Raw genomic sequence first — 71,371 nt, 5'->3', positions numbered from 1 at the left:
CACAGCCAGCAGGGCAGGGGTGCAGCTGACATCAGTGACCAACGCCAGGAGACTTTCTCGCTGCCCTTCTGCCCTGCTTTCCTCTGCAGGGCAGCGTCATTCTCTCCGACAGGTTTTGCGCCAACCGCAGAAATGAGGCCCTGGCAGCTGCTGTGACTCACCTCGCTCTACACCAATATAGAAGGACGGGACTTATATTCTCTAATCCTAAAATTGTTCAATGACAAAGAAAGGCTCCGAATGGCTTGGCCTGCCTGAGGATCAAGCTTGATTTTGGATCCTGTGTTTATAAGAAGGAGAAGGTGCGCTTCCCAGAAGAGTCTTTTCTAGGTAGACAGAACAATAGGCGTGCTCTGCCCAGAAAATCAAACACATATGAATTGAAATGACATTAAATACCACTGGAATGAAATGAAATGAAATGAAGATACCCAATGCAGTTTTCTATTGCTGGGGTAACAAATTACTACAAATTTAGTGGCTTGGAATCACCTAATGTATTCTCTTATATTTCTGCAGTCAGAAGTCCCACACATCTTGCTGGCTAAGATCACCTTATTGGCAGGGCCGTGTTCCTTCTGGAGGCTCTAGGGGAGAATCCATTTCCTTGCCTTTTCCAGCTTCCAGACCTCTCCCACATTCCTTGGCTGGTGGCCCCTTCCTTCTTCAAATAGCAACATGGGACTGAGTCATTCTCACACAGCCATCTTTCTGGTTCCCTTCTGCCTCCTTCCTTCACTTCTAAGGACACTTGTGATTACATTGCACCCATCTAGATAATCCAGGATAATTGCCCCATCTCAAAATCAGCTGATTAGCAACCTTAATGCCCCTTATATGGACCATATAAGATAACTTCATCAGGCCCCAGGGATTAGAGGGGGACATCTTGGCACAAGGGTTGGGAGACAGTATTTTTCTGCCTGCCACAGCTGGTAAGAGTAGATCCCCTCCAATTCTTCTGGTAAAGGTGTACATTTGCATAAAACTTCTGGAAAGTAAGTTGGTGGTTTCATAAAATAGGCCTTAACATGTTCATATTGGGGGCACCTGGGTGGCTCAGTCAGCTGAGCGACTGACTCTTGGTTTCAGTTCAGGTCATGATCCCGGGATTGTGGGATCTCCACAGAGTGTGGAACCGGCTTGGGATTCTTTCTCTCTCTTCCTCTGTCCCCCTCCCCTGCTCTCTCTCTCTCTCTCTCTCTCTCTCCCAAAAAGAGGTCCTATTGGTTCATTCAATGATTCTAATAATCTGTCCCAAAGAAATAATGCTAAATATGTGTGGGGGTGGAATTTATACACGAAAATGTTCATTGTCACTTATACCACCAAAAAATTGGAAACAACCCTAATGTCCAGTGGTGGTAAGGCTAAGTAAACCATATTATATCCATATAAGGAAACATTTTGTTGACAGTAAAAAGTTTGTTTCTGAGAAGCTTTGAATGAAATGAAAATATTTGTATGCCCTGATGTTAAGTCAAAAGAGGAGGATGTCTGTACTCTGCTCAGTTTTGCTGTAAACCTAAAACTGCCCTAAAAAAAAATAAAGTGGGGCGCCTGGCTGGTTCAGTCGGTGGAGTGTGCGACTCTTGATCTCAGGGTTGTGGGTTCAAGCTTCATGTTGGGTGCAGAGATTACTTAAAAATAAAATCATTAAAAATAAATAAATAAAATAGGCTCCTTAAAAAAAATGTCTAGAGGGGCGTCTTGGGTGGCTCAGTCGGTTAAGCGTCCGACTTCAGCTCAGGTCATGATCTCACAGTCCGTGAGTTCGAGCCCCGCATCGGGCTCTGTGCTGACAGCTCAGAGCCTGGAGCCTGCTTTGGATTCTGTGTCTCCCTCTCTCTCTGCCCCTCCCCTGCTCATGCTCTCTCTCTGTCTCAAAAATAAATAAAACATTAAAAAAAAAAAACCGTCTAGGGGTACCTGGGTGGCTCAGTCGGTTAAGCGACCGACTCTTGATTTCAGCTCAGGTTATGACTTCATGTTTCATGGGTTTCAGCCCCAACACAGGCTCTGTGGTGACAGCATAGAGCCTGCTTGGGATTCTCTCTCTCTCCCTCTCTCTCTGCCCCTCTCCCATTATCACCGGTGCATGCACTCACACTCTCTCTCTCTCTCAAAATAAATAAATAAACTTAAAAAAAAATAATAATAATAATATATTTTGAATATGCATTAAGCTTATATGTTATAAAGCTTCTTGGAATTCTTTAAGCTTAATCTTAAGTATATCAGTCTTTAAAATTCAGAAACCTCGTAGGGGCACCTGGGTGGCTCAGTTGGTTAAGCGTCAGACTTGGGCTCAGGTCATGATCTTGCAGTTCGTGGGTTTGAGCCCTGCATTGGGCTCTGTGCTGACAGCTCGGAGCCTGGAGCCTGCTTCAGACTCTGTCTCTGTCTCTCTCTGCCTCTTCCCCACTCGTGCTCTGTCACTCTCTCAAATATAAATAAAAAAAAATTTAAAAAAAAGAGTCAGACTCTTGATTTCAGTTCCAGTCATGATGTCACGGTTCATGGGTTCAAGCCTCGCGTCATGCTCTGTGCTGACAGTGCAGAGCCTGCTTGGGATTCTCTCTCTCTCTCTCTCTCTCTCTCTGTGCCCTTGCTCTGCTCATGTTCTTTCTCTCTCTAAAAAAAATAAACTTAAAAAGAATAAAGTCTATTAATTTAAAAAAAGGAGTCAGGTCCTGACCTCAAAGTTTGTGGGTTTGAGCCCCACATCCGGCTCTGTGCTGACAGCTCAGAGCCTGGAGACTGCTTCGGATTCTGTGTCTCCCTCTCTCTCTCTCTGCCCCTCCCCTGCTCATGTTCTATCTCTCCCTGCCTCTCTCGAAAACAAATAAACATTAAAAAAATAAAATAAAATAAAATAAAATAAAATAAATAAATAAAAAACCGAGATGTACAAAAAGGCCTGGGAAAGAAAGAGTTAACGGTGGTTGTTACCCTATGGATAGTGGGATTATCTGCAGATGAGTTTTCCCTGTATATCTAGCTTTTTGTTTCTTTTAAAATTGCCCCTTAAGTGCACACAGTGTGGTTGGTCATAATCCCACAGACATGGCCACTTCTTTTTTTAATTTTTTTTTTAACGTTTTATTTATTTTTGAGACAGGGAGAGACAGAGCATGAACAGGGGAGGATCAGAGAGAGGGAGACACAGAATCTGAAACAGGCTCCAGGCTCTGAGCTGTCAGCACAGAGCCCGACGCGAGGCTCGAACTCACAGACCGAGAGATCATGACCTGAGCTGAAGTCAGCCGTTTAACCGACTGAGCCACCCAGGCGCCCCAGACATGGCCACTTCTATGTATTCATTTATTTGGTCTGTTTGCTGGTTATTTTAATAATGGAATAAGTGCCCCCAAACCTAATGCTCAAAACAAAAGCAACCCTAAGCATACCCACCCCTTCAACACACCCTCTCTGCAACTCTCCTTATTCAAGATAACTATGAAATCAAATCCCATATTTCCCTTTGCTGCCCTTTTTATTTTTTTTTTATTTAAAAAAAAATTTTTTTTTCAACGTTTATTTACTTTTGGGACAGAGAGAGACAGAGCATGAATGGGGGAGGGACAGAGAGAGAGGGAGACGCAGAATCGGAAACAGGCAGGCTCCAGGCTCTGAGCCATCAGCCCAGAGCCCGACGCGGGGCTTGAACTCACGGACCGCGAGATCGTGACCTGGCTGAAGTCGGACGCTTAACCGACTGCGCCACCCAGGCGCCCCTGCTGCCCTTTTTATATAGTTTTAGTGCATCTATTGTGGGACAGGACTGCCAACTCCCTTTGCAAAGTCCTTTCCTTTCATTTTTGCCTGAGCTAGTCTTGAGAGGAGTGTTTTTAGTCTTAGACAAAAAGAATTCTACACTCGAGCAGGGAGTGTTGATAGAATGGTAACTGACAAAACACCATTTTAACTGTTTATTCTTCAGACCATCTATAATCATTCCAATAATAATCATGCTCGGTTCAGAAGCTGCAGTTCAACACCTGAGTGTGTGGTGGTCAATTCCCATGCTCCTGGTGAAGGTAGGTGTTGAGGAATGTGGGACCCAAGCCTTTCTTGTGGGGAGACCCACTTTCCCTGGTCTTATTCTTCAGTCCGTGCCAAGATGGTACCAGGCCATTTCTGCCTCATGAAACACAGTTGACCACGTGGAATCAGATGGAAAAGTTGAAGGCCAATAGCCCAAGTTTCTTCGGGTCAAATTAATTCCAGCACCCGCACCCCCTGACTCCTCGCTATTGACTTCCATGTTCAAGGATTTCCCTTTTATCTCCTAAGCACTTGGTAAATATTTCACATGGAGACTCTTATGAGCATCAGCTATATGTCTTCAGATAAATAGGTCTTAACCAAGGTCTCTTGCCAGAATCATCTGAGAAGCTGGGGTTGCCTGGGACCAGCCCCATTCCAAGAGATTCTGTAGGGCTGATGCAAGACTTTTAAAGCATTCCCCCTGGAGGCCAGCTATGCACTCTTGGTTAAGAACCATCGTGTCAGACAACGTCTAGCTATGACTCCTGCCTGTCTGTCTTCACCAAACTCTTCAAGGTGACTCCAGCTCCCCAGTTACCTGGCTTTTAGCCCTATTCTCAGGAAACAGATGTCTATCTTTTGTTTTCCTCATGCCTTGCAGCAAATTGACATTCACCTTCTGACTATCAGGAAAAGGGCCAACTGTCCTTGAGAGATGCTGGTGTTGGCCGCTTTGCATATTTTGGCCACAGTGGTTTCCTGCAGACTTTATTTATTTATTTATTTATTTATTTATTTATGTATTTATGTATGTATTTATTTATTTTTGAGAGAGAGAGAGAGCGAGCATAAGCGCACACCCACATACACACATAAACACACACACGTAAGTAGGGGAGGGGCAGAGGGAGAGAGAATCTCAAGCAGGCCCCACACCCCGAGAGGAACCCAACTCAGGGCTCTATCTCATGACCCTGAGGTCATGACCTGAGCGGAAATCAAGAGTTGGACATTTAACCTACTGAGCCACCCAGGCACCCTCCTGCCGACATTTTAGATCTCTCTTTTTCTGGCCAATCTTTGCCTAGCTCTCTCTTTTTATCTTTCTGTCCCTCCCCATCCCTCATTTCAGATTACCCTGCAGGTCAGCTGTGTTCTTTTCCCCATGGAATAGGCCCCTGCCAGCGTTCCATCCTCCACTTCTGAGACCCAACAGACAAAAAGATTTCTCTCTCTAGGACTAGTTTGAAAAATTCAAAAGAAAGAACCTCACTTGAGAGACAATTCAAGTAATGGTTAAGAGCAAGGACCCCACAGCTAGAGTTCAAATCCTGCCTGTGCGAACACAGCAAATTATTTAACATCTCTGTGTCTCAGTCTTCCCAACTGTAAAATGAAGATGATAATTGTGACTTCTGCGCTGAGCTGCTGGGGGTGGGGAGTCAGCAAGCTAATGATCCACTCAGAAGAGCTCCTGGTTTGGGGCAAGTACTGTATTTGTAGGTGACCACGCTTCCTGTGGATGACCCAAAAATGTTTAATTTGCTTTATGAACTCAATCCTCTGAAAGTAGAAGAGGTAGGGTGAGATGCGTGGTTGGACCTAATTCTAAAACATGTATCAATACTGGTTTACAATGTAGAAGTGATATCAGGGAGCCCTTTATGGTACAACAGGGACTTGGGCTCATAGGACATATTTCATGATGTTCACTTCACTTAAGGAAAGCAGACTTCAACCAGTTGGGAAATTGTCGTGAGTCAGGAAGTTCAAAGGAGAGTATGGCTAAAGAGGCACATAGATCCCCACGAGTAAAATTCCCATTAGACAATCATGGATTAATCAAGGAAGCATGCTTGGCCCCTCTCTCCCCTCCTTCGTATGTTTCATCCCCTTCCAAGGACTGTCCATATGACATCCTAAATTTGCTTTGGCCTTTCTTCCCAACCCCACATCGCCCATTCTTGCTTGGGCTACCTTTATTTTTCAGCTGGACTGAAGTTTCAGCTTTTGCCGACGGGCCTCCTCATGACGACGCTGCCCCTGCCACAGTTCCGACGCGTTCTGTACTCTCTACACTGTAGCCAGAGTGATTGTTTTGAAATACAAATCTGATCATGTTCTTGCTGTCCCTACCCCACCTCCACCCACGCCACTCAATGGCTCCCCGCTGTTTTCAGAATAAAGAAAAACAGCTTTAATAGCCCACGAGGCCCTGCGAAGTTGGGCCATCACCTGCTTCTCCAGCTCCAGCAGGTCCACCAGCTCTGTCTCATTCTCTCTACCCACGATGGCCTTCCTTCAGGCCCGCACAATCCTCAAACTTCCCTGTGCTGCAGGGCCTTTGTATGTGCTAGTTTCTTCCTGGAAGACTCCCCCTCCTTGCCTTTAAAAAAATAACCAACTTTATTTTTTAGAGATGTTCAAGTCTCACAGCAAAACTGAGCAGCAAGTACAGAGAATGCCCATATATTCTGTCCCTCCCCACCACGTACACACACACACACACACACACACACATATACACACAGCTGCCTCTACTACCAACATCCCAAATGTGGTACATTTGTTACAAGCCATGAATCAACAATGACACACCATTACCAACCAAAGTCTGTAGTTTTACGTTACGGTTCACTCTTTGTGTTGTACATTCTATGGGTTTGGACAAATGTATTATTACAAATATACAGTCTTATAGTGTCATACAGAATAGTTTCACTGCCCTAAAAATCCCCCATGTTCTATCTATTCACCCTTCCTTCTCCCTAAATGCTTAGCAACCATTGATACATACTTTTTGCTGCTTCCATAGTTTTACCTTTTCCAGAATGTCATACAGTTGGGTTCATAGAATATAGTATATGACTTTTTCAGGTTGGCATCTTCCTGTGGGAGATAAGCTTAATAATCCCCCGAGTTTACACCAATGAGTTAACAAGGCATAAAGAAATACAAAGTCGTAAAATGCTTACACCTGAGTTTGGGTAAACCAGATTGACACCCCAAGAATAGGGAGGCGCAAAGCTGCCAAGAATAGAGAGGTGCAAAGGCACCCCAAAATAGGGAGGGGGTGCAGAGCTCCCAGAATAGAGAGGGAGAGGCAAAGGCCTAAACTAGGAACGGTGCAAAGGTGCCCAGTACACAGGAATATGAAATAAACAAGGTTAAGATGTTCAGGGTGAAAGCACCCCCAATTTAGTACTATGGCAGAAAAGCTGCTTTCACAGGAGGATAGGGCCAGGTTAGGGAACTTGGTGAATTGGACTATGGACCGCTTTGCTGCAGGCAAAGCAGCCCAGAGCAGAGAGGGTTAACAAAAGAAAAGGTGCCTTGTCAACCCTGAGGTTATTCCCCCTACCTGTCTCATCCCCTAGGCTAGGGGAAACAGGTCCAGAACCTCCTATCTGCCATTAACAGCCATCCACCCATCTGCCTGGCGCCCGGATTTTGTTTTATATTGACCCAAACCCCAAACACTGTATATCTTCAAAACCCCCTTTTCCCTCACGTCCCCAAGTTAATGTTCCCAGTTTCTTTGTCCCTTTGTACACGCCCATCACGTTTGTAAGCCTTCTGATCTGAATAAATACCGGGCAAGGAAGGACGCTTATTCGGGGCTCTTGTCTTTTCCCAGACATTAGCCTCTCTCGCTTTCAATCCTGCGTCCCGCTCTTTTGCTAGACAAGGGAGAACTTTAGACCCAGAGTCTACGACAGATGGTGACCCTGACGTGATAGAAAGAAAGGGGGACTATGGGCCAACGTGGACAAGGAGCCCATGTGGCCAGGCAGTGCGACACAAGGACTGCAGGATGCTGCGCAACGATCAAGGAGCTCCAAGAAAGAATAAAAGAAAAAAATGCACCAGGTACAGTCTCTACCTGACCAGGTAAGGGACAAAGCGAAACTATATTAGGATTCGCTGCTGCGGAACTTTTTGAGAGATCTATCATGGGAAACTCCCTCCCCCTGAATAAAAGCGCTATATTTGAATTCTTCAGTCCCTAGGAGAGGCAACAGGACTGCTGTAAATTATATGGCTCTCCTTAGATTATTGGCTATCCAATAAAATTGCCCTTGGTCCCCAGAACAAGGAACTTATGATCTTGAAGTGTGGGAAGGAGTAGAAAAAATAATGAAGGCCAGGCATTCTAAAGGGGCTAATGTCCCCCCTAAAGTAATCCTCACCTGGTCCGTTGTCCGCACTGCCCTTCCCCCCTTGAGCTTGGACAATGCATACGAAGAAGAAGACAGGAAGACAGAAGACGTAAAGTTATCTAAAAGGGAGGAAAAACCTCACTCCCCCTATACTCAGATTGTGCCTCTGGCTCCTTTACAGCCAGAAGATACTCCTCCTCCCCCAAAAGGGTGGGACGGTATGGAGCCTCTGAAAACCTCACTGACCTACTCTGATAAAGTCCTCACCCCAATGCACAAGTATATTGAAAAAGTCCATAAGGCCAGTAATTTCCAGCTGTTTCCTGTTGTCAGAAAAAATGAGCAATGTGGCCATGAAGGCCTGCTCTTTCCAATACTACAAGAATTGCAAAAATCAGTTAGGCTGTATGTCCATCCCAGCCTTTTTACAATAGGTATTTTAGAAAATATTCATGGCACTCATTCCATGTGTGCCTGGGACTGGGCTCTCTTCAGAACATCATTCGGACCCCAGCCCAGTATGCTGTCTGTGCCCAAGAGTTTCATGCTGCTTACGTGACTAGTGCTGTGCAGAACTTTGCTGCTGCTATTCCGGTGTCTTTTAAACAACTGATGTAGGGCAGTATTCCCCAACCAAGGCAGCGAGCCCAGCTTCCAATCATTGTCAGTAAATCAATGCACTGAAACAGTGTGGTGTATTTTACAGAGGCCATCTCTAATACAGGGGACTCTAACTCTCTCTCTCTCACTGTTTCTCCTAATACACTCTGGTTACTCTGACTATATGTGAGGGCTTCTCCCTCACTCATTTCCTGGATTAATAACTATGATAATTAGAGCCAACTCTCTCTGGCTAGTCTACCTCGGGACAAAGATTTTAAGGAATATTCCCAAGCAGCTGCCGAAACTCCTTTTGTTTCGGGGAACTTCCCTGTCTTCTGGTCGGACATGGACTGCCTAATTCCGCTAGTGGAAAACAAAACCAAAACAAAACAAATACAAAACAAAGCAAAAGTCGATATCTGCTCATCTATCTGAGCTGACAGGCTTTAGGACCATGTGAACTTTTTTCTCTGCCCTCCGTGCCTCTGTCTGCCTTCCTCACCTTTTCGGCCTTCTCTACTGCCCGGGCCCGCCCCGCCCCCCCACTCTGGTTTCTGAACCGCCTGGAGTGCGGCCTGCATATCTGACTCATCAATGCCTCAGACAGCACTCCTCCTCCCCAGGCTGTCAAAAGGCAAAAAACACCCCCTTAAACTTTAAATTTCTTCAGTGGTTCCACGGGGGAAATTAACAGTGGTAAACTTTTAAGGGGACACAGATAAAATATTATTAAGATAGGCATGTCTTTTAAATTATAAGACTTTATTCTGCTAAGGTCGAGATGAATGGAATTTTAAAAGGACACTGATATAAGGTTGAAATTCTGCTTTTCTCTCTGTTCAAAAAACAAAGCTTTCTTGGACTGTTCTGCTCTTGATAAGACAATGTAAGCGAAGGTTTTTTTCTCTTTGCCAAAAAACCAAAGCTTTAGGTTTCATCTTTATCAGGTCTTTGATTGCTTAGGTAAAACTTCTCAATGTTAAAGGAACTAGGTTTTGCTAACAACTATATAATGCTATACATTCACCTTTAGGATCTTTTATTGCCACGTTGGTTAAATAAATAAAGTTTCAAGATTTGTAACGATCTGTAATCCTATTTAGGATGTGCTTTATGATAACTTCCTAAGGTTTTCACAAACTTCCCAGGATTTAAATGGTAAATGAAGCATATTCGGTGTTTAAACTAATTTAAGTTTGTTGGCTCTGTCTTTTTTTTTTTTTTTAATTTTTTTTTTTTCAATGTTTATTTATTTTTGGGACAGAGAGAGACAGAGCATGAACGGGGGAGGGGCAGAGAGAGAGGGAGACACAGAATCGGAAACAGGCTCCAGGCTCTGAGCCATCAGCCCAGAGCCTGACGCGGGGCTCGAACTCACGGACCGCGAGATCGTGACCTGGCTGAAGTCGGACGCTTAACCGACTGCGCCACCCAGGCGCCCCTTGTTGGCTCTGTCTTTAAAGTTATCAGCATTAAATATAAAATTTTATTCTACTAAGGTTTACTAAAGGTCAAATAAGTTCATGTTATCTCTGTTCCAGTTTGTTAGCAAAAGGATGACTTAAAGTAATGGTTAACTTCGTTTGCCTCATAGTTTCCATGGGTAATTGTTAAGATAGCTTTCAGCATCTTTGGTAACCTAAAACTTTAACGTTTTGCTTAAATGAGCAATTGAATTAAGTTCTTCAGACATTTAGACCTCTTCCGAATCAAATGGAAAGCTGAAGCATTGCTTATTAGACATCGGTTTATGCTTTTAACTTCTTATGGCAACAAAAACAGAATATTTAAATCCATGCTTTATGCTTAATGGATTCTTAAGTCTACCACCTAAAAAATTCTCTGATGTAACAGACAATTCACAACTGGTTAAATGTAATTAAAACTGATAAAACTAACAAAAGCAACTCTGTATGTAGGAAAGTAGGAGATATGAAGAGAAAAAAGAAGATATAAAAAATGGAAATATATTTTTGTTAAAGGTAAAAGAAAGTAACTTTGTCTTAAAAGAGACTGGTTGTTTGGAGAAAAACGGCTTGAGACAAAACCTAAACTCAAAGAAAAGTTGTAAAAGGTTCGTAAAGGAAAATCTTTAAAAAGAAATTTTATGTGTGGTCAGGACGGACTAAAGTTAAAATAAATGGATTTTAGGGGCATCTGGGTGGCTCAGTGGGTTGAGCGTCTGACCTTGGCTCAGGTCATGATCTCGCAATTGATGAGTTTGAGCCTCGAGTCGGGCTCTGTGCTGACAGCTCAGAGCCTGGAGCCTGCTTCAGATTCTGTGTCTCCCTCTCTCTCTGCCCCTTCCCTGCTCATGCTCTGTCTCACTCTGTCTCAAAAATAAATAAACATTAAAAAAAAATTTTAGAAAATAAATGGATTTTAAAAGTATACAGGGTTAAGATTAAAATTCCTTGTCTTTTGATCCAAAGACTGGGAAATTAATGCCAATACTCTTGGTGCCAGCCTTCAAAATCCTCCACATTTATGTTGTTCCTGTTTGGCAAAAGAATGGATGCCTCTGCCATATGAGGGATGGATAATATATAAAGGGCTTTTACTAAGATACATGGGAGCCATTTTACTAAACTTAGCCCACTGTATGCTCAAATGGATATCCACATGGCTAAAACATATTTATGTGGACGTTACTAAAAAAGACAGGGGAATAGACCTTGACTTTGGCCCTTCAGCCCCCTCCCTCAAATGCCAATGATCAGTGTGTAAGTTACCGCTGAGCAAAAATGAAATTAGAGCATCCTACAACAACCACCGAAAAAATAATATATTTTTGTTAATGATAATAAATAAATAAGTAAACATATGATTTTAACAAAAAGGGTAAAACAATAAGACAACACGCCTTTTTAAGTTGTTTTACTTAAGCCTTGGTTGATATTACCCATTCCTTGTAATCCACAAGGCCAAGCAATTGTAAAATGAGCATCTATTACACCCAAAAACATGTTAAAAAAACAAAAAGGGGGAGATACCCCTGGCTGTCTGCATTACAACCTCAGCTCCTTCTTGATAGTGCTAGGATTACTCTTCACTTTTTAAATCTTAATCCTCAAGGACTAACTGCAGCTGAGTGACATTCTTCAAAATCACATAAACCCTCTCACCCTATGGTGCTATGCAAAGCCCCCCAAGGGGGGCCCAACCGGACTGGGCCCACTCAACTTGCCACCTGGGGTTGAGGATTTGCTTGTGTCTTTTCAGATTCTGGACTTCTGTGTATTCCCTCCCATTTGGTGAAGCCTTACCATGGCATAACGGAGACCCCCCCCCCAGGATATCTTCCAATGAACCAGAACTTCCAGAGAATGACTCTGAGTGAGTGGCTACTAGCCCCCTTTCTACAAGATGGAAGCCTCTTCGTGGACTCCTCATCCTGAGGCCACTCCACAATCGCAAGTCCTTGCCCCTGATAGAACATGGGGAAGCCTTCAATGCCTGTCTAACCAGGCCAGCATCCTCTTACAACACAATGATATTGCATATACCCCCAATTCACATCTGATGGCCATGATGTCTGCCATTAACAAAAATTCTCTATGTGTAACCCTGATTCTTCTTGGCTTCATTTGTCCAGGCCAAGCTCAATATTCATATTGGGCTCATCTCCTTAACCCATCTATATTTGATAGCTTAACACTCCTGGCCTGGGATTTTCCTATTAGCAGTAATGACAGAGTTCATGGGAGGAGCCAGTCTTAACCCGCCCTTCCAAACTGAAGGAGAGCATTGGCTTTATATGCCAAGACCTCAATGGTGGCTTACTCAAGCACCTCCTATGTGTGTTTCTAAACTTAGCAACTTATCTGCTGGTCTCCAACTAAAAATCAACCCAAAACCTCTACAAGGCCAGTCAATTTTACCTTTTTCTCAGCCACACGCTTCGATATACCTCAAAAAACAAACATATCTCACACTCCTAATGTTATAGCTTGCTCTGGTCTCAAAAGTCCGGCCACCCCTGTAATAAATTTCCTGGGACAACCTGTTATGGAGAGACTGAGCATCATCTTCACTGGGGAAATTGGACTATTACTGACAGGGGTCCTTGAGGACATCTTGAAACAAAATATTCTAGTAAGACCATAACCTTTGGCCAGCCTAGTAGGGAGAACATTTTTTGGAAAGATGGAGGTTTGTCTGGCCCTATAATTTCTGCACATAAAGGGAAATTAAAAGGACCTTGGCTTGTTAATCTTTGGAAGCTAAGTCTTCCCTTCTTCCCTCCTAGTATTAGCCACGGTGAGATTCATGTAAAGCAACATGCTAACCTAACTGGAACCTCCCTGTACAATAACTAATTCACATGGACCACTATTTGCGTCCCTTCTCCCTACGTTCTCTTTGCTACCTCCACCTTACAGATCCGACAACTAGGAAATAATTATAATATGTCTATCACTCAGGGTTGGTTTATGTCCTGCGTAAGTAATAATAACATCACCCAATTAAACATCTCCTCCTCGTTAGTACTTAGCACATCTCAACCTGGGTTCCTATTAATAGCTCTAAACCCTGTAGACATCCATCAGGACTAGGCTCGCTTTCCAAGCTTGTTCAGCACTGGTACTCTGCTGCAAGGCAAAAAAGATTTGTTAGCCCGTTAATCATGGGCATCCTTGCAGCAGTTGGTGTTATCGCCTCTGCTACTGTAGCTGAAATCAGCCTGCATCATACTATCCAGACAGCCCATGTCCTTAATAAATTTACGGTCAACACTACCAAAAAATTTATAACCCAAACTTCTATTGATAGACAAGTTTTGGCCCGCCTCAAAGCTCTTGAGGCTGCAGTGAAACTTTTGGAAAGAAACAGCAGGCCTTGTTCCTCCCCTCTAAACTGCCCTGTGACCCTAACTACCAGCATATCTGCATGACTGGAATTCCTTATAATCACTCCCAAGCTTGGGATGCTGTCCAGACACACCTTCACAGTGTCTTCTCTTCCCCTCTCTGAAGATATAGATTTAGATGTGACATTGCACCAACAGCTACAATATGCAGAGGATCGGCTTAAAAAATGAATGGACTGATTCCTGGGAAATGTGGCACGACCTAAAATCCTTTCTCACTTACAGCTAGCACCCATCTCAAATTCTGGATAACTTTGGGAAGCAAAATGCCTTTACTGTGTCTCTTTTTATGTCTTTGCAGAATCACCCTCCAAGCCATCCAAAAGCAAAAGAAGGACCAGGAACTCATCATGAAGGTCCTTGAACACGAAGCTAAAAACAAAAAACAAACAAACAAAACAAAATAAAAAGGGGGAACTGTGGGGGATAAGCTTAGGAATCCCCTGGGTTTACACCAATGGGTTAACAAGGCATAAAGAAATACAAAGTCGTAAAATGCTTACACCTGAGTTTGGGTAAACCAGATTGACACCCCAAGAATAGGGAGGCGCAAAGCTGCCAAGAATAGAGAGGTGCAAAGGCACCCCAAAATAGAGAGGGGGTGCAGAGCTCCCAGAATAGAGAGGGAGAGGCAAAGGCCTAAACTAGGAACCCCAGTACACAGGAATATGAAATAAACAAGATTAAGATGTTCAGGGTGAAAGCACCCCCAATTTAGTACTATGGCAGAAAAGCTGCTTTCACAGGAGGATAGGGCCAGGTTAGGGAACTTGGTGAATTGGACTATGGACCGCTTTGCTGCAGGCAAAGCAGCCCAGAGCAGAGAGGGTTAACAAAAGAAAAGGTGCCTTGTCAACCCTGAGGTTATTCCCCCTACCTGTCTCATCCCCTAGGCTAAGGGAAACAGGTCCAGAACCTCCTATCTGCCATTAACAGCCATCCACCCATCTGCCTGGCGCCCGGATTTTGTTTTATATTGACCCAAACCCCAAACACTGTATATCTTCAAAACCCCCTTTTCCCTCATGTCCCCAAGTTAATGTTCCCAGTTTCTTTGTCCCTTTGTACACGCCCATCACGTTTGTAAGCCTTCTGATCTGAATAAATACTGGGCAAGGACCCTCATTCGGGGCTCTTGTCTTTTCCCAGACATTAGCCATCTCTCGCTTTCAATCCTGCGTCCCGCTCTTTTGCTAGACGAGAGGGAACTTTAGACCCAGAGTCTACGATATCTTTCACTTAGCAATATGCTTTTATAAGTTTCCCCCTTCCATGTCTTTTCATGGCTTGGCTCTCATTTCTTTTTAGTGCTGAATAGTATTCCATTGTATGGACATACCACAGGTTATGTATCCATTCACCTACTGAGGGGCATCTTGGTTGCTTCCAAGTTTTAGCAATTATGAATAAAGCTGCTATAAACATTGTGTGTGTGTGTGTGTGTGTGTGTGTGTGTGGACAGAGTCTTCAGCTCATTTGGGCAAATACCAAATAACTGTTGGATCCTGTGGTAAGAGTATTTGTAGTTCTTTAAGAAACTGCCCAACTTTCTTCTCAAGTGGTGGTACCATTTTGCATTCCCACTAGTGGTGAAGGAGAGCTCCTGCTGCTCCATATCTTCATCAGCGTTTGGCGTTATCAGTGTTTTGGATTTGGCCATTCTAATGGGTGTGTAGTGGTATGTCATTGTTGTTTTACTTTGCAATTTCCTAATGACTATGATGTTGAACATCATTTCATATATTATTTACCATCTGTATACCTACTTTGTATATCTATGTCTGTTCAGATCATTTGAACCTTTTTTAATTGGATTGTTTTCTTCTTCCTTTTTGACCTCAATAAACACTTCCTCCTCGTCTTTTAGATCTTAACTGAATGATCCCTTTTCGTATCTCAGACTAGATTTAAAAAAACCTCAAAATCCTATGTACCTCTTTTTCTTCGCGGTTATCACAGTTGCAATTTTATACTATTTGCTCGATTATTTGAATACTCTCTGTTTCCCTGAATCTGTAAGAGCAGGCGCCGTGTCTGGCTTTGTTCCCTGGTTTAACAGTAGTGCCCAGCGCTGTGCCTAATGCATGGCAGGTACTGCGCAAATATTTGTGGAGTGAGGAATAAACCGATGACATCACGGAGAAAGGTGGAGAGGAGGAGGGATCATCTAAAGAAACAACGGAGAGTACAGAGCGAGTCCAGCGTTTCAAAGAGAGTGTATAACAGTGGGAGGGGGCAGAGGGCCAAATACAAATGCCAAAAAGCATAAACCTGCAAGACTGGTGTCAGGAATACTAATGCGTAAAACGAGCTGAGCCTTAAACCAATGGCTGAGGCCACAGAAAGACTGTTTTAGAAAATTATTTGGAACAAGAAAAATGACAAGGAAGAGCCAGGCCCCACACTTAGCGGAAAGGGCATAGTTTTTAATGCATAATGTTTTTCTCCCTCCAGAATAGTAACGCTCAAACCAGAAAGTATAAAAGGCAAATTCCAGGAGAAGAATATCAAGCCCAAGATCAGAGAAGAGGTGTGGGAACATCTGGCCACATTACATGAGCGGCGGCTTTGGATGAATCCCATCAGAGCTTGGAGATAAGATTACAGAGCCGCTGTCCATGAATTCTGAGAAATTTGGGAAAGGAGCCAATAGCCAGGGAAACATGAGATGTTTCTCAGTTTTCAAAAAAGGAAAAACATGTGCATTCGGGTAAGTTTAATTACTTCTGATTTCCAAACTTTACGTTGATTCATGGCACAAATATGTACTGGATGTGTGATGGGGTGTCTAGAAAGTGGAAGTTTAGATCCTTCTACCTCGATAAGCCACCATTTCAAAGTCACCAGCCAGGAGGGTGAAGGCAGCAAATCACCTTGGAGGAAGTCTTTGTTCCTAGAACAATCTCAAGAATGGGACCCTTCAGTTGTATAAACGTAGGCAGCCAGCACCATTATCCTGAGAACGTGATATAATTGAACGCTTTCCCCGGTAGTATGGCTTGACAGAGGCCATTCTCTTCCATGTTCCTTGGTATGAATAGCTGGTGGTCAGAAGCAATTGGACAAATTTATACAGGTGCAAGGAGCCTGGGAGAAAGAGGATCAGGACTGATGCCTTTGGGTTTGAGGCTAAGTACTACTGGATGTTCTCTAATGTGCTGAAATGGTCATACCTGACCAGAAGGCCCCAGAGCTGTCCACCATCCAGGAGACGACTAACCAGGGAGGGAGGGAAAGTGTCAAATGTTGACTTGATTGTTTTCCAGCATAGAGCATAGCTGTGGCTGACGCACCCTCCTGGCCCAGCTGCCCCAGCAGAGAGGATTTGGAGGAGGAGCCCAGTGTGGCGCGTTCTTGTGTAAGCATGACGCTGGGGAAGACTCATGATGGCCTGTGCCGAGGGCTAGACTGTCATCGTTCGTGCAGCAGGGGCTGGGTGGGGCCTTCTGTTTTTAACAGCGATATAGGTGATAGCGGCAGAAAGAGAGCCTGGTTCCCTCCGCCGAGCACTGCACTGACGGCACAACCGCGCACAGGCCGCAGGGAGAGAGAGATTTTTGTTTAGTTGGTACACTGGGTTGAACGGTGTTTCCCACCCCACTCCCTCATCCCCTGAACCCCCATCTATCTGAAACCTCAGAACGTGAACTTGTTTGGAAATAAGGTCGATGTAGATGTAACTAATGTGAGGTCATACTGGATTAGGGTAGGCCCTAAATCTAACACAACTGGTATTCTTCTAGGACGGGAGAAGGATGCACAGAGACACCCAGGGAAGAAGGCCAGGCGACCGCAGAGGCAGAAACTGTAGTAAGACAGCTACAAGCCAAGGAACGGCAAGGATTGCTGGGAAACACCAGAAACTGGGAGCGTTCGAACAGATCTTCCCACAGAGCCCCCAGGAGGAACCAATCCTGCCCACACCTTGATTTCAGACTTCTGGCCTCCTGAACTGTGAGAGGATACCTTTTTATTGTTTGAAGCCACCAAGTTTGTGGTGCTTTGTTATGGTAGTCCCAGAAACAAATTGATTTGGGCACGTGGGGATTCCAGAGATTAACCTGGAAAATAAATGAGGGGAATCTTATGTGAGTTCCAGTCTGGTAAAGCAAGTTATACTAGTTACAGGTTATCAAGCAGCTGTCTTATCTGCTAAGATGCGGAACTGACAGCACCTTAGAATATTTTTGCGTAGAAACGAGAGAGATGTGAGTTGGATGGTACTACAAGCATAAGGGGTTTTAGCCCGCTTAACACTCAGTTCAACCGATTGATTTATGCTGACCCACTGAAGATTGCATGCTTCCGGCCTGTATTGTCACTTGGACAGGACTTTGGATGTGTTCTTATCAAAGATGTAAGTGACACAAGGTCAGCGGGGGATAACATGACAGATGTCAGATCCCACATTCCAAATTAATCGTGTTAGCCAGAACGATGAGTGGAAAGTCCCAAGATGATATTTCATGGGGAAAAATGTAAAGCTAAGGTTCAAAAATCCACTGTGCAGGAATAAACTGTAGGAGACCTGGATTGAGAACAACCCATGTGGGAAAATTTCTGGAGATTTACAGTTGATCCCAGCTTAAAAGGAGACAGAGCTATGACCTGGTTACTCAAAAAGTTCGCACAATTTTAGACCACGTAGATATGGATGTACCAGTAACAACTCACTCAGTAATCAAGTTCCTTCCCAATGACCAAAATGATTTTCATATAAGTCATCCAAGCGTCTGCTGGGAAAACCAGATAATTGACGGCCGGCATTGAGACACAGAAGGAACGAGGTCCGAGAACCGGCCAGGAGAAGAAGGGTTTCCAAGGAAAACGCTTGGCATATATGAAATATAAAATGAGCAGCCTTGAGATCCCAGAGCGTTCTTTCCCAAGGATGCCCTTCTAGGCCGAGCAGTCACAGACGCTGAAGCAGATCAGGCAGGGGCTGTAGGCCTGGCACTGTGCTGCCTCAGCAAATAAACCAGCAGATGAACAACACGGTGTGAGCGGCAAGCAGTGTCTTGACCTGCCCAGACCCCTCCCCAGCACTCCCATTTCTGCCTTCGATCTCTTGCAAATGTCTCCTGTGTGCCGCTCCTCCCCGCCCCAGCCCCAGCTAATTTAGACATCCCATTAGGTCAATTAAGTCAGTGTCCCACTACACTCCCTTCTCTGGCCCAGAACCCAATCCGGGCTCCCCCACCGCACTTACCTGTCGTATCTCCTTAGTCTTCTCCAATCTGGGACAGTTGGTCAGTCTTCTAAAAGACTTCTCCAGAGTACATTGGTCATGCCAGAAAATGTCTAGAATGCTGAAGGTCTGGAAAGCGAAACTCGGAGCAAGTGTTGCCAGAACTGGAGCTGTCAGCTTTGAGGGAAGTCTGAAGGGGACACGTTAGTTGTCTTCAAAACCCTGAAGGAGCCTCATGCAGAAGATGGGAGTCTTCAGTATTGCCCCAGGGGATGGAAACGGAATCAAGAGATGGAATTATCATCAGGAACACTTCAGCCTGCTACTATGTAGAACATTCTATCAGAACTGACCAATCCTACGCTGGGCCTTGGCAGAACTGAGCAGGATCTGGGCCGGAGATAGACCTGAGTAACAAGAAGCCAGGTCGGGGAGTGGGGGCGGTGGCAGAGCAGGAATAACCATAGGGCAGCTGGCCAGTGCCCTCCTGCCAGAGGGATGTCAGACTCAGGGTGGAGAGCAGAGCAGACAAAGGCTTGACTGGCAGGTCTAATGGAGGTTAGCGGGACAACAGCAGGAACAGAGGGCGCTTCTTCTAACAGGTTTGCTGTCCCAGTCCACTATTAACAGGAACGTGAAGCATTACCCACAGCCCTCCCGGTGGACTGTCTGTCCAGTCTGCTCACTCTTGCAAGCTCTCTGCCTCTCCTGATGGGGAGGGTGTCCCTGGAGGGGCAGAAATTGTGTTCTTTGGTCTGGGAACTCTGAGTTGGTGCGGAAGCACAGGGACACCTCTTACAGGGTATCGAGGCGTGCTGGAAGCCGAAAAGGTGCCAGCTCCATGGCACAGACTCTAGTCTGGACAGTTCTGTGGCTTCTGGGCCAGGAGTCCTTCAAAGGATGTTAATCATACCTATTTGACATGCATATCATTGCTGAAAAATTAAGCCAACTAAATGGCAGCAGGGAAAAGCAACTAGCTGATGCATAAGTAAAGATCTTACTTACGTGTCTTTTTCAAAACCAGTCAATAGCTAAGATTTTCTGCCGGGTTAGCTCAGCAAACATTCAGTCCACCAACGTCCTCATGAGAAAGTAGCTAACAACTGTATCACAATTCAGCACTGTCAATGCCGTGGCCTTGTCCACCTAGCTGGCCACAGATCTATGGGTCTGTCTTGCCGTTCATCCATCTGTCATCTGTCCCTCCAGCCAACCATTTATGCCTTCATCCATCCAGCCAACATTTGTTTAACTTCTATTATGTGCCAGTTCTGTGTTGGACACTGTGTATGTGATAATGGGGGAAAAAATCTTTCCTGCTCTCAAGGAAGGGTAGGGGGGAAAGAGGTAACAAAACAACGAAACTGTCACTGGATGAAACACAGACTTAAGCTAAGAAAGTTTATATTTTCATTTAAAGCTTCCCAATTGAGCAATTTCTACAAATGATTCAAAGTCATCTGTAAGGAATAAGCAAAAGTTGTTTGAATTTCCACAGGCGGGTTCAGATTTTATGTGAATCATGAGAAATCCTTGGGATCAGAATCAGAGTCAATGGAATCCCATTTACTTACTAAATATGTAATTGAGAGGAAAGGGGATCAGCACCCCAATACCTCAATACCCCCTTTTCAGACTCAAGATTATGAGCGTGTCTCTGATGCGTTTACATGGTTCCCCCCTGAGGACTACTGGTGGGAAAGGCCACCAAAAGATGCCACTGAGGGGCACCGGGGTGGCTCAGTCAGTTAAGCATCCGACTTCGGCTCAAGTCATGATCTCACGGTTCATGGGTTCGAGCCCCACGTCGGGCTCTGTGCTGACAGGCTCGGAGCCTGGAGCCCGCTTCGGATTCTGTGTCTCCCCCTCTCTGTCCCTACCCCGCTCACACTCTATCTCTGTCTCTCAAATAAACATTAAAAAAATTAAAAAAAAAAAAAAAAAGAGCCGCCACCAGGAGGAAAGGGGACTGTGAAGAGGTGACTTGACTATCCCGTCCCAACCCAAGTACCCTAGCAGGGTGACCTGTGTGTGGGAGCCCATCTATGGCATTTTCCTGAGCTTGACACTGAGAGTATGGGAGCATTCCGCCTTGGAAAACCACCACGGCCTGTGCAAAGGTCTGAACTGTTGACGCCATTATATCCGCGAAGGGTGGGGCAGGGTACCGTCTGTGGTCAACGGTCAGTGCTCATGGTCACCAAAGGACCTGGGTTCCAGGCACTTCTCTGTTGCTCGCTGGCTGCCTGAGGTGGCTCACTTCCCCAGCCATAAACTGGGGACGTTACAACTCCCTTCTCACCAGGATTCTTCAGAGGTTTAACGGCAAAACGGAGTGGCTCAGTGGTCAGGCTGTGCGACTAGAACAGGGATGTGTTTCGGGAACCAGCCCTGCCAGCATTTTCACAGCCTTAGATGGGCAAGCAAGCATCACCTCCTACTAGTTTTCGCTTTGATCTTGAGTGAGAGAAACTGTTGACATGACCTGAAATCATTCGTTGTTTTGCCCTACTTTAAACCGTAATTTCTTTGCTCCTTTTTTTTTTTCCGTCCTAATGTCTCTAAGGCAAACTGTGCTGCAAACGAGGGTAACACAATGTACCTCACAGGATAATTGTAAAAATTAAACAAGGTATCAAGTGTCTACTTCTCCAAATGTCTAGCGCTAAGGCAGGACTGGCACAGGCTTTGCATCCGAAGCCTGTCTGCCCCCGTCCTGTCTTGCTCACATCCTCCGCCCTAGTGTGTGCTATGTGCCCTTTTGGGCTAATTCATTTCATTCTCACATTAGTCCTACGCGATCCACACAATTGCTATCCCCCTTTTACAGAAAGGAAACAAGAGCACAGAGAAGTTAAGGAACTCGGCCAGCACCGCACAGCTGGTCAACTGTAGAGCCGGGGTACAAATCCACACATTCCATTCCCAGAGCCCCTGCTTCTGAATGCTGCGCCGAGCTGCCTTGTTAGTGTGGTAGAGACACACATTCAGTCCCAACTCAGCTTGAAAGTGGCTAATGGTAATGAAACGAAGGTTACTTCTGATTTGTGCCAGACCTGGACCAAATGGAGCTTAGTTCCACCTGCTTTTCGCTGCCTTTTTAAATCATCACAACAATGTGTTCTAATCTGCTTGTCTGCCTCAATTTGTGTGTGCCGCTCACCTCATCGAGAGTAATTTGACCTTTTACACTTTAATAGTGCTAAGTGGTCACATGCGAGAGAGAGAGAGAGAGAGAGAGAGAGAGAAGTAGGGAGGGAGGGAGAAACAAGATTAACATAATACCATGTATCATAAATAGTAGCCTGGGTCCAGTTGGACATAAAAACTTGGGCCAAATGGGGTGGGGGTGGGGGGTGGGATCCTTTTTTGAGTAACATGTTTAGAAACTGACACTTTGCCTCTGAAAGGCACAGTGCAAAAAAAAAGAATTTTCCACATCAAAGAAGCCTGGGAATGGTAGACTGTAGCCCCAGATACACCATGATCAGTGTGAAACAGAAAGAGATGTCTGAGGTAGTTGGTACCAAGGTAGAGGATGTAAGGAAGAAAAGATAGATAAGCATCGCCTCAGAAACCCACGGTACTGGGAGATGTGCCCAGAAGCACATGGGAAGGGAGAGCCCAGGCCACGGATGCGGAGGTGGGTAGCATTTACTGGAAGGGGGCTCTGCCTGTCTCTTTGCCCTGGTGTCAGAGACAGGAGCACCCCAGTTTTCATATAAGTGGGGGTGAACTCTCCCACACTCATGCTTTGGGTTATGCCCCTTGGGTTATGCCAGGATGTAAAGATGAAGCAACCATCACACCCACCCTCAGGAAGTTTACCGTCTACTGGGTCAGACAGACCGGTGGGCGTGTGATGCCATGCTGTGTGATGATTGCTTTTATGGACTCGGGGAAAGAGGTGCAAAGAGAAAGCCAGTCCCCAGATGATGTCCGGGCTGCAGCTTGGAGAACAACGTGGTGATTTCCAGGTGGGTGGCACCGGAGGGTTGTCGTCCTAGCAGAGGACGCTGCATCTGCAAAGACCCTGGGATCTGAGAGTGTTTGGCCTGCTCTGAAAAGCACATTGTTGGACGTGACTGGAGAGGAGGGTCTGTGTGGGAACATCGTGATAGATGAGGTGGGAAGGGTGGCCAGAAGTCAGGTCACAGATATGGCCTTGAGTTTAGCCTGCAGGTGCCCCCCCACCTTGGATGGATTGCTAAGAACCTTGACCAGAGCGGACCTTACCCGCCTGCGTGCCATGGGCCCCTGGAGCAGGACTTTGCAGCACTTTTCAAACTATAGGTCATAAGCCATTAGTAGATAATGAAAGCAACTTCATGCTTTTAAACTATAATTTTTTTTAATTTTTTTTCAACGTTTTTTATTTATTTTTGGGACAGAGAGAGACAGAGCATGAACGGGGGAGGGGCAGAGAGAGAGGGAGACACAGAATCGGAAACAGGCTCCAGGCTCCGAGCCATCAGCCCAGAGCCTGATGCGGGGGGCTCGAACTCACGGACCGCGAGATCGTGACCTGGCTGAAGTCGGACGCTTAACCGACTGTGCCACCCAGGCGCCCTATAATTTTTAAAAAATAATAATGAAATAGACCAGAACAGTGCCTTTCGCATGATCTGTCATAGACAACCTGTTCTGTTTTCATTTTTGTTGTTGTTTTTTTTTTTTAAATTCCAATCTGTCACGGACTGATTCTTTTGTAAAATATAATAAAACAAATAAAAATCAATTACTAGAAAAGGGACCATGCTCTTGGATGTCACAGCGATGTCAAATTGCTATAAAAGTTTTTTTTTTTTAACACTCTTTAGTAGCTTCATTGAGATATAACTTACACAGCATTCAACCCACCATTTGAAGTGCACAGTTCAGTGGTTTTTAGCGTATTCACAGAGCTGTGCAACCATCCCTGCAGCCAATTTGGGGACATTTGCAGCAAGCCTGAAAGAAAGCTCCTACCATGAGCAATTAGTTAGTCCTCATTTCCCTCCAGCCTATCTCCCACAGCTCTAGGCAATCACTAATCTACTTTCTTTTCTTTTTTTTAATGTTTATTTATTTATTTTTGAGAGACAGAGAGTACAAGTGGGGAAGGGGCAGAGAGAGAGGGAGACACAGAATCCGAAGCAGGCTCTAGGCTCTGAGCTGTCAGCACAGAGCCCGACGCGGGACTCGAACTCACAAACTGCAAGATCATGACCTGAGCTGAAGTCGGACGCTTAACCGACTGAGACACCCAGGTGCCCTAATCTACTTTCTAACTTTATAGATTTGCTTATTCTGTACATGACACATAAATGGAATCAGACAGTATGTGATCTTTTGTGATTGGCTGCTTTTTTTTTTTTTCACATAATGTTTTCAAGGTATGTCCATGTTATAGCACGAATCAGGGCCACTATTCCTTTTATGACCAAACAATAGTCCATGGAGTAGACACAGCACTTTTGTTTCCTCCTTCATCAATCGATGCACATTTGGGCTGTGTCCACCTTTCAGCTGTCATGAATAATGCTGCCATGAGCATTCATATACAAGTTTCTGGGCGGGACATACGTTTTCTTTTCTCTTGAGTACCTACACCTAGAAGCAAAATTGCTGGGTCATGTAACTCCGTGCTTTCCTTTTTTTTTTTTTTTTTTTTGAAGAACCACCATATCTTTTCCTGAGAAGCGACACCATTTTGCATTCTCAAGTAATTTCTCCACATCCTCATCAACACTTCTATAGCCATCCTCGTGGCATGAAGTGATATCTCTTTTTGTGGTTTGTGCTTGCATTTCTCTGATAGATGTTGAGATTTCCTACTCAACACTTACTCTTAATTTCTGCACCTATCTCCTCCCTGGCTGGTGATAAGTGGCTCACAGACCGCACTGCAAGGAGCCCTTGACTGGAAAATGTGAGCACATCTCACAGAGTGAGGTTAAGCGTTGCTTCAGAGAACTGTTGTGTCAATTACATACATACATGTATTTATGGGTCCAGGACTGAGATCTAAAATGTATTTGCAGGGGCGCCTGGGTGGCTCAGTCGGTTGAGCGTCCGACTTCAGCTCAGGTCACGATCTCATAGTTCTTGGGTTCGAGCCCCGCGTCGGGCTCTGTGCTGACAGCTCAGAGCCTGGAGCTGCTTCGGATTCTGTGTCTCCCTCTCTCTCTGCCCCTCCCCCACTCATGCTCTGTCTGTCTCTCTCTCCTCTAAAATAAAAAAACATTTTAAAAAATAAATAAAATGTATTTGTATTTCATACTATTTGAAAACCTCCCCAACATCCGTCTTCCTGGAGAGTGGAATGGACCATCCTTGAAAAGGGTCTCTGTCCTTCCAAACACATGCCATGGTGGTGTCACTGCCCAATCCCTGAGAAGATCTGACAGGCAGCTTCGAAATATGAAGCCAACCAAAAGGGTTTAATTCCCAAAGCGATTGAATTAATAAAATAGACCCACTCTGTTGAACTCAGTGAAAAGTTTAAAAGACTAAAGAACTAAGCGGTCCGTTGAAAGATGGGTAGGTGAAAAAAATGCGACACACACACCGTAGAATGTTACTCAACCTTAAAAAAATAAGGAAATCCTGCCATATGCTACCACGTGGATGAACCTTGAAGACGTTACGCGATGTGAAATAAGCCAGTCACAAAAGGACAAAGACTGTATGGTTCCACTTACGTGAGGTACCAAGGGTAGTCAAATTCGCAAGAGACAGGAAGTGGAATGGTGGGGGCCGGGGGCTGGGAGAGGGGAAATGGGGAGTCGGTACTCAGTGGGTGCAGAGTCTTAGTCTGGCAAGATGAAAAAGTGCTAGACAGCTTTACACAACGACGTGAAAATAGTACTGCTGTACCATACATTTAAGACAAGGATGATAAACTTTATGCTCTGTATTTTTTGCCACAATTTAAAATAACATTTGGGAGGAGGGCGCCTGGGTGGCTCAGTCGGTTAAGCAACTGACTTCAGCTCAGGTCATGATCTCGCGGTTTGTGAGTTTGAGCCCCGCGTCGGGCTCTGTGCTGACCGCTCGGAGCCTGGAGCCTGCTTCAGATTCTGTGTCTTCCTCTCTCTGCCCCTCCCCTGCTCTCGCCCTGGCTCTCTCTGTCTCTCAAAAATGAATAAGCATTTAGAATAAATAAATGAATAAAATAAAATAAAAAAAAATTTTTAAGACTGCTACCTGGAAACCATATCGCTTAGCAGACAGAGCTTGGGTGTTGGATCCGACACTTAAATCCTCTTCAGAGCTGTGTGAGTTGGGCGAGGGCGATCAACCCTTGACCCCTGAGTGCTTTCAGCAGTGAAACAGCTAGTTCTTAGTGCCAACAGGTGGGTCAGCTGGGAGTGAAGTGCCTGCCAGAGATGCAGGGAAAGACAAAGGACTGTGCCTCCCATGTGCGTGTGCAGCCCGCAGCCCCTTCCCATAGTCGTCTGGTCGGGGGGAGCCGCTTGAAAGAGCTGTGGGGGTAGTGCATGTGCAGTCACAGAGAGCCCCTCCCTGGGGACAGCCCCCCCAGCCACCAAAGTCTGAGTTACCCCCTCTGAAAACAAGATCTCTGCTCCTTGGAAAATTCTCTGAAGCTCCGAAGCATCCAGCCTTGGGGTTCCTTGTGAGAGTCTTTTACCAGCTCAGCCTGGCTTCCCGCCTCACAGGAGGCAGCCAGAGACAAACTGTGGGGTTTTAGGTGTGTTCCAAGAGCAACAGTGGGGACTTTCTGTACCCAAGAAAACTCCCCAGGCAGTCAAGGCCTCATCCCTTGGCTTAAGGCTTTGCCCTCATAAAACACATTCCTGAGATCGTACCAATACTCTTCACAACTAAATAATGTCATAGTTTCCTAAGTATTTTCATACACAGAATATTCATCTGACCTTAGCCCTGTGCGGTGGGATCATAATCTCTGCTTTTACAAACGAAAGTTTTAATGAGCACCTACTATATGTCAGGCACTGTTCTAGGCTCTTTCTCCCAGATTAGCTTTCCCTATTATCTATCTCTTTATTTATTTAATTTATTAAGATTTTTGTAAGTGTATTTATTTTTCAGAGAGACAGAGCATGAGCGGGGGAGGGGCAGAGACAGAGGGAGACACAGAACCTGAAGCAGGATCCAGGCTCTGAGCTGTCAGCACAGGAACCATGAGAACATGACCCGAGCCAAAGTTGGACGCTTAACCGACTGAGCCACCCAGGTGCCCCAATTAGTAAGTGGTCCAGGAACGACACAGAGCCAAGGCTTCCGCATGCGGTGCTTTTCCCAGAGCACCTCAGCTGCCACTTGAGTCATTTTTGCCTCAGTGTGAACCATCCGGCCCCTTGCAGGCAGCAAGCTGTCCTGGGCAAGGAGCGTGGCAGGAGGGAACCCAAAAGAGGCAGGCCTGCCTAGAGGAGGGGTGCATAGCCGGGGCTGGCAAGGTGAGGGCCCAGAGGAATGGAGAGCCCAGGACCACAGTGGCCTCAGCTCTAGGCCCGAGATTGCTGGACCCTCTCTGTCTCTCTCCTAGACCCTCTCTCTGGTGTAGCAGCCAGGTCACTGGCTGGAGATCTGGACTCAAGTCTCCGTAAGCCTCGGCCTCTGGATCAGTACAGTGAGGAGAATCAGAGTGCCCAGCCCTCGGTGGTTGTCAGGATTCAGAGACATGCTGGACGTGAAGTGCTCCACACCACTCCTGGTGCATGGTAACAGGTCGGGAAATGCTGCTGCTGCGAGGGCTGTGCCAGTCCGTCCCTTCACGGACCCCTACCTCCAGTCCCACGGCAGCCCCCTTCCGATCCCCCTTTCTCACCCGGTCCCGCTCCAGCCACACCTCCACCCTCGAAAAAGCTGCAGGGAATTGCATGAGCCCCGGGGGGACAGCTGGGACAGGAGAGGAGCGAGGCAGCAACAGAGAGTTTCCACTACCTCCCTCTCCTCCACGAGGCTGACCCCTCAGGCCTGGCGTCAGGGACTAAACCCAAACTCCCTCCTTCCTGTTTACTCCACCAGCATCCTGGCATTCAACTTGGCCCAAGCTGAGCCGTGGGTTCAGCCTCAGTCCTTAGTGGTGGCAAAGGCCCTGGACTGGGAGAGCCACCGGTCCAAGTCTCCCAGAGGGGCTGTCCCATTCTGCAGATGGGCTCAGAACGCAGAAGAAAGACCCAGAGCTGGCAGGCCAGGGGTAGGCCTTACTGGGCTCACGCTACCCAAGGAGTGTTCTGCACAAGCTCAGTCTGATGGGGTATCAAGCCCCTTCCTGCTAGTGCTGCGAGTGACATCCAGAGAAAGTCAGTGCTCCTTGGAAATCCTGCCCCTTTCCACACCCTATCCTACCTAGAGCCCCTCCTGCCTTGGAATTTTCTCATTATAGGGGCTGCCTTATACTGAGAACGGGCTGCCTCACTGTCATTCTTGGGGAGATACCTTAACCCACACCCCATCCGACCCAGATGTCTTCAGCAAGACGACGGAGAAGTGATCTTCCTACGGAGGTAGTGTAACACAGTCAGAAACTGTAGGCTTTGCAGCCAAAGGCTTGTGTTCAATTTCCAGCCACAATATTTACTGAAAGTTCTTCAACCTCTTGAAACCTCGGTTTACTCACATCTATAGTGACTATATCACACCACTTACTCTGTAAGATTATTGTGGGAGCATAAATAAGATGACATGGGAAAGCACCGAACATACTGGGTACGTATAAAAGACGCTTGATACGTGTTGCTTCCTGGCACCTCTTCTGGAGGGACCGTCATAGGCCATAGCCCAGTTGGTCAGCCAGTTAGCATCCTGTTCCTTTCAGAGGGTTGTTTGGTGCCCCAGAAATGATTAGAGGGGGGAGGATGAATTTTCTCAGCCCCAGAAAGATGCGCAGATGGGTGAGGGTGAGGGAAACCATAATACATGGACTCTACTAGCAAACCAAGATGGTGTCGCCAATGCCTCCCCTGGATCCTGCAGACACTGGGAGGCCCCCACTGCTGTCAGGGGGCCCTGGCTGGCATGGCTACAAGGAGTTACCTTCTGATAAGAAAGTGGAGGCTGCAATACTCATTCAGGGCCCTCAGTCCTCCTGTTGAGGAGGAACTCCCCAGATGGGTCTAGAAACTACCAAAGTCCTCTCCTGAAATGGGGCTGTACTTATAAGAAGATTCAGGCTGTGTCTGTTGAAGGCAGGGCTGCACCTCTGCAAACCAGGCTGCTTCTCACTGAGGGAGGGACAAGGCCGATAAAGGGCTATGGAAGCCTTCTTCTCCATTCGATCCCTAAGCACAGGATGGGGGCCCTGCTGTTAGCGGCCTAAGGGCCAGAAGCCGACGACTATTTTGTGAGAGGCGGCATGAGACTCTGGGCATGGGCGGGCACAGCTGCTGTGGGACACAGGTGACAAAATGAGCCAGCATGTTGGGAAATTGCATACCTCTGATGGCTATTATGAGCGTATCTTGTCCTCTTGACTTATTTTGTAGGAAGTAACTGCTGACATACGGGAAAGCTGTTGGTAGCAAAGGAGCTAAGCAGACACAGGAACCAAGCTGCTTTGATTTGGGGCAAGCCACTGAACTTCCCTGCGTTAGTTTCTTTGTCTGCAAAATGAGGACAAGAGGCCCTGCTCCCAGGCAATGTGTGGACAGCACTGGGGACAGAGCCTGGCACAGGGAATGTTCTACACAGGTATCAGCTGTTATTTTTTTATCCACCTAAACCATTTGCTCTTCGGTGAATCCTCCCATGTTTTTTTTGTGTCATTAGTGACTAATGAAATACTGGCCAGTTCTTTTTCCATTACCCAATTTTCTATTTCTACTTCCTGCCTTATCTCATAGGTTATCACCACGTAGGCCCTTCTTGGGAGGGGCGAAAACTACGTTGAGCTTTCAAGCAGCTACAGGAAGGATGGATGTGAGTGAGACGAGAGTGGCTAGCCACAGAGCAATGGCTGGGACACCGTGGTAGCAATTTAGCTGTGGTGTAAAGATGGCGTGGCTGTGGATAAAATCCTAGGAAATGGTGAGAAGGGGCTCCAGCTAAGAGTCCCCTTGGAATAAGAGTTGACAGAAGTCAGGGTGTGTGGGTGGCTCAGTCCATTCGGCATCGGACTTCGGCTCAGGTCATGATCTCATGGTTCGTGGCTTCGAGCCCCGTGTCAGGCTCTGTGCTGACAGTGAGGAGCCCTCCTTGGATCTTCTGTCCCCTCCTCTCTCTGTACCCCCCCGGCTCACTCTCTTTCTCTCAAAAATAAAATAAACATTAAAAAAAAAAGAAAGAGGGGCGCCTGGGTAGCTCAGTCGGTTAAGCGGCCGACTTCGCCTCAGGTCATGATCTCGCGGTCCGTGAGTTCGAGCCCCACGTCGGACTCTGTGCTGACAGCTCAGAGCCTGGAGCCTGTTTCAGATTCTGTGTCTCCCTCTCTCTCTGACCCTCCCCCGTTCATGCTGTCTCTCCCTGTCTCAAAAATAAATAAACGTTAAAAAAAAATTAAAAAAAAAAAAAAGAATTGACAGAAGTTGGTGGTGACGCTGATGGTAAAAAGAAATGGCTAAAACTGACCATCAGTTGAATTATATGATAAATGTATTCATCTGAAAAAGAGAGAAAGAAGGGGAAAATTCATAATCTCACCTGATGATTAGTTCTGAGGCAATGGATTTGGGAAAAGTTTACAAATACTTGCATTTTCTACTGTATCTCCATGGGCTGTTGGGGAAGCCAGTTCCAAAATACTTCACAATTTGTTCATGTTTGGTTTTCGTTCACAAAGCAAACTCCCACATTTGGCCTTATTTTTGTCTCCACAAAATCCCTATGGTAGCTATTACTGAAACGTCGGATATGAGGCATGATACTGTGTTTAAGAACATGGCTCTGGAGTTTGAAACCTGGCTTACTAGCTGCGTGACCTTTGGTAAGTCGCTTAACCTCTCTGCACCCCAGTTTCTGCGTCTCTAAAATGGGGGCAATAATATGACCTCCGTCTTGGGGTTTCTCAGCAAACAGGCTCAGTACCCTACAAAGATGAGCTGCTACCATGAGTATCTAGGAACTTCACGGCTTGCAAAGCTCTCTCTCCCTTTCTTACCTGACCTTCTTTGATACCCGCACACGTGTCACACATCCCTTTGCAGTTCGCGCCGCAGTTAAACCGTGGGCTCCCCCGGGGCTGTGCCCCTCGTGCATCTGCCTCAAGCTTGAAACCCAGGTCCAGTCAGCGTGATGCTCCACTGTGTGCGTGAGATGAAGCCTCAGCACCAGCTTCCAGAGCAGGGAGAGGTGAGGACCTGAATGAGTCACCATGCGGACCCCGGAGGCATGGCACGAGCTCAGGTCCCCATGCCCTGGGGAGCCCTGGAAGCCCTCTGATCAGAGTGGCCACATAACTCACGCTGCTCTTTGATAATCAGTCCAGACCTGCACTGAGCAACCAGCACGCGTGGCCACCTGGTCTATGAGAGGTCCTCTTTCTCCCCACACCGAAGTCTTGGTGTCATGAGGCTCAGCCCGGCCCCGGCCCCCTGCCCTGCTGACAGGAGGCAGCCGCTGTCCACGCGGACCCCCACAAACAGGACTCCACGCTAGATCCTGCCTCGGGCCCTGTTTTCCTCAGCTGACACGCCGGGCACACACCTGCCAGGGCTCTCGGGCGGGCGGGGTCCCGCGGGGAGTCTCAGGGATTCCTGGGGAAGCAGGAGACTCCCAGGAGACGGAGGTTGGGAGGAGCAATCTGAAGGGGCGTCTGGGGAGGAGCAGGGTGGGGTAGGGAAGAAGAGGAATCGCGTATGTGTGAGGCCGGCCCGTGGCAGGGCCTGGAGCCACTACTTGCCATGGAAAATCCCAACCGGAGGCAAGAACTCCACTCAACAAATATTTATGGCACCTACTCAGTGCAAATGAGAGGGCCAGGCTGAGTCACCGGGCACGGCCCTGTCCCGGCACTACGGCCTTGCTGCCGGAGGGACTTCGAGGGTCCCTGGAGCAGATGAGGGGCTGAGAGAGGGTGTAGGAGCCTGGTCGGGCGCCAAGGACCACCTGGCCCCAAGAGACAGCCCAGCCCTGCGGGGACCCGAGCTCAGCGGATCCACGGGGGCCCTGCCCCCTGGCAAAGAACTGCTGAGTCACAGACCACTCAGGACACTGCCCAGGCTAAGCTAGGGTGGCCCTGGGGGTCAGGGGAACTGAGTTGCTACCACAATGTGGCCACTCAGAGCTAAGTCCCAGTCCTTCCCCTCTCCAGCCTCCCCTCCTCAGCCAGGCCCAAAGCCGAGGATGCTGAGACCAGGGGGTGTGGGGTGCACAAGGGGGGTGACGGAGGTGTGGGAGGCCCTGCCTGCCCCACTCAGCTGTTTCTCACCCCGTCCTCTCCCCACATCCTCTCATGTCCGCCCACTCCTGGCCTCACCCGCCTGCTGTCCATTATCCTATTTTGCTGCAGGGTTCCTGTCCCGCTGCGCAGGGTGCACTGGTAACACTGGTGCCCGCTCCGGCCTCACTGTCCCAGTGTCCAGAAGTAGCATTAGAGCATCCCGCAGCTCTAGATTCGGGGTGGGCAGCCGCTGACCCCAAACAAAGTGACCCCACAGAGGGTATAGTAAAGGTCAAAAACCTCATCCTCTGCATGAACGCTGGCCTGATGAGAGCAGCCTTCTGTGGCCCTGCCCCAGGAAATGGCACCCCAAAAGGTCAAGGCAGAGTGGGCTGCTGCCGAGGTGCTAGCCCAAGGACGCCTCGCATTTGCAGTTATTTACGGCCTGCGAGGCACTGTGACATCTGATCCTTACAGAAACCCCAGAGCCACAGTGATCCCACTGCACAGACGAGGAAACAGCGTGTTCAGTGGCCAGCTCCAGCTCACCAGCCGTTAGGTGATATAGAATCTGGACTTGAACCCAGGCCTGGCTGATTGCAAGCCCTACACTCCTTATATCAGACCAAGGTTCTCTCCCACTCTTTGCCCAACATCAAGTCTAGGCGACGGGCTGACGACTGCTGCCCCATCTAAGGCAATCCCCCTGTTTCTTCAGTCCTAGTGCCCTCCACACTCGCAGGTATCTCTTCCCTTGTGCCTCCTTCAGGTACCCCATAGTCCCGGCGTGCTACCTACTCTTTGTCCAGAAGTCCCCTTCTTCTTCTCTCTTTGCGGCCGGTCACTACTCTTCCTTCAAGCGAGGCCACCTCCTCTGTGAAGCCTCCCTGTATGACCCAGCAGGGCCAACCCCTCACTCTGGGCCCCCACATCTCTCTGCCCTCATACTTGGATATGGACCCCCTAAATAGGAATTAACCATTTTGTACATATGTGCCCTCCACTCTGCCCACCAGAATTCCTCTTTGTCCTCAGTGGCTGTTTGTGGAAGGAAGGAAGGAAGGAAGGAAGGAAGGAAGGAAGGAAGGAAGCTGGCCAGAGAGACAGGTCTTGTGTCATTAAGAAGGAGCTTGCATCAAGAGGGCAGCCTGTCATCTTGAGAAGCTGGAGACGCTGAGGCCAGGAGAAAGAATGACTTCACTGGCCCTTGAGCCACCCGAGGGTCACATGCCCTCCTCATTTTAGCCTCCCCCGTGAGGACATTACTCAATAACCTCTCAGCTCCACCCACTCCTTGTTGCTTTACTCAAAGAAGCGACAGCTTATGGAGTCATCTTTCCTGCTTCCGTCCTTTTTTTCCACTGTCCATGGAATCTGCCTAGAGCCACCTTTCCCCTCACTGCCGCCCCTGTCCCCTGCCCCCAGAGAAGCCATCTTGGGTTCTCCCTCAGGCCTCCCTCCCCTCCTGAGATGGAGCCAAGGGAGCAGCCAAGCCTGGATCAATGACTCACTCTGACCTGAGTTTGGTGAGGACAATGGCGCCTCCCTTCCTCCTGCCCTCCCTGCCTTGAGCCAAGGACCGACAATCTAGCCCTGCCTCCTGTAGAGCCAGCCCATTCCCACGTGGGACCCTCGGAACAGAGTTGCAGGGAGCCCTGAGGGAAGGCTATCCCAGCTCGTTATCCAGACCTGCCGGGGTCAGAGCCATGGTCGGGGTAGCCTCTGACAGCCTCCACCTACACGATTGTGCTCCCCACCCTCGCACCCCTGGGGATATTGATATTTTACCATTAGAATCCATTCCTCTGAGGAAGCCCAAGCCTTCAGCTGCCTTTCTGGGAAGGCCAGCTGATCTTGCTGGGTTATTTCCAGCTCTCCGAGGAGCCAGTGGCAGAGACGGAGCCTACTGGAAAGGGCAAGTCTCAAGGAGGGCACTGGCCCCTGGGCATGGCATCAGGACCAAGAGCAGTGGCCCCGGGATTCCCAGGCTGGGAGAGCTGGAGGCCAATACGTCCACCTGAGACAGAAAGGAAATGAAAGCTTGCCCTCCCGGCCCTGCCTTGGGGCACCCCTGGGTGCTAGGGCTCCGGGGAGGGGGCCGGATGACAGTTGGCACTGCAGGGGTTAACCTGGGCCACCCAGCCTCCCACAGAAAGAGGGTCTGGAGTGCCTTCTGGGTGGAAGCAGAGGCGGGGACCAAGGCTGGCCTGGGGCTTCTCAAGCCACAGCCTCCCGGGGGCAGCCCCTCACCCGCTCCCTCACACCCCTCTTCCTTGAATCTTTGTCCCAATCCCAGAAGCTGCCAGTACTGGCACGGGGCACGGGCAACTGAGTCATCCGTACAAACCACAGCCTGCTCAGCCACACTCACTCCAGCCACATCTGTTTCTCCTCGAGCCTGCTCATCTATCCAGCCAAGCCGGCCCCGCTCCAGCCGAGGGGAAGATGACCTGTGTGGCCCGGGCCAGGACTATTGCACCACTGAGCCAACTGCTCGGGGCATTCATCACAGAATTCTTCCATGAAAGCATGTGGATACTGGGTCCTGGCTGGCACCTCCCGACCGTCCTCCCTGTGCCACTCTCACAGCCAGAAGGGGCTTTTCCAAAAGAAATGACCACATCCCACTCCTGCTTCGAGCCTTCAATGACTTCCCATTGCCCTGGCATAAAGGCCATGCCCGGCAGCCGGGTGTTCAGGGCCTCCAGGTCAGGTGGCCAGGACGCGATCCACTCCTCATGCCTCCCCTCCTGCTCTTCCTCTGCTCCATCCACTCAGAGTATTCACAATTCCTGAAAAGGTTCCGCTCTGGCACCACACCTTTGCCCATGCTATTCCCACCTCTGAGAATGCCTTTCCCTTCATTTCTGGTCTGGCTCTTTCATCCTTAAGGGATCTGCCCTTCAGGCCTTTCCTGACCTTCCTGCAAGGCGAGACATTTCCTGCCATCCCTCACAGGACAGGCACTACTCTTAGGCAGGCAGAAACCGTGTCCCGACTCAGTTTGAAGACTCTGCAGGCCTTTTGTACAGATTGTTAGATTCCAGGAGCCCACCACAGCCCATCACCAGGCTGGTTGTAAGGCGGTAGAGACAAGGCTAAGGGAAGTCATGAAGCCTGATGGCTGAGTGGCCACATGACCTGGATGCCCTAAGCATTTAACCTTCCAAGAAAAGAACAAGAAGCCTCTGGATAGTGTCTGGGGGTCACCCTCATTAGCTATACCCCTAACCAACACTTCTGTCCTCCCCATCCCCACCCCGGCTGGGGTCACTATGCAGGCAACTACCCGGAGGCTCCCAGCCTCCTACCTGGAGGCGGAGGGTGGAGACCTCCTCTGTGCCCACCTTCAAGACTTTCCCAAACTCCTTCCCCTGTCCTTCTTTCAAGGGCAGGAAGGAGTCCCAGCTGAACATAAAGGGAGAATTCCCTGGATCCCCATGGTTTGAGGCTTGTGACCCCCTGAGGGGCCTTGGGGATTGAGGGCGGGAAAAGTAGTCTGATGACCCCAAGGCCAAGAAGGAGAAAGACCACACAAAAATGTCTGGTGGGAGGGGGGAAGGTAGGGAGGCCAGTTATGCTAAGAAAGGGGACTCTGGAGTTTAATACCTGATTCAGCTTCTGGCCCTGGCTGTGGGTGAGACCTTCTCCCTGAGCCCTGCTCTCCTCATCTGTAGAGTGGGCTCACAACGGTGCCTGTAAAGTGCTCAGCGTAGAGATGGTGGATGGCAGCCTCCTCCCTGGGAGACTGTGGGCAGGCCCCTCCCCTTCTTCAGGCTGCAGCCATCTTGGCTGTACAAGAAGGACAGGCCCACACATCTCACGGGTCTGTGGCAGAATCAGTGGGTTCACGGGCGGGAGGTGTCTCCACGAACACACATAGCCTCTGTGCCCAGGCCCCCAGGGCCAGAAATCACACGCTCACCCCCAGCTCCTGACCAGCCCCAGAGAAGACGAAAGACAGTAAGGGCCACACAGTCAGCCCACTGGTTCAGCCCTTAAACACTCTCCTCACTTCCCAGGTACCCCAGGCACCCCAGGATCCTAGCCCTTGACATCCCCCCTCTGTCTTGCCCTGTCCTCCCTCCCCGTGGCATTCCCAGAAGCTGTTTTGTTTTTCCCCTGCTGAGCACACTTGCCTGATTTACCTCCCTGTTGGTGAACTTGGGCCCATGGGGTGGGGTGGGGCTGCCAAGGCCATGACGACTTGGGGTCTCGTGGTCTTGCAAAGGCCAAAGTGTTCCTTGACCATCTGGGTTCCTAAAGGCCATTGTCTAGTGCTGGGGGTTGGGGGCTTTCCCCCTGCATATCCAGCCCATCCCCAACACCCATGTGGTGCAATCCTCAGCAGAGTGGTACCTGAGTCTCAGCTGTCCACTCACTAGCTGGATGGTCTCTGTAAAAGCCCCTCCAGGATGGATGCCACCATGCTCACCAGCAGCAAGGAGGCACAGCCATCGGCCTGCAGCTCGGCTGTTAGGAGACCTGAAAGGGAAGAAGGGGAGTCTGTCCTCTCCGTGCTCAGAACCAGCTGAAACTGAGCTGCCAACCCTGACTAAAGGGACAGTGCAGAGCCAGGCAGCAGGGGACGCAGTGCCCAAACAGAGGTCACAGGGCGAAGACAACACTGGGAGCTCTTGTCCCAAAAGACAGACCCGAGAAGATACAATCTTTTAATTACATGCTCAGGCTTCCTGGGCTGCCGGCCAGGGTACACCCAGCCCTCGGCCTCCTCCACAGGCCCAGCAGAAACAGTGCCTCCCTCTGCCCTGACCCTCTCTGGGGACAGTGGGGTCTGGGGTTCCCCCGGACAGAGGAAAGGAGGCAGCAGACCCAGAGGGAGTTGGGCGTGGAGCTCTTGTCTCAGAGCGATGGGTGGGGGGTGAGAGAGAGCTGTGGGGTCCAGATCAGTTCAGCACTCCCCGTCATAACACACCCACTCGGGTTCTGCCGAGACCTGGGAGGGGCTGGGGGGTGAGAGGACCGTCTACCCTGCCCCCCCACCCCACCCCGAGACATCCAAACCCTCCAGGCGGGCTTCTCTGGAGGCCAGTTCATTGGCCAGCTGTACCCTGGGAGGTTACAAAAGCCTTAAGCAGCCCCGAGTAGGCGCAGAGAGGGGTGGGTTCTGCTGAAGTGTTAGACCTGGAGCCCCTCCTCTCCCGCCTGAGGTACTTGCGATGTTTGTTTAATGTTCTAGTGTTGCCGGGAAGAAACGTGTGTCGGGCTTGTGCAGGCCAGACCTGCCAGTCTGTGACCCCTTCAACTGGTTTCCTTTCCCCTCCCGAGGATCCTGGTGCCAATGCCAGTGGCCCCACCTGAGTTCAGGGAAGCAGGGGCCTGTCCCCGGCAGGTTCCATGGGTGCAGGGCTCTGCCCTTCCGAGGACTGCCTTTCCCGTGCAGTGTCTCTTTAAGTAAGGCAACAGCCCTGACATGAGTGGGTTTTTTAACCCCTGTTTTGCTACTGTAGGAACAGAGTCTCAGCCAGAGGGGATGAATGGGTCCGAGGTGCAGACCCAGAGGGTTGGATTTAGCAGCTTAGGCCTTGCTGCCTCCCTCTGAGGAAACTTGGATTTGTAAAGCAGTTAGGCGTTTACAAAGGGCTTTCACATATCAAAACGTATCTAATCCCTTGGCTTACAGAGGGGAAGTCTGGGGTAAAGAGAGAGGAATACCTGGGAGGAGGAGGACGAGGCCAGGTCTCCTCACTCCAAGTTCTAGGCTCTGTTCGTCCCACCCAGCCAGGCCAGCCCCACACAAGTGCAGCCCAAGTGGGTCCCTGTCCTCCTCATCCCAGGGGCGGAGGGGGGAGGGGAAGGGAGAAGAGGGAGGCAGCTTGGCTTCCCTTCTAGTCTCAGAGCCCAGAGCCATCTCAAGGCACCTGGTCTATTTATCCACGCAACCATCAGGTAAATGTGAGCAGGATGAAGCCAGGTTTGCCCCATGCCCGAGCCTGAGGACTTCACACTGGCTTCTCTTGGGCACCCATCTGAGGTCCACACCTGGACGTGGAAGGATCATTCCCCACCCTGCTCACAGTTACCACCTTTGCAAAGGCTGCAGCAGGAAGAGAAGGCAGATGGCCTGGGGAGAGAGTGGGTTGGAGAAGGCCTCTCTAGGCCACTGCAGCCCTGACCTGGAGACAGCCGATGGTTCCCATTGGGGAGGCCCTAGTCTCAGCCTAGGTCCGTGCCCAAGACAGCTGGCTTTGCACAGAGAAGAGGTCTCCGCCACCAGCCGGCCAGCTATCGCCTCCCTGCCCCACTCCTGCCAGTCAACATACCATAGGGAAGTAAGAGCCCTTATACCTTAGAGCCCTTCAGTGGGGGTTCAAACCACAGGTCAGTCACCTTTTAGCTGTGTGACTCTGGGCAAGTTTGTAGCCTCTCTGTGTCTCAGTGTTCTCATCTATAAAATGAGGACAATAATACAGTACCTACTCCATAGGATAGTCATGGGAAGTAGATGAGTTAACACATGTGAGGTACTTAGGACACACTGTAAGGACTATGTAAGTAGTTAGTTTATTATTACAGTTGACACTTGAACAATGTGGAGGTCAGGGGTGCTGACCTTCAGCGCAGTCAAAAATCCATGTATAATTTTTGACTCCCCCAAAACTTAACCACAAACAGCCTCCTATTGACCAGAAGCCTCACCAAGAATACAGTCAATTAACATGTTTTATATGTTATATGTATTCTATACTGCATTCTTACAATAAAGTAAGCTAGAGGAAAGAAAATGTTCTTAAGGCGCCTGGGTGGCTCAGTCAGTTAAGCGCCTGACTCTTGATTTCGGCTCAGGTCATGATCTCACAATTCGTGAGTTCAAGCCCGGAGTTGGCACCATGCTGACAGTGGGGAGCCTGCTGGGGCTTTTCTCTCTCCCCCTCTCTCTCTGCCCCTCCCCTGCTCTCAAGCACTCACTCTGTATATGTATCAAAAGAAATAAACTTTAAGACAATATATTTTTTTTTAATTTTTTTTCAACGTTTTTATTTATTTTTGGGGCAGAGAGAGAGCATGAACGGGGGAGGGCCAGAGAGAGAGGGAGACACAGAATCAGAAACAGGCTCCAGGCTCTGAGCCATCAGCCCAGAGCCTGACGCGGGGCTCGAACTCACGGACCGCAAGATCGTGACCTGGCTGAAGTCGGACGCTTAACCGACTGCGCCACCCAGGCGCCCCAAGACAATATTTTTTAAAAAGGAAAATGTTCTGAAGAAACTCCTAAGAGAAAGTACATTTCCAGTACGATACTGTATTTATCCAAAAATATCCACATATAAGTGGACCCACGCGGTTCAAATTGGTTGCTCAAGGGACAACTGTCCTATTATTGTTATTTTTATTATTTTCTGAGGCAGGGGACACTGTGGATACCGGAGCAGGCAAAAACCCGAGCCCTAGGGGAGGTTCCGTGGGAGGCAGGGAGGAAGCCTATTATGCAAGGGACTGTCACCTTCCCTGTGCTGAGCGCGTGGCTCCCCAAGGAGGTTACATCAGGTGGAAAGTGCTGTTCATAGTAGTTCCCTCTCCGGCCAGTCACAAACCTACAGAGCACGAGGGGGTGAGAAATTTTACTACAGTAGGAAATGTGATGGCTGGGCAGAATTCCATTTTTAGAAAGCGGGAAGTTATTTTGAGCGAAGGGTTGGTGCGCGATATTTTTTTTTAATAGCGTCTGCATTCTAACAATACGTGGGCTTCCGCTCTGAGGAGAAACCAGGGCACAGTGGGGGCCCTGCCATGCTGCTGGGGTTGCCAGGCAACCCCTTTGGTCTCCCTGCTTCCACTGGAGGAGGCCCAGTGCAGAGCCAGGGATGGGCTCCGAAGCTCCCAGCCCCCCGGGTCCCAAGTGCTGGAGTTCATTAAGTGTCTCAGAGGCCCTCTCTGGGGTGTCTAGAGGCCTCCCTCTCCTCTGGCCTGAGCAGCGTATAATCAGGAAGGCAAGTCAGGGAAGAGCATTTTGTGCAGCTAGCGCGCTTCGATTTCTAAGACTCTGTTGGCTTCTTGTGGCTGCTGTAACAAATTGTCATGAAATTGGTAGCCTCACAGAAATGTATTCTTTCACTGGAGGCCCGAAGTCCAAAATCAGTATCACTGGGTCCACATTAAGGTGTCAGTAGGGCTGTGCTCTCTCCGGAGGCTTTGAGGGAGAATCTGTTCCTTTGCAGCTCCACTGGCTGCTGGCATTCTTTGGCTTGTGGCCTTGTCACTCTGTGGTCACATTGCCTTCTTTTCTATCTGTGTCAAGCCGCCCTCTTCTTCTCTCTTATAAGGACATTTGTGATTGCACCTAAGACCCACCTAGATAGTCCAAAAGCATCTCCCTATCTCAAGATTCTTAATTTAATCTTACATCTGCTAAGATCTCTTTTCCATATATAGTCACATTTATAGATTCCAAGGCATTCACATCTGATATCTTTGGGGATCCTTATTCAGCCCACAATCCAACTCACTCCTCGTGACTTCGAGCCTTGTGTCGGGCTCTGTGTTGACGGCTCAGAGCCTGGAACCTGCTTCAGATTCTGCATCTCCTTCTCGCTTGCTCTCTGGCCCCCTGCTGCTAGCACATTGTCTCTCAAAAATAAACAAAAACGTGTATGGGGCTCCTGGGTGGCTCAGTCAGTTAAGCATCCGACTTCAGCTCAGGTCATGCTCTTGCGGTCTGTGAGCTGGAGCCCCGAGTCGGGGTCTGTGCTGACAGCTCAGAGCCTGGAGCCTGTTTCAGATTCTGTGTCTCCCTCTCTTTCTGACCCTCCCCCATTCATGCTCTGTCTCTCTCTGTCTCAAAAATAAATAAACGTTAAAAAAATTAAAAAGTAAACAAACAAAAATGCTTAAAAACGATTTAAAAATAAAAATTAAATTAAAAACTATGTTTTCAAATAACACCATAAAATTTCAGTAATGAAATGGAGGGGAAAAAAAAAAACAAAATACAAATCATTCAGAATCCTAGCCCTCAGAAATCACTTTTTTTAAGTTGTTGTATAAAGCGATCTTCCTTCTATGCCTTTTTTTCTGTTCAACACTTACAGCTTTAAAAAATGAAAGTGGATTTGCGCTTTACATTTTGTTCTTCAACCTGTATTTTTCAGTAAAATGATGCCTTCCATGGCGATACATGTAGCATTTCCTCCACCTTTCTTTTAAAAAAATTTTTTAGATGTTTATTTTTGTGAGAGAGAGAGAGAGAGAGAGAGAGAGAGAGAGAGGAAGAAGAAGAAGGAGAAGGAGAGGGAGAAGAAGGGGCATCAAGAGAGGGAGACACAGAATCAGAAGCAGGTTCCAGGCTCGGAGCTGTCAGCACAGAGCCCGATGTGGGGCTTGAACTCACGAACTGTGAGATCATGACCTGAACCCACGTTGGACTCTCAACCGACCGAGCCACCCAGGTGCCTCTCCATCTTTCTAAAGCTGAAGTGTACCACCGTGTGGATGGACCATGAAGAGTTACCCACCGGTGAGCATGTGGGTTGTCTATGATTTTTCAGCTATAAAAAATGTGGCAAGATACTTGAGTGAGTTACTAATATCTGAGCTGCTCATGCTGCTATGAGAGGCTCACAAAGATGGGGAGGCATTTTTCCCTCTCCTCCACACACTACCCCAACCTCACTCCAAAGTAATCAAGCCTTGGGTGAAGGATGTCAGGGCTTCCCAAGCTCCCAGAAAGAATTACTAGGCCTTTGTTTTCTAAGGCTGAGCCAAGGTTCCAAGGGTCAAGAAACCAGACTGTCAGAGAAAGGGAGAGGCTCTGTGTTTGTGGAGAGGCTTCCACTGCAAGCACAAAAACATCTCCTCTCAAACGGACTTAGGCAATAGGGAGAATCTATTGCCGCCTGCGTCAGAAAAGTCCAGCAGCTGGGAAGGTTCAGGTGCGGTTTTATCCAGAGGTTCGCAATGTCACCAGGCTCCGGTTTCATTTTTCTGTAATTTTCTTGGCTCACTTATACTCTGTGGGTTAGCTCCGTCCACAAACTCATTTTCCTCCTTGTAGTAAAAAGAGCTAGATCATGGCAGGCTCGTATCCACCCACGACGTCATCCAGGTCTGCGTCCTAGGACTTGTAACAACACTCATGAGATGCATTCTGATTGGACCAGTTTAAGTCATGTGCTACCACTGAACCAATCACGGTGATGAGTAGATGTCACGCACTCAGACTCAGGCTAGGGTACACGCTCCCCGGCTGGGGTAGAGGTGGGGATGGCTTTCCCAAAGTCAGAGGGATTTTCCAATAAAAATTAGGAGGTTGGGAAATGGGAAGTAGAGAAGAGTGGGAAGTGAGGAGGTAAGCAAGGGAGTTCTGAGCCTCATTAAAGTCAATGGGCTCAAGTAGTCCTGCTTAGAGAAGAAAAAGTGGGTTTCTGGACTGGGTACACCCCACCCCCTGATGCCTGCAGAAGCCCAAGGGGTAGAACCAAACACACAAGTGTAGGGGGAGCAAATTCACACCAACTCCCTCGAGCTGCACCGGGGGCATCCTGATGTGAATGTATACGCTTATTCTAGGATATGTTCCTGAAAGTCTGGAAACTGGAAACTGCTGGCTCAAAGGGCTCACTACTCAGACTTTGATATTGTTCAATTGACCCCCAACAAGATTTTTTTTTTTTTGCCAATTTCTCCTTCCAACAATATGATCTATGAAGAGGCCCCTTACCCCACATCTTGTTAGGACTAAATACTATCCATCTTTCTAATATTTGCCACCCTCATAGATAGATTTAATGTGATTTAAATTTTTTTTAATGTTTATTTATTTTAGAGAGAGAGAGAGAGTGGGGGAGGGGCAGAGAGAGAGGGAGACCCAGAATCCGAAGCAGGCTCCAGGCTCTGAGCTGTCAGCACAGAACCTGACACCGGGCTCGAACCTGGGATCAGTGAGATCATGACCTGAGCCGAAGTCAGACGCTCAACTGGGTGAGCCACCCAGGCGCCCCAATTTAATTTGATTTTTAATACTCTAAGGTAGGGCGAACATCTTTTCATCCACTTATTAACTAATTATAATTCCTCTCCTGTGGATTACCTGCTAGTGGCCTTTGTTCATTTTTTGAGTTTTTTTTTTTTTCTATTTAGTTATTTATCTTTTTGTTATTGACTTGTGAGAGCCCTTTGTAAATTAGGGATACAAACCCTTTGTTTTATCTGTTGGAAATATTTTCCCCAGCTTGTCCTTTGTGTTTTGATTTTGTGTGTAGCGCTTTTGTTGTCAGAACCTTACAAATCTTATGTCATTAAATGTATCAGGCTTTTCTGGTTTTCTGCTTAGAAAGGTCTTACCCACTGTAAAATAACAACAACAGAAAATGGTCACCCATGTTTTCTTTCATGATGTCTATGGTTGTTTTCTCTATTTAAATATTTTATTTATCTGGAATTTGTTTTATTATATTCTACATGCAAGGCAGGTATGAATTTTGTTTTGTTTTGTTTTGTTTTGTTTTGTTTTGTTTTTTTCAAATGGGTAGCCAATTGTTAGATTCCCGAACCTCTATTGCTTTCCTGTGGTTCTGATTTTTGTTAACATTTTGTTTCCATGGTGTGATCAGAAGGGTTAGAAGGAAAATGTCTGGTGCTTGTCTTCAAGTTCAGGGACAATCAGGAAAGGGGGATGAAGTGAGACTGGGGCACAGGCTTCAAATAACATTGGGAAGATGGGGAACAGTGCCAGAGGAGGGAAAGCAGGTGAGCCCCTGCAGTGAAGAAGAAAGGGGGGCAGGTCCAACTGTGATAAGCCTGTATGTCAAGCTGGTGGAGGCTCTTTGTGCTGAACACCCAATCAACCTAATTAAAGTTGATAGCAAGAAACTAGGGAAATGGGTAGGCCTCTGTGAAAGGGGGAAACCCCGTAAAAGTGGTCAGTTGTGGTTGTGTGGTGATTCAGGACTATGGCAAAGGACATCATTGAGTAACACTGCAAATGCAAGAAATGAAAAATTAAAAACTTGGCTCTTATTCCAAAGGAAGGAAGAAAGAAAGGATGGATGGAAGAAAGGAAAAGAAAGAAAGAAAGAAAGAAAGAAAGAAAGAAAGAAAGAAGAGAGAGAGAAAGAAACAAAGAAAGAAAGAAAAAGGAAGAAAGAGAAAGAAAGGAAGAAAGAAAGAAAAGAAAGAAAGAAAAAGAAAAGGAAGGGAGAAAGAAAGAAAGAAAGAAAGAAAGAAAGAAAGAAAGAAAAAGAAAGGAAGAAAGAAAGAAAGAAAGAGAAAGAAAGAAAGAAAGAAAGAGGAAGAAAGAGAAAGAAAGAAAAAAAGAAAGAAAGAAAAGGAAGGAAGGGAGAGAGAAAGAAAGAAAGAAAGAAAGAAAGAGAAAGGAAGAAAGAAAGAAAGAGAAAGAAAGAAAGAGAAAAAGAAAAAGAGGGAAGAAGGAAGGGAGGAAGTGATGCTTCTCTTGAGAAGAGTTTAGGGAGCAAGAGGAAGGCCCTGTAGCGTCCACTGCACCCCAAACCCCATACCAGAGAGCATTCTGTACTCTCACCACCTGCTTTTCAGTCTTTGAGCCCAGAAGTCTGAGCTCATCCGTGTGTGTTCCTTCCACAAGTATTTGCTGACCACCTACTCTCAAGAAAGAACCATTGTATCTGGTGTAGTGATAATGGAAGTTCGTAATAATAACCCTGAGGCAGCAAGAAGAAGGCTGGTGGGGACTTCACCATGCTGCGGGAAGTCATTTTAGCAAGATTCCTTCAGACGTGGCGTTTAAAACTTTGTTCTTGGGGCGCCTGGGTGGCTCAGTCAGTTGAGCGTCTGACTCTTCATTTCAACTTAGGTCATGATCCCAGGGTCGTGGGATCGAGCCCTGTGTTGGGCTCCACGCCGAGCAAGGAGCCTGCTTGGGATTTTCTCTCTCTCTCTCTCTCTCTCTCTCTCTCTCTCTCTCCCTCCTTCTGCCCCTCCCCCTCGAAATAAATATATAAACATTTGAATTTTTGTTCTTTAGATCTGAACAACGAATTCCCTGACTCTGTTGGAAAATGGCTCACTGTTAAGTCATGCCCACCCATGCCTTCTCTGACTGTGTTGCTGCCTCGTTCGAGAGAGGTCAGAGGTCAGGAGAACCCTGAGGAACAGGCACCATCATCATCAGCCATCCTGGCCCATACCAGAAACTGGAGTTCAAAGGCTCACAAGCAGCTGGCCCTAGTAGCTTCAATGACAGCATGCATACATCTGTCCCTGCCGTCCACATAGCTCTGGAGTCATCTTTTGTGTGACCTTCCCCATTGGAAGGCACAGCCCTTGCATCTTGGTGTGGTGGGTGGTCCACGAACGGCTGAATGAACGCATGAATTGGTGATGGTGGAGAGCAGGGTGCGGCTCGGGGCCTGTGGGCCGGGCCGCGCTGAGGGCCACAGCAGGTGAGGAGGTCCAAGCACAGACCGCGGGGGAATGTGGCCCCTTCCATCTGCTTTCTTGCATAGCGGGCTGGCTGAGAAACGGCCATCAGCACCCAGACCCGTGTCTGCGGCCCTCCCTGCTGGGCGGGGAGGGGGGGCGGGGAGGGAAGCTCCAGCGGGCAGCTGCTCCTCCCCCAGAGCTTCAACTACAGGCCCTGTTGGTCACCCACCCGCATTCCCTGAGCCCTTTCCTGCTGACTCACCACGGTCCCTGCCGCAGCCCAGCTGGGGCCAGAGGGGAGGGGAGGAGGCCGCATCAGGACCCAGGAATGCTCTGCTGGGCGGCCAAGGGGGACAACAATCTTCCGAGTTGCTGCTGCTCTGGAGGTATGACCAGGAAGTGAACTGTCCGAGGGCCTGAGTGGATCCCTCTGTTCCTGACTTAGTCACCTCCGGGCCCTCATTGACCCCCGTTTCTGAGGACAAGCCCCCCCGACCCCCAGCCCCTTTCCCCTGCTGCTTGTATTAAAGCACCATTCACAGCTTGCCCCGCGATCGTATGTTCTGTGTGATGGCCTGTGACCATGTGTTCTCATGTGCCAATGAGTGGGGCTGAATGCACAGAGGTTGTGCAGACTGGTGTGAGTGTGTGTGCGACCGTGCGGGATTCAGAATCCCCATACGTGACCGTGTCCGGCTGTGCGTGCTTAGTGCAGATGAATGGACGAGTGCATATGTATGTGGTTAAGGCTCACTGTGTGTAATGTATGTGTGTGAACCCGTGTGGCTGTGTGTTATGGCCTCCCGATGCATGAATGTGGTTACGTGTGATTCTACATGGCTGTGTACTGCTGAGTGTCACAGTGTGTGAGGGATGGGGTGCGTCTGTGGATGTTGTGTGTGACTGCGTGGGCTTCGTATGATTCTTCGGGACCACATGCGTGTTCCGCGGCACAGGCCCAAGGAGGTTAGGGGTCCGCAGCCCCAGATCCACGGTCGGGAAGAGATAGGTGTGTGTGGACCTGTTGTGTGCTCTCTCCATTTCTAGCTTCTACCCCTGAAGAGCCTGCATTGGCTCCCACTTACGAAAGGAAGTGGAATTAGTCTGCAGAATGCTCTTCCCCTGGGTCACTGACCGGTTTTAGAGTGTTTTCTTGGAAGTCAGGCTGGGCTTCAGGGTAATGCCAGCCCATCGGAGCCCTCACAGCAGCTGGCTTCCAGGGCTGACAGAGTCTCAGCCCAGTCCTGGCTGGGGTCCAGGCTGCCTCCCACCCCTGCGGGGACACAGCCAGCTTCTCTCAGCTCTGGCCATCTGCTCTCAGCCTCCCGTCCCTAATCCGGGTGCGAAAGGAACACAGGCACTAGGCTCTCCTTCTCTTCCCACCCTGAAGACAAGCGCATGCCTTTTAAGGAGTTTGCCGCCGACCCCTTCAGGGAAAGCACAGTGAGTAACAGAGGCATCGTGAAAACGAGGGATTTACAAATGTTTCAGACTTGAAGCAGCTGTTACAGCCCCGGCCGCTGGTGGGTGAACTTCCTGTCTGACCCGACTTGAAGAGGCCCACCTGCCCCAGGACAGATGACCCCGCCAGGTAGGACCCTTCTCACCACTACCCCTCCCACAGCTGAGGCAGGTCCTCTGCCTCTCTGAAGTGACTCTAGCTCCCTGGCTCTGTCCAGAAATGACGGAAATTATCCCTCTGGTTTATCCTCTGCAGATTAGACTTGGGCAACAAATGCCCAGATGTGCAAGCCTCGGGCGGCCTTTGTGTCTGCTGGGAAAGCATCTCTGGGCTCAGTGTCTGGATCATCCACCATCACTGGTGTGGGCCAGGCTGAGAATGTGGTACAGACTCAGCAGAAGGAGCACCCTGAGGGCAGAGGGAAAGAAGAAATGAGGAGCTGGGAAGTCAGACCAACCTGCATGGAGACCTGGGCTAGGGCCAGGGAAAGTGTGCCCCTGCCCCCAGCACCAGTGGGCCCACAGGCCTGGGTGTGAGGGGTGTTGTAAAGAGAAAGCTTTGGACTTATGGTCCAGATACCTAGGTTCTGTCCTAACTCTGCCACCCAGTAACTGTGTGATCAGTTGGAACCCACTTGCCCTCTCTGGGCTTTAGTCTTTCCACCTTGAAGACTGAGACAACAGAGGAAATGAAATATGTGAAGTGTGGAGCCCGAGTCATGAGTAGGCACTCAACAAACATGACTCCTCATCTTGTAACCTAAAGCCAGTTGTTGACCACTTCCTGGGGGCTAAGACCCTTCCCAACCCAGATGATCTATTTCTGAAAGAATCCATCTTTTCTTCCCTCATCAGAACAGGCATGGCCCACCGCACCCAGATCCCACAGAGACCCTGCTCAAAACTAGGGGCTTGAACAGTAAGAAGGGAAGAAAGCTGGGGGTTGAGGGAGGTGGGCAGACATGGTAACAGGAGGGGCTTCCCGCAGCAGAGCCTGACATGGATGCCTGCCAAGACTCATCCTGCACCTCCCTGACTTCATCCATCCAACCTGCCCCTGCTCCCTCCCTCCCTGCCAACCATCACGTGTTCCCTGCCGCTATAACCGTGGACTCAGACCATTCCGGTTGGTGCTGTGGCTCAACCCTCCTGGATCATCCAAGCTAAACTCAACATCCTAGGCCCCCCATAGGCTAGAAAAATGAGTAAGATACAGCCTCACCTGTCAAGAACTTGTAACTTCAATAGCAAGAACACCTATTTGATCACACTAGCTAATACTACATGGCAAATTCAGCTGCCTTCAAGATCTAGACAGATGAGGTAGATGGCTGACACAGCCTATCGGTGAAAGTCAAAGATAATGAGGCATGGTGGGGCCTGGGGACCCAGAACGGACCAACATATCCTATTTCACAGTGGGCCAAAGGAAAACACAGCTGCTGCTAGCCACCTTCTGCGACATTTTCCGAGTCTCACTAAGCACCGGGCACCGTATGAAGTACTTTCATATATTCCTTTCCTTAGGTACCTCAAGAATTCTGCGATAGGGATTAGTATTGCAGGAGACAGATTCTGAAGTGACCGGCATGATCCCTGTAGCCTCAATGTCTTTGTGTAATCCCCTCCTTTTGAGTGTGGGTAGGACCTGTGACGTGTTTCCAACCAATAGAATAACCAAGATGCCAATATGTAACCGATATTGGCGGAGATGGTGCCGTGTGTCACTCCCACGATTACCTCATGCTATAAAAGGCTCAGTCCTGTTTGCAGGTTGGTATAAAGACATCCTCTCTTGCCGACATTGAAGAAGCAAGCTGCCAAGTTCTGAGAGAGCCTTCGGACAGGGTCTCCTGGCTGGGAACTGTGGGTGGCCTCTAGGAACTAGGGCAGCCTCCATCCAACGTCCAACCAGAAGATTTCGGTCCTATGCGGGGCGCCCGGGTGGCTCAGTGGGTTGAGCACCTGACTCTCGGTTTCGGCTCAGGTCACGGTCTCACGGTTCGTGAGTTGGAGCCTGTGTCAGGCTCTGTGCTGACCGTGTGGAGCCTGCTTGGGATTCCCTCTCGCTCAACCTCTCTCTCTTGCCCCTCCCCTGCTCATGCTCACACGCTCTCTCTCTCAAAATAAATAAATAAACTTAAAAAAGAAAAAAAGACTTCAGTCCTACAGCCACAAGGAGATGAATTCTGTCAGCAACCTGTGTGAGCCTGTAAGTAGATCCCTCCCCACGGGGGCATCCAGAGGAGAACCCAGCCCTGGCCCACATCTTGACACCTTGTCCTTGCAGAGGACCCAGTTACGCTGTGCCCAGGCTCCTGGCCCAAGTCACTGTTGATGAAAAATACATGTGGGGTTTTTTTTAATTTTTTAATGTTTATTATTATTATTTTTTTTTTTGAGAGAGAGACAGAGACAGAGACAGACCGTGAGCAGGGGAGGGGCAGAGAGAGAGGGAGACACAGAACCTGAAGCAGGCTCCAGGTTCTGAGCTGTCAGCACAGAGCCCGACGCGGGGCTCAAACTCAGGAGCCGTGAGATCATGACCTGAGCCAAAGTCGGACGCTTAACCGACGGAGCCAGCCAGGAGCCCCTGTGTTGTTTTAAATTGCTAAGTTTATGATAATTTATTATGAAGCAATAGAAAATGAATAGAAGTATTATCCCATCTTACAGATGAGGGACTTAACGCTCAGGGATGGCTCAAGCCATACAATGAGTATGAGCCAAGCAGGGACTAGAGCCCAGGGTCCAGACTCTGCAGGCTGACATTGCCTCCAGGACTCAGCCTGCGGCACTGGTCATTGTTCTCTCAGTGGCCGCCTAGATATGAGAGGAGTAATCCGCACAGCATTGATTTAATTACCATTGTTTTCATCTTAGCTCAACAATTTCTTGTGCTCCCACTGTGTGCCCGGCACTGTGCCAGGCACTGGGGACACAGCAGTGAGCAGTACAGGCAGAGGACCTGCTTTTAGGGAGTAGAAGGTAGAGTGAGGGAGCTGAATGATGACAAGGGATATCAGTGTGATGAGGGTTTCAAAACAAGGAGGGATGGGATGAACGGGGCAGCCAGCCTCGGCGAGGGCCGGAGACAGTCTCCTTGAGGAAGTGACAACCAGGTCCCTTAGCGGGGGAGGCCTGGTGGGGAGTCAGCCCCTCTCTGCATTGCAAGTGAGTGAGTGGGCGGGTGAGTGGGTAAGCTTTTCTGGTCACGGGTCCCCAGGGAAGAAGGCTCTCCCAGCAATGTGAAATCATCCTGTTTCTGTGCAGTGGCTTCCAAAACATCTTGTCCCAAGGACGCAGGGCCTCTATGACTGGCCCATGACGCCCATGATTCTGGAGCACACTTCCCGGATGCATCACAGGTGGATGGGATAGGGGTAGGGGTTGCTTAGCCGTGACTGTCATCCCCTAAACATCCCCGACCTCTGGCTGCAGAAGAGCCACAGGTGGGAGTGGAGGCAAAGCAGGCAGAGGAGGAGGGGTGAGGGTACAAGGAGAGCCAAAGAAAAGCGCAGGAACTGGAAAAGGGACCCCCCCCCACCTGTGATCCCAGCTGCTGTCTGTGATGACTCAGCAGACCCAGCGGTCTTTGCCAATGAGCTGGCAGGATGGAATGGGTCAGGCAGGGTCCCAGTGGGAGGCAGATGGCACACTCAGATGGGGCCATTTGAGGAACATTCAATCAAGGGATTATGTTCAAAGGTAAGGGCAGAGTGTAGGAAACGATTCTAAGAACCTGGCCCAATAGCAGTCCATCCACCACTAGGTCTGATGGGGGGAGAGGTCACGGGGGCGACTAGACCCTGTCTGGAAGGAGAGGGCCCTGATGCGAGCCATGGTCTTCTCAGTTGAGCGATGCAGCCAGATCATGGCCACCCCACAGGAGGTGTGGGACAGAATAAGGGCCATGCACTCTCTGCCTCCCATATGCTGTCGGTGCTCCCCACTGGTCAAGGTGCAGAGTAAGGGCTCCTCCCCCCACCCCCACCCCGCCCTGCCCCGCCCCATGCAATCCTCACAGACCCCCCCTCAGCACACAGAGCAGGGAAGAGAAGTTGTGGAGAAGACCTGGCAGTGAGAAGAGACCAGATCCCGACCCCACCCCTTCCCAGCTGGGAACGCTGGACGAGCTATCCGACCTTTGTGGGCCTCAGTCTCCTCCTCTGTAAAACAGGGATGCTGAGCATGCTTGTACTCAGTTGTTCTGAATTTGAAACGCGATGATGTGTTTAAGGATTCCAGCGTGGAGTCCTTGCATACGTTGGCTGGCTGCCAGCCCTTGGTTCCCAAGAGCTCAACAACAAGAACACAAAATCGGGGCCACTGAGAAGCCGGACGCCAGCCCAGAAACCCTGGACATCACACAATGCACTGGTGAGCTGTTTGCTCAGCAGGTCTTACAGTCCCTGCCAGGACTGGAACCCAGAAACTCTCTGTCTCCCTGCAGGGGCCTGAAGGGTGCACACACACACACACACACACACACACACACTGGCAGCAACTGCGGGAGGGTGTGTGCCCTGCGTCTTAGCCCCTCTGGAAAGAAGCAGCCCTGGGCCTGTCGGAAGCCTGGGGTCTACACTCAGATATCTGAGGTGGGTGGAGCGGTGGAAGCAGGACAGGGGCCCAGCTGAAGGACACTTGGCAGCCCGAGTCCACCTCCCTGTGTGGGGATGCTCCCATGTACCTGCACATATGTCACTTAGGCGGGACCCCAGCAGTGACACTGCGGCCCTGCCTGAGACAGCCCTCTGAGCCTCAAGGACAGACTCTAGGCCCCACCTCCGCCTGCGGGTGACATAACATCAGTACCCAGAACAAAGGCCCTTGGTGAGACCCACAGGCCACTGTCCTTCATTGCTTTATCACCCACATCTCAAGTTCACAGGAAGAGGGCTTTCAAAGCAACAGAGTCAGGCTGGCAACACGCACGGCACTGTGGTTAGTTTTTTTCAAAAGAAAGGAAACTGAAACGGATCAAAGAACTGCAGGTGCAGCAGATTAAGGCCCTGCCCGGCAGGAGGGACCGGAGGGAAGGGAGTGAGGGCCGGGGGACCAGAGACCCTGCTCTCCCGGCTTCCAGTGCAGGAGTTGGGGTGCTGCTCAGTCTCCCCCAGAAGGCAGTACTTGGGAGAAAGGAGACATGGCTGCCCCTACTGCTCTTTCGGCTGACAGATGATGACGTGGTGTGTGCGACAGGAGCAAAGAGGAGCAGCCCCGGGAGGCCCTGGCGGTGCTGGCGGCGAACCCCAGGCTGCCACTGCCCCCCTGCGCTGCCCGGGTTTCCCCCTGCTCACCTGCTCGCACCCAGACCAGCGTCAGTCTCCTAACTGCGCACCCAGCCCGGGCTCCAGCATGGAACCCCAGCCTCAGTGCCAGGTCGGCACATTCCCTTTCCCAAAGCAACGCCATCCCTAGCGTTTCTTCCAATCCAGGGGCACCCAAGAGTCCAAACGGGAAACATTAAGTCTCCGTATCTCCTTCCTATGAGACTGTGGTTGAATTTACCAAGTTGCTTCATTTTTCTGGCTTCTTTTCCATTTATTTTATGTTGTTGTAGAGAACGAATCCTTTTTTAAAAAGCTTCTTTTAAGTTGTAAAATGTCCCCCAAATTTAGAAAAGCATAGGGAATTATATAATGAACACCCGGGTACCCCCCTGCCAGCTTTATCAATTCTTTTTTTTTTTTTTTAACGTTTATTATTTTTGAGACAGAGAGAGACAGAGCATGAACGGGGGAGGGTCAGAGAGAGGGAGACACAGAATCTGAAACAGGCTCCAGGCTCTGAGCTGTCAGCACAGAGCCCGACACGGGGCTTGAACTCACGGACCGTGAGATCATGACCCGAGCCAAAGTCGGCCGCTTAACCAACTGAGCCACCCAGGCGCCCCTATCAATTCTTAACATATCGTCACTTATGGTTTCCATGTGGTGGTGGTGGTGGTGGTGGTAAAAGGGAATGAACAAAATTTACCATTTCTTAGGCACTTCGATTTCTTAAAAAAAAATTTAAGTGAATTTATTTTATTTTTGAGAGAGAGAGCAAGCGGGGGAGGGGCAGAGAGAGGGGGAGAGAGAGAATCCCAAGCATGCTCTGCGCTGTCCGCACGGAGCCTGACGCAGGGCCCAAACTCACCAGCCACGAGATCGTGACCTGAGCCAAAATCAAGAGTCGGACACTCAACCGACGGAGCCACCCAAGTGCCGTCAATTTCTTTTAGAAACATAACATTGTACATACAGCTAAAGGACCCTATGTCCTCTCTTCCATTCCCTTGTCTTCTTCCTTAGGAATAACCACTACTCTGAATTTGATTCTCCTATAAAAGAGATGCAGGTGTTACATGTTTTTTACAATTAAAACAATCCATACAGTGGAGAAGGACATAAAGGAAAAATTATACATCCTCCTGCTCCCCACAGCCTCAAGTGCACTCCCCTTGAAGTAACCATTGTTAAAAACTTTCTATGAATAATTCCAGGCATTTTGTAAAATACCTACGAATTATTTTGCTTGCTTGCTTTCTTAACAGACGTGAATTTACACTACGCACCATGCCCTCCAAATTGCCTTTTGTTTCTGGTTGTTGCAGTTCCTTGGACCTTTTTCCATGTGAGTACTGATAAATCTACCATATTCTTCTTAACAGCTGCGTGGGATTCTACTTTATTAAATAGTTTCCCACAGAGGGGCATTTAGGTGGTTTCCAGCTACTTAGCTATTCTAAACAAGCCTGCACTGAACATCCTTGGCATATAGTTTTGCTCAATTGTGGGAATGCTGTATATCTGTAGAATAAATACCTAGAAATGCAGTTTCTGGATAAAAGGGTATTGAACGTTTGACATCTTGAGAGATATCGCTGAATCCCCCTTTGTAAAAACGATCCATTTAAACACCAACTAGTAACGCACAAGAGTTCCTGCCTCCCCTCATCCTCAAGAATGTGTCTTTTCATACCATTGTCAGCATTTATCTTCTTCTATGAACTGTCTGCTCTAATCCTTTCCCCTAGCATTTTATGGGTTTATTTTTTACATCTGAATCTTTGATCCATCTGGAATTAATTTTAGATGCACAATGAGACAGACATTCTTTTCAATTAACAATTATTGTTTTTCCTACCCTGTAAATAGATGGAATTAAGTACCAAGATAAAGGGAGAACAGATTTCTCTTCACTCCTAACAGGCCACTGCTCCCTGATTTTTGCCTCCCCGCTTAGAACTAGCCCACCTCGAGGCTCTAGGTTAAGAAATGGAGCACCGCCTCTGACCACCCTATCTTTATCGTATACGGGCTGGACACAGTTACTCGGCAAACATACACTTAGTCATTCAACAAAGAGGCAGTCAACGGAACTTTAGGGTTTTTCCCCCAAGGAGAAGCATATTGCACGTGTGGGAAGAGGGGGTACACCTGGATATTTGGTGACCAGAGGAATAGCTGTGGCAGAATGCAAACAGTTGGCCCAAATCCATTCTCCCTCTTTCCTTATAATGAAGTTGACATCAGGCATGTGGCTAGGGACGTGTGTTTTCCGGCCCTGTGAATTTAGCTGGGACCGTACACCTACGTTCTCAGTAGGTGAATGTGAGTGAAACTGGCATGTGTCCCTCTGGCTATAATGGCTTTAAAATATGACACAAAGTCTTCAACCCTCTTCCTGGCAAGAGGTAGGGGATCTATGACCCCTCCACTTGCACCTGGGCAGTCTCCAACTGTAACGTGACTTCTAAGGTTAAGGCATAGAGGTTTCTATCTTGTTCTCGGAGAACTCTTGCTCTTAGAGCTCTGAGCCTCCATCAAGAAAGCTAACTCCCCTGAGGCCACCAAACTGGAGAGGCCACATGTGGGTCCCCTGGTTCAGGCCTGGCTGAGCCTAGTCTTCCAGTCAGGCACCGGGTGAGTAAATATGCCTCCAGAACATTCAACCCCAACCATTTGAGTCACCCTTGGTCATTTGAGTCTTAGCTGAGGCCCCAGAAGGTATAGAGCAGAAACAGAAGTCACCCTCCCTGTGTTCTGTCCAAATTCCCCAGCATTCCTCACAGACCCACAGAGTCTATGAGGATAATGAAATGGTTGATGTCTTTTAGCACATTATCTCAGGGCTGTTTGTTATTCAGTAATAGGTCCCTGGAACCAAACCAAGACCTAGAAAACTCTTCCCCTCCTCCCTGCTGGCTCCAGCCCAGAGATGGTGATGACCTAGCCTCAACTATGCAGATGACAACTCCTAGGGATAACAGAGCCACAGCATGGAGGGAACCCAGGTCCCGAAAGGACCAGATGGGGCACTGCTGCCAGCCGATAAGAAACACTTCAAGGGTTATGTGAGAAAGGAATGAGTGTCTTTATTCTTTCAGCCAAACAAACAAAACAAAGATAGAGCAGTGAGCCAGGCAGACATGGTCCCTGCCCTCTGGGAACTTAGGTCTTTGACTGGGGAGGAGGCTAGAGGGAGGGGTCACAACGCCAGATCAAACACCAAGGGTTATACAGTTGGTTATTTATATCAGTGGTTATCAGTTCTAGGCAGAGATATACAGGGAGCTATAAAAATAATTCACAGGGGCTCTGACTCAGTGTGGGTAGACATGGAAGGTAGCCCTGAGGAAGTGATGCTTGACCAGAAGGGTGAGTGAAAAATTAAGTAGGATGGTAGAGAGGGAGGAGGGGAAGACTGTTCTGGCACCTGAAGTGGGTAGAGCATATGCAAAGGCTCTGAGTCAGGGAGATGGTGAGTTTGAGAAACTGAAAAAAAAAAAAAAGCCAATGTGAGCCTTGTGGGTCAGGCTAAGGATTTCAGATACGATCTCTACAAAATGGGAATTCATGGGAGTAATTCCAGCAGGAAAATCAGTCTCTGGAAGCTGTGTGGGCAACAGACAGGGGGCAGAGAGGAGGCCAGGAAGCTGATGGAGACCCCATCTGCGGTGAGGACTGTGGAGATAAACAGAGTGATCAGTTTCAGAGACACTTGGGAGGCAGTTGATAGGATTTGGGGGGTAAAGGAAGTCACTGAGAGAGAGGAGTCAGGGATGAAACACCAGTGACATGATGTCTGGTCTATGAGTAAACTGTAGTCTTGGGGCCAGAGGAAACCTAGGCATGACCAAGTTCAAAGGCAGCTCAGAGCAAGAGAAAGGGGACTGGATTGTAAGTAGGGGCTTTGAGCAAGTCACTTTTCACAGTTTTATATCTTTGCCTGACCTATGGCACAAGATTGCTTTACGCATAAGGACAATGGCTGTACTCATTCATTCATTCATTCATTCATTCAAAACACATAGTGAGTGGTGCCTAGGATGTGCAATGGTACACCACGGTGTATTAGTGACAAGGCTAAGGAGAACGAATAGAGCAGAGAAGGGGACAGAAAGGGGAAGAATCTGAGGAGGGAATCTGTGGAATCAGAGGGGGACTCTCCTTTAGGCAAAATATTAAAATATCTCGTGTCCCAACAATACGTGGCCCTATGAATCAATTTCTAGGGCCTCGGACAGGGCGGTGCAAGTGACGGGGCCCAGAGCAGAGCTTCAGGACTTTCTTAGTAAATCCACCTCTGCTCATGAGTAATAGGGCTGGGGAGGGGGAGGAGCATGACTGTGGGTGTCACAAACAGAAATTGCTTCTGTGACTTACAGCAAATCACTCAATTACACTGATCCTCAATTCCCTGATCTGTAAATGGGGAAAACAATATCATGTCCTTAAAAGGTTTTCAGGAGTAAATAAGGGCATATCAGTAAAGATCCTGGTTCATAGTAATAAGTGGTAGCTATTTTATTTCATTTCATTTCATTTCATTTCATTTCATTTCGAGAGATAGAGAGCACGAGCCAGGGAGAGGGGCAGAGAGAGAAGGAGAAAGTCCCAATGAGGTTGCATGCTCAGCGTGGAGCCCACAACCATCAGATCATGACCTGAGCCAAAATCTAGAGTTGGACCCTCAACCGACTGAGCTACCCAGGTGCCCCAATGGTAGCTATTATTTTAATTTTTATTCCTACTCCTCACAGATGGGGAATCATGATCTCACCTTGGGGAGGGACCAGAAAGAACCAGAATAAAAGAGGATCGTGAGCCCCAATGACAGGAGGCCCCATGCTACCTGTGAGTATTGGGTTCAGTGACTCCGGGATGCACATATTGTGTGTGGCCTTTGACCCCTGGAACTGGTCTGTGGCAGTGGCCCTCATGTGCTACACTATGCAGTACCTTTGGAGATTACACATAAAGTAAGGACCCAGCTGTCCCTATGGACCTGGATATGTGAATGGGATGAGCAGAGAGAGTGAACACAAGGTACGCAGCTGCCATTGTCTTCTTTGCATGGCTACCACAACCTCCCCAGAGCCTTCTCTCTCTTGCACTCGATGGCAACTCTTATGGAAAAACTGATCGCCCTGGTTGCAGAAGAAGAGGCAATGGCAGTGGTACCAAACAATGAAATCATTGCAGTAGGTGTTGAACTAGTTGGTATGGTACGTGCCAGCAGCCTTCTGGGAAAGTCTCTAAATGAGGAACTTGCCATCGTGGATGTTTTAGAAGATAAACTCAAAAAAGAGGAGGTGCGTCTGCAGCATGGAAGCTTACTTCTTCAGACACCAAAACTTGTGGCAGATAGAGATTACTCTGACTGCCAATTCTAAGATTGTGATGGAAAATGCAGGAGTCTGCCAGCCAGAGGAAGAGAGTCATCTCAATCTGGTGCAGGGGAACATTAATGTCTTCAGATTCATTCTTCAGATCATCAAGGACAGCCAATTGCGTCATAATTATAGTTCCCGATCCGGTGGATTCTCACATATGTTACCTGGAGACTAACTGGATTACCTGAGCATGATGTGATTGGAAGTGAGTGCGAGATTTTGAGATCTTCCAGGTGAAAAACTTGGCATTCGTCCCAGCAGCTGCCGAGTTTGGGGAGAACACGGTGTCTTTAGTGAGGCTGTATGGAGTAGAGTGAATGTGGCAGGCATTTCTCTTTAGGAACTGAATCCAAAAATGGGAATGATAGTGAAAATTGGGAGGAAGCACAGAAGATGGTGACCAGAAGTGCCTATGGAACCATCAAGCCAAAGGATATACCAGATAGGCTATTGGATAAGTGTGGCTCACCTCATTGAATGCATGTTGAAAATCTATCCAGGGGTCATCCTGTGTCAATGATGGGGAAGGGAATGTACGGCATTGAGAATGAAGTCTTCCTGAGCCTTCCATGTATCCTGAGTGCCCAGGGGTTAACCAGTGTTATCAACCAGAAGCTGAAGGCTGACCAAGTTGCTCAGCTCCAGAAAAGTGCAGATACCCTGTGGGACATCAAGAAGGACCTAAAAGATCTGTGACTTCTGGATTCTAGGCTGTAGAAATTTAAAAACTCCAACATGATTAACCATGAATCTCTAGTTTCTATCCATGTACATGGATCACAGTTTGCTTTTTATCTTTGTAGATACATGAATTTGTGCTCACAGAATCAAAGCCTGCACTTGGTTTAATGCTTGCGATATGAGCCCTTGAACAGACAGAATTAACTATTGGGGGCAAAAAAAGAAGAAAAAGAAAAGATAGAAAGAAAAGAAAGAAAGAGGGAAGGCTGGGGGCTCAAGCAGGGCTGGATTCCAATCCAGTGTGAGGACAGTCTAACTTTGCCACGAAAGGAGTTTGTGTGGGCGTGGACAGAGCGCAAGGCCACTGCTCCTGCCCTCCTGCTCTTCGAGTCAGATACATGTTCCAGGACCTTTTCCTCATGTTCCACGAGGAGACAAGACTGTGCCAGCCTTGGGCACCCGGTGACTGAAAGCTCCCCCCACCACCTCAGCCCGGGCCTGGGTGTGTGGCTGCCACAGCAAATGCTCTCAAGCGTCTAACAAAGCAAGCTCAGCCCATGGTGGGTGCTGGTGACGTCTGATGGCCTAAAACAATTAAACCCATAATCAGAGGGGTGCTCCAACTCAGCTGCTGTGGGTTTGTTTGCCTACCAGTCGCAATCATCTTGCTGGGAGTGTGCATCAGCCGTTAGCCCTCAAAGTTCTGTTGCTAAGAGATTATGAACCAGATGATGTTTCCAAAAAATAACCACTACAGGATGTTCCAGGATAGAGGCATAATAACAGCCCAAACAGAACGGATATGCTGTTATTGATAAATCCTCGTAAAGAGCCAAGGAATGGGGCAGCTGGGGGTAGCCTGGCCATGCACATCCTATATAAATTACTGGTTTGCCAAGATTTTAAATGTAACAAAATAGAGTCATCAGTGATACCCGTAAGGGACATGATCTGAAGTCTTCATGATTCCGAAAGTTCTTTCATCAACCAAGACGTGTCTGTTGGAGGCCTGTTGTTTGCCTATTCCGAGCATGTTTACAACCATCTCAGCCACATTTAGTAGCAGGCAGTGACTAAGCTTAACAGGGCTGTAACCACCCCTTGTTTGACACAGTGCCTGTGGGTGACAATTGATGAAGTGATTTAACATAGCTGCTTGCAGCCACCTCCACTATTGCTCTGTTGCTGGGGTAACAGGAACCAGTCAACTAACAGCAGCCCAGGTTAGAGCAGGACATTTTCCATCAACAGGAAGTCAGCAAACAGGGCGCTTGCAAGAAACTGATAGTCATCTGGCGCCTAGAACAGTTCTGTCCATGCAGTTTATCCGGGAAGATGCAGCCATTCTGCTCTGGGTCCTCACCAAAGGCTCCTGGCTCCGCTCCCCTATCAAGGCGGGTGATACTGTGCAAAGTGGCTGTCACCTGTTAGGAGAGGAAATCCTCACCTCTGTCGGCCTCCCTCCTAACCTGGGAGCAGAGCAGCACGATGCCCGCCTGACAGCCCCCTCCTGCCACCCCACACCCCCTTCCCTCTCAACCCCCACCCCCACTGGCCCACTCTGCTTTCTATCTGGCCAGGCCCCTGGCCACAGTGGCCTAATGGTCTACACTTTATCCTGCCGGGGCTGGTGGTAAAGACCAAGTTGTTGTGTTCTTCTTTCATTTAACAGGTAAAGGAGCCGAGGCCCAGAAAGACAAGGTGAGGTGTCAGGGTCACGTACGCAGCTAGTAAGTCAGGAGGTAGCTGCGTGTCTTCTAGCCCTGAATCCCAGGATCTTCACTGCTCTGTGGGCCCCAAGCACCCTCCGATGGAAACCGCACAGGAAACCGCCAAGTGTTGCAACGGCTCCCAGAAAGGGGTCAGAGTTTCCATGTGCCAACCCCGCTGACCCTCAGTCACTGTGGGGCCCTCAAGGGAAGGGGTGCAGGACCACAGGACTCTGCCTTCCTCCTCCCTCCAAGGGGCAGAAGAAGGTGTCATGAATAAAGCAAACCATTAAGATCCCAGACTTGGAAGTTTATTCTGCCAGTCACTATGTGGGGGACCTCGGGCAAGTTACTTAATCTTCTGCAGTGTTGTTTCCTTTCTAAAAAGTAGGACAAGTACCTCCCTACTTTATGGGGTTGTTATGAGGAGCGCATGAAATTAGACAGGTACAAGTGGTCAGCAGGGCGTGTGGGAAATCCTTGACAAACGCTAACAGCAGGGGTGGCCGTGGCCCTGACATTATCGTCCTCTTCACCACCACCAGCACCCACTCCTGCTAGGCCCCTGGGGCGCAAGCAGGCAGGAGGCTGGTGCCAAAGGGATGCATTTCCCCGGGGCTCCCGGTGATGGATCCTTAATTTTTCAGAAGCTGGGCTCACGGAATGGAGAAGCAGCCTTGTGGCTTTCTGTGCCTGTCTCAACACATGTGCTTCCAATTGGCTGTCTTGTGCTGGAGTTCCCCGGTGCCCAGCCCAGCAACCCCAGCTGCCCAGTACCCCCCACCCTGAAGCATGCGGGGGCTTCTGCCCTTGGCCAGGCCTGGGAGGCCTCAACAGCAAGCTGCTTCTTCCCCCCGGAGTAGGAAAGAGAGTGGGGTGCCTCCCTGGTCTGTCTGAAAGTTGCTCCTCTGAGAGTCTTAAAACCTCGGTGCAGAGAAGGACATCTAGGGAGGGCCGGGAACCGGACAGACGAAGGCTGTGGTGGAGGATCGTCAATTCACCAGCCCTGCCACTTGCCCCCCCCCACCCCCACCCCCCAGGGCAGAGGCTCTGTTATCCTGTGGGGTCAGGACGCTGTTTCTGCTGAGTCATCCTTTCTTGCCCAGAGGGATCCTGGCCCAAAGCCACATTCCTGGTGGGGTCTGAATGCCACAGAGGACGGAAACTTCCTTTCTCACCAGACCCCAGCTCTCCAGCCCAGCACACCGTCCGGTCTCTCAGCAGCCTCTGCCGGCAGCAAACACTCTCCTCTAAGCCTGTGTGGGTCCTCCCCTCAGAGCCCTGGCCCTCCCTAGACCTTGCCTCTGGGAGAGCTTAGAACATTCCACAAGGAGGCAAGGATGCTCATGTGCCAAGGGTGGAGAGGCTGAGTCTAAGGGGGGGGGCCAGAGGGGTACTGAGGAACTATTTGTAACTCCCCATCTGCCTCCTTGGTGGCCCCTCCTGCCAGTGGGGATTCAGCAGTCCCATTGAGAAGGAGCCCTGCTGCTTGAGGACAGCCCTGGGCAGAGGCCAGATCTCAAGCTAGAAAGGAGACAAGGTGGTCTAAGAGGCTTCATCCCTGGGCCCATACTGCCCCCACGTAGCAACTCCAGCATCCCCTTGTGCAAAATTTCAGCGTCCCCAAACGTGCAAGTTGGCCATACCTTCTGCAGAGCTCATGTTTCAGAAACCTATGGGCCAGGCACTATACTGGGCACTGGCCCCACAGCAGTGGACAAAGGCAGATGTGGCCCATCCCAGTATCTCCCTCGTCCTTTCCAGGCCCACCATCCCTGCTTTCAATCACGCTTGGCTTCTAATCTTGGCTCCTCCCCACTTCCAGCTGTGTGACCTTAAGCAAATTACTTTACCTCTCTGGACCTTGTCTTCTCTATAAAGTGAGGGCAGGCTAATACTGACTTCACAGGGCTCATAAGAGAGGTAAATGAGTTAATATGCGTTAATATATATAATATATGTGCATATATGTTAACATATATAAGATGTTTAGAACACTTCCTGGTACAAAGACTTCAGTACGCGTGTGGGTGCGTGGGTGCATGTTGTGCACACGTCTTTGCTCTCACTGCCCTCTACCTGGAATGCTTTTCCCCTTTTCTGCAGGAATCTGTGGGTTCAACCATGGCAGGGTTTTCAGAAGGGAGGACTTAATGGGGTGCCGGCCCAAGGTCAGGCCACAGCCCTGCTAGGGCCACCGACACCTGCAAAGCACTTTACACTCCCCTGTGAGGCAGATGAGGGCAGGGGGCTCAGGGAGGTAAGACACCCGCCCGAGGCTGCTGCCCTCATCTGTGTTGGATCTAAGAGTGGAGCTTGGGTCTTCTGACTGCAAGTAGCACTGTCCCTGCCCCGCCTCACGGTGCTGGTCCCCAGGAAACTTCAGACAGAACCTCAAAGCTCCCCCAAGACTCAGCGCCCAGAGGATGGGCCCTTCCTGGATGTGCAGAGGTCCTGGAGTCAATAGGAGATATCTCTCAGAGCCAGACAGGACCAACGGAAGCCTCAGGACAGGGCCGCTGGGCGGCAGGAAGAGCTCAGCCCAGGAAACTCTGGGCAATGCCTGCAGACCACAGAGCCCCCGGGCTTCCTGCCCTGTCCACACAGGCCGCCCTGTCAACGTCAACGGGTTTGTGAAACGCTGCCGGGCAGGCAGTGGGAACTCAAGGGGCCCCAGGCTTCACTGGCTGTGGTCACCCTGTTCCGTCGCAGCCCAGGAGAACGTGGCTTTCTAAAGACTGCCATCCACACTGCAATGGGATCCAGCTGCTGTGGGGGACAGGCACCTGATGGTGGCCCCACCGGCTCAGGTCCCAGGCCTCCAGACCCCAGGGTTCCTCCCTATAGGCCTGTATTTCCTGGGCCTCCCCAGATGCAGGGAACCCCTAGATGCAGGTGTAGGGGGGGATCTGTGGTTGAAGAACTTTGGAGTGGGAAATATGTGTGTTATAAGCCCAGTTCATAGTTTCGCTGGCTGTGTGACTTTGGGCAATTTGGTTAACCTCTCTGTGCCTCAGTTTCCTCATGTGTAAAATGTTCCTAAAAAGCACCTACCATTTTGTGAGGACTGACTAGAACACTGCCCACGGAAGGTTTGATATAATACCTGACACACAGTACGCTCTCAATAAGTACAAGCTCTTGTTTCAGTCAACACTGTGAGGGGCAGCAGAAATCAGGGTGCGAATACTATCCCACTTCCTTCATTTTGTAGTTTTAATTAAAACCATCCAGACCCAAACTACTCTACTTGAAGGAAGCATATATCTTCCTCTGGACGCTTCCTCTCCCTTTAAATTGCTCAAGAGCCCCAAGTCTTACGTGCTCCAAAAGAAGGAGGTGGAAGGTCCAACTTCCACCCGTGGGCCAGGAGAACTGCAACTCTCACCAGTCCCCCTGCCACGGTGCCTGTTGACGGCTGTTCCCGTGCGGTCAGAAGGAGGAAGCCGGTCCTGCCCCACCCAGCGCCCCGCAAGGCCACATGGATCTTCCAGGCAGATGACTCCAAGCGTGGCCAAGAGTGCCCTCACTCCTACTCCTGGGGTTGCTGCCCGCATTCGTGGCTTGTTCGTGCCCATATGTGGCCATTCCCAGTGCTGACTCTTCGCGGCTCCTGGGACCACCCCTCACAGACCGGATAGGTGTTTAATCCCTTTTCCGTCCCCAGGATCCACCCTGGGGTTGGGGTTCTCTTTTTCAGACACCTAAATACAAACAGTCTCATTGTTCCTCTGTGTCTGAAAGACCTCAGAAAGCAGCACACCTTGGCCACTCCAGCCCCCTACCCGATGGCTAGCCTCAGTGCTGATTCCCCTGCCCATGGACCACCAAGGTAATTCTCCAGAATTAGAGAGAGAGCCATCTCCAGTGGGGCACCCTGCCATACTGTTTCTTCTCGGTAACTAGGCAGCAGAGAGAAGACAAAATTGAAGGTAGGGCAGTGGTAGAGCCCTTTTCTCTTTATGCTCCAGGAGCATGGGATGTGAGCTCCTGGAAACAGAGGATAAGAGAGGGTTGCATTTCTATATCCCCCAGCATCTGGCTCCAGAGCCTGAGCTCTCACCAACATGTCCACATGCATGGCTCAGTCAATGTTTGTTGACTGACCAACTGACTGAGAGCAAAAAACCTATCTGAAGCGGGGAGGGTCAAGCAGAGACGGAGGGTTGGCCAGAATAGGGGAAACCAGGCCCATCGGAAGCAGAGAAGCATGTGGGTCTGCAGGAGAAGTGGGGCAGCCTCACAGGAACAGAGGAAAGAGGATGTTTTTCTAGGGGCAATGAGGGTGGCGCTCTGGTTGCTGAAGGACCTGGGAGGTATCTTTGGGAGAACTCTGGAGACTGCTGGACTCTTTCAGGTGCCTAGCAGGGGTTGGGGAGCAGGAATGGCAGGAGCTGGTGGGGACAGCAGCCACAGAGGGGGAGGTCTGTGGGAGGGGGCTCTCAGAGGGATCCAGGGAATTGTAACTCCCCTCTGCGAAGAGAGCCCTGGTTCAAACTGTAAATCAAAACAAGCCCATTGCCTTGGACAGAGTCCAGAGCTCAGGCTGCCCCAGAGAAGAGCTCCCACTGCCCAGGAGCTGCTCCAACTCTCTCTGTGCCCATCTCAGTGCCCTGTGCTAAGATGCAATCTTCCAGGGGCCTCTGGGGCTTGCACAGCCGCTGACCCGGCCTTCCACAGACGCAAGTGTCCAAGGGGGACAGAAACAACAGCCAGCACCCCGTGCAAAGGACATATGGGATCACAACCTTTGAAGCCCGATAACCTGGTTTGAAACCCCAGCTCACACCTACCAGCTGTGTGCCAAGGTACCCTCTCTGAGCCTCAGTCATGCACCTTGCAACAGTATGGACCTCATGGAACTATTCAATGGCAGGATATAAAGCACTCAGCCCGGAGCCTGGCACACGGTGCCAAAGGGCGGCCTCAGTTGGCATCACGCTGGTCCAGGTGTCTGAGTAGTCAGGTAGGGTGACGCAGACCTCTTCCAGCCTCGTGCCCATCCACGAACTTACTTGGCATCTCAGGCACAATTGGAGGAGGCTGGGCCTTGGCCAGGGAGCACAGGAGGTTTCTCACCGTGGCAGGGAAATTGCTGGCTTGGGGGTACGGACAGCCACAGTGACCGTCTCTCTGCAGGACGGATGCGGCTTTGCTGACAGAGAGTCTGCGGCCTGGACATACCAGCGGTGCAGGTCTGAGGTCAGCAGTGGGGAGCCGGGCCCACCACGGCCTCACCATCCCCGGCAGGGCCCCACCAGGGCAAGGCATCTGCTTCCAATCAGCTGCCCCTCAGCCCAGGGAGGGGGCGGGGGGGCTGAGGCCTCCTCCCCAGGCTCGGCTCTCACCAGGCAGAACGGACATCAAGAGCAAAGAAATCAGGGAGACACTCTGGGGTTCTGGGTCCAGGGGCCCAGGCCAAACAGAAAAGGACTGGAAATAGAGGTTTATTGTTAGCTCATTTAAAGGAAATCCTCCTAGCTCCCTGTTGCAAAACCACACCCAGTCGAGCCCAGTCAGTACCCCCGAGCCCCTCCTGGCTCATGCATCTGGTTTGTTCCCCACTACAGACTTTGCACTAACCCCCTGTGCCTGGGGGTCCCTCTCCTGCTCTGTGCCCGGCTGACCCCTCATCCTTCAGCTTAAATCCCATTTCCTTAGGAAAACCTCCTTGGCCCCATGTTTGGTCCCAATTAAACAACCTTGTTTGGCATGATTCGGTTTGTACTTACGTAGTTATCTGTGTAAGTCAGAATTGCATCTGTCTCCCTTGAGACCATATCCCTAAAATCCAGCACAGAGCCTGGCACAGAGCACGTGCTCAATAAATACTTGTTGAATCAATGACTGAATCGCACCTCATAATTTTTTCTACAGTTTCTGAGTGTAATCCTCACTATTTTTTCAGTGCTTATGCCCATTTTACAGCACCCAAAGTCAAGGTCGGAGGTGAGTTATGGACCCTGGCTCCCAACCTGGTGCTCATCCTTTATCCAGGAGGAAAAAGCACGTACATAGGGAGAGTGGGCTTTGCAGTCGACCTCTCTGGGGTCAAAATGAAGTGCTTCTGCTCACAGCTGCTACCTCCGACAGGCGACTCACCTCTCTGAGCCTCATTTCCCTCATCTGTACAATGCTACAACAGGGCTGACTTGAATGGGCCACAGTGAGGCTTCCGTGAGCCCACAACGGTCAAGTGTCTAGCATGAGAATTGGGTCTCTGTGCTTGTACAGCCCTCCTTGGCTCACGGGGATGATCTCTCAGGCATTAAGTGGTTTCCTGTTGGCAGGGGACAGGCCTTCTTTCCCTGTACCTGGGAGCACCCTACGGATAAGGCCAGGTCTGGTGCCTCCCTGCATCCCCCTTTGCTCCTAGGCCAGCACGGACCTGCGGTGTTTGCTCAGCCAGATGCAGGAATACGAGAGCATTTGCCTGGGTCCAGGGAAAAAGCTCTGCTCACTCCCTGCTGATAAGCAGATGAGGGAGCAGGGCCTTCTCCCGCTCAGATCCAAGGGCTGGAGGGTGAGTGGAAGCCCCAGCTATGCAGCAAAGGGTAGCTTTCAGAGAACCTGAGTTCCAAAGGAGGGAGCAACAAACTCCAGAGGAGAAGAGGGAGGATATGACCAGAGGGAGGGCAAAATCCAGACAAGAGGCTGTGACAGAGGCCCTGCAGAGGGCAGGTTTGGCCTGGGACCTCCACGTGTGTAGGCCTCCTCGGGGCCTATACAGACACAAGGGGTGCCTGGGAGGGAACAGGAGAATTAGCCTAGACCTTGGCCTGCGGGTAGGCAAAATGAGGCTAAAGGAGGCAGAGGTCTAGAACACAGACACAAGCATGCAACCCTGAACCCTGGAGCTCAGGGTGTCTGTAATACTCTTAACTTGGACTTCTGGGTATTCCTTTAGCAGCAGCCGCTAGACCAGTGCCCGGCACAGAGCATGTGCCCAATAAACACTTGTTAAATGAATGAATGAAGAGAGATAAAGTATTTCTGGGGGCGCCTGGGTGGCTCAGTCGGTTAAGCGTCCGACTTCAGCTCAGGTCATGATCTCAGAGTCTGTGAGTTCAAGCCCAGTGTCGGGCTCTGTGCTGACAGCTCAGACCCTGGAGCCTGCTTCAGATTCTGTGTCTCCCTCTCTCTCTGCCCCTCCCCTGCTCATGCTCTGTCTCTCTCTGTCTCAAAAATAAATAAAAACACTAAAGTATTTCTATTAGCTTCTTTAAGTGCTCTCCCTGACTCCCTTGACTCTGCCCTTCCTGCAGCCATCTCCAAAATGCCACCGGGACCCCATCACCCCCACTGGGAGCCTGCAGGGCCTCCCTTCCCCCTGCAGGTAGAGGAAGCACACTAGTGGCCTCTGAGCCAAATCTGGATCACTGACTTCCCCCGTTTGGCCCACACCATGTGTTTTTGTTTTGTTATGTGTTAAATTTGAATTAGTTGCTCAATCTAAAAATAAAAGTGCCCACAGAAAAATCTGCATTTCCAGCTTCTCTGAAGAGTCAGTCAGGCGACATGACAACTGGGTCTGCCTGCCCACCGGACAGTGGCTGGAGCCGCTGGCAGAAGGCCTGCCCTCCCGGAAGCCTCTTCCTGATACTTCGTCTTCTATCCCTTCCCACCCGACCCCTGCAGACAGCAGAGACAGAGGCACAAGTCCAAACTCCTACACCAGCACCCCGAGGCCTCAGTGATGTGACCCTCACTCAGGATGAGCATCTCCATCTATCTGTCCTCACTGTCCTTATCCCCGAGGTTCTGGCCACACCATGCTATCTCTAGTTTTAGAGCCCACGCTCTTTCACGACTCTGAGCGGCTGCACAAGTGGGACCTCGGCCGCGGTGCCTGTCCCCACTGTGGGGACTGTGCTGACGCCTCTGCGACATTCGGTCTAGGCTCAAGGCCATCTTGGTGGCAGTGGAGCCTCCAGTTACCCGTCCCGGGTGAACGGCCCCTCCGTGCCACCACAGCCCAGGTACCCACAGCTACTTCCGCCCCTGTCCACGCGCTCTGCATTGCTCGCCGAGCTGTGGGCTCAGGACCATGGAATCACACCTTGTTCTCCCTTTATCTCTGGGATTCCCAGGGCCAGTCTCTGAACATAGAATACAATCCCTTAGCCTAGCTCAGTACATGCCTTGAGGGCGTGAATCAAGTAGAAGCCTTTGACATCAAGTGCGGCAGCAGCAGAAAGAAAAAGTCCCCATCAACAAAATGAAATTGAGAAGCCTTTGGATGGTGCCTTATCAAGAGCTGCATTTTGTCACATCTACCCCCAGTACACACACTGTGCTGACAGTTCCAGGAAGACACTGCCTCAATCAGGCCAACTCTCAAAAAATAAGAAAATGGGACATGGGCACCTGGGTGGCTCAGTTGGCTGAGCGTCGGACTTTGGCTCAGGTCATGATCCTGCAGTTTGTGAGTTCGAGGCCCGCATCGGTCTCACTACAGTCAGCTCAGAGCCCCCACTTCATTCAGATCCTCTGTCCCCCTCTCTCTGCCCCTCCCCCACTTGTGCCCTCACAAAAATAAACATTCAAAAAATAAATAAATAAAATGGGACAAGTGTTGTCTTTGGAGTCTGCTAGACACATATTCATGTGCGTGCACACACACACACACACACACACACAGGCACGCCATTGAGGTCAGGCACGTGTACACAGATGCACAGACATATCCCATGTCGACTACCATCAAGCGTATTTTTACCCACCTATTTTACCTCCAGCTGAGGCCCCGCACCTGCCTCACGTCCCAGGCTTTTCCTGACTCCTCTCCCACCAAAACAGCTATGTCCCAAGTTCTCAGCCTACGCCTACCCTTTCAACCCCGCTTGCTCATTCCGTCACGGAGTTGGCCAGCTCAAGCCTGCAGCTAGCTAGAGATTGCTTTCACACTTGAATGCTGACGGCGACTCCATCTAAAAGATGGGAGCCGTCAGTCTAGGGTCAGATTCTGAGGGGCCTGGTGGGCAGGGTCCGGCTGGGGGAGAGAGAAGGGCCACCAGGAGAGCGAGCGCACGGGCGCACCAGGACCCACACCTAATGGAGCACTGGGTCCTGCTAGGCCCCGGCTGAGATGTGCAACCAGCCCACACAGCCAGCCACCCCACCCCCCCCAGCAACAGGGACAAGTCTGCTCCTCATCTGTCTGGCTCCGGCCCTGAAGTCTCATTCTTCACCACCAGCTTCTAAGTGTCATCACCGGCAGTGACGGGCATGACGTTGACAGGGATAGAGGAAATGGGAGGTACTGTACCCACTGAGGCACACCGTACATGGGAGTGGCGTTCAAATGAGCCGTCCTGGTACATGTGTGTATTGAGTGAGGTAACAGTCCTGAGCACCAAAGTGAAACTTGGGGAAGAAGGGGCGGTCTTTCCCACTGCCTCCTCAGGGCATCCCGGTGGGCTGGCAGAGCCAGGGAGATAACACTGAAGGAGGATGGGGCCCGGGATCTGTCTATAAGTTACCTCCTGGCCCTGTTTCAAAAGGAAGCTCAGGCAGGGCAAGGTGAGTCACTGCCCCAGGCATATTTCCAGGACGGAACCCAAGTCAGCCTGCTCCCGGCCCTTGTCCTGGCTCTGTCCCGTCCCACCTCAGTACCGCTCACCAGGCAGAGAGAGCAGGGCCAAGCCCTCGTGCAGTGCAAGTCGGGGGGGGGTGGGCATTAGCACTTTCTGCACCTGAGCCCGGGGTAGGCATCCTGGCTCAGGAGACGTGCCAGCCCTCCCGGGCACCCACCCCAACACAGAGCATCTCGGGCTCAGGAGGGTATTGACTCAGAGTTCTGGTTGGCTTCCTCCACTCTGCCTCCTGCTGTTCCAGCTACCATAGCCAATCCCATTAATCACCTTCACTCACCAATTCCCCCAGGAATGTGGCGGTCTCATAAAAGTCAGCCCTGGGTTAAACAAACAACCCAACCTAGGCTTCTAAGTTAGCTGCTGAGAATCTGCCAGGTTTCCAGCCTTTCTTCCTCTGCTCTGCCCTCTGTCGCCCCTCCCCGCCCCCCTTCATTCCCCAACACACCTCAGGACTAGGAGGGAACAGTGTCGCCCTCGTGAAACCACCTTTAGATCAGGGGTAGGTGCGCAGAAACCTGAAAACTACCTCCTCCCTGCCCAGGGCCTCCTCTCTCCACCTGCTCCCACCCCACCACCACCTGTGCCTCCCACTCTCCTCAAGACACACAGGCCCATATTTGGTGTCTCGCATCCCACTCCCCAACCTGGGGCTCTGCAAGCCACCTCTCATTCTGCCCGGGGACCTATACCCACCCTCAATGGAACTGGACATTGTTCTGGGGAGATTCTCCGCAAGGAGATAAAAGACGAGAGGGGTGGGGCCAGCTGGGAGGCTCTGGGAGAGAGCCTCTTCCTGCCCCATCCAGCCTCCCTCCACCCCTCTTCAATCCCCAGGACTGGGCACCAGTAAAGTCCCACTGGGCCTGGCCTGGGAGTAGTAGATTCAGTCCTGCCTCAGGGACTTTTTGCTGAAGAGAGGGGAAAACCACAGCCCTAAGTGCCTATAAACAAAGGCGAAAATATGCATACGCTCCACCCACTCACCAGAACAGAAGAATCCACAGCTGGACAGAAGATGCACACAGGTAGGGACACATTCCTGCTGGAATAAGCTGCATTAAAGGGGCCAAATCTGGAGCTGTGGCTCCCGCTCTAGGGCCCCAGACTTCAAGAGTTTCTCAAGCCACTTAAAATATTTCAGGAGGCCGGGGCGCCTGGGTGGCGCAGTCGGTTAAGTGTCCGACTTCAGCCAGGTCACGATCTCGCGGTCCGTGAGTTCGAGCCCCGCGTCAGGCTCTGGGCTGATGGCTCGGAGCCTGTTTCCGATTCTGTGTCTCCCTCTCTCTCTGCCCCTCCCCCATTCATGCTCTGTCTCTCTCTGTCCCAAAAATAAATAAACGTTGAAAAAAAAAATTAAAAAAAAAATATTTCAGAAGGCCAATGGATGTCCTACATTTAGCCATGGGGAGGCTTCTAAGATTAAGAAAAATTCCAAGGGGCGCCTGGGTGGCGCAGTCGGTTAAGCGTCCGACTTCAGCCAGGTCACGATCTCGCGCTCCGTGAGTCCGAGCCCCGCGTCGGGCTCTGGGCTGATGGCTCAGAGCCTGGAGCCTGTTTCCGATTCTGTATCTCCCTCTCTCTCTGCTCCTCCCCCATTCATGCTCTGTCTCTCTCTGTCCCAAAAATAAATAAACGTTGAAAAAAAAAAAAAAAGAAAAGAAAAATTCCAAGCCTTTGCTTTTGGCTTGGATTACATCAATCCAGTGCAGAAACTCCAGCCATCTTGTACTGATAAACATTCTGAGGGTCCATGTACAAGTATCAGATTGAGAAAATGGAGAGAGAAGTAGTAACAACTGCTTG

The 71,371-nt window shown here is 49.6% G+C and overlaps 1 long non-coding RNA gene and 1 pseudogene across 1 annotated transcript; one reads left to right on the top strand and one right to left on the bottom strand.

Annotated features, from left to right (window-relative positions):
* Window positions 1-17,573: 17,573 nt before the first annotated feature.
* On the bottom strand, window positions 17,574-19,244 carry LOC121018670 (uncharacterized). The gene is made up of 2 exons (XR_005785277.1): window positions 18,833-19,244; window positions 17,574-17,684 (listed from the first exon to the last, which is right to left on the bottom strand). It is a non-coding gene; the product is annotated as an uncharacterized LOC121018670 (long non-coding RNA).
* A 31,911-nt stretch (window positions 19,245-51,155) lies between these two features.
* On the top strand, window positions 51,156-65,688 carry LOC121027640 (L-lactate dehydrogenase B chain-like; annotated as a pseudogene).
* Window positions 65,689-71,371: the final 5,683 nt, after the last annotated feature.

This window comes from Herpailurus yagouaroundi, unplaced genomic scaffold (genome assembly GCF_014898765.1).
Source record: "Herpailurus yagouaroundi ecotype Mexico unplaced genomic scaffold, PumYag 77, whole genome shotgun sequence".
Classification (NCBI taxonomy): Eukaryota; Metazoa; Chordata; class Mammalia; order Carnivora; family Felidae; genus Herpailurus; species Herpailurus yagouaroundi.
The sequence above is the reverse complement of the archived record's forward strand: the minus strand, read 5'-3'. Positions and strand labels throughout refer to the sequence as shown.